At 35.0% G+C, this 72,089-nt stretch overlaps 2 protein-coding genes and 1 pseudogene across 3 annotated transcripts; 2 read left to right on the top strand and 1 right to left on the bottom strand.

The window, feature by feature from the left end:
• The first annotated feature begins 21,631 nt into the window (after positions 1 to 21,631).
• Positions 21,632 to 22,388, top strand: LOC113196501 (ribosomal protein uL30-like pseudogene; annotated as a pseudogene).
• Positions 22,389 to 40,546: 18,158 nt separating this feature from the next.
• Positions 40,547 to 56,906, bottom strand: Rchy1 (ring finger and CHY zinc finger domain containing 1). Of its 2 annotated transcripts, XM_026408463.2 has the most exons (9): positions 56,708 to 56,906; positions 51,693 to 51,812; positions 50,833 to 50,948; positions 46,179 to 46,257; positions 44,148 to 44,192; positions 43,982 to 44,040; positions 43,866 to 43,892; positions 42,826 to 42,946; positions 40,547 to 41,187 (listed from the first exon to the last, which is right to left on the bottom strand). In XM_026408463.2, exons 1-9 carry the CDS (start codon positions 56,795 to 56,797, stop codon positions 41,059 to 41,061), a joined length of 786 nt encoding a protein of 261 aa, XP_026264248.1. In that variant the 5' UTR covers positions 56,798 to 56,906; the 3' UTR covers positions 40,547 to 41,058. The 2 variants fall into 2 exon arrangements, with proteins under 2 accessions (XP_026264248.1, XP_026264250.1); XM_026408465.2 differs by lacking the exons at positions 50,833 to 50,948; positions 51,693 to 51,812; positions 56,708 to 56,906 and adding an exon at positions 47,849 to 47,900.
• A 22-nt stretch (positions 56,907 to 56,928) lies between these two features.
• Thap6 (THAP domain containing 6) lies at positions 56,929 to 71,764 on the top strand. The gene is made up of 5 exons (XM_026408466.2): positions 56,929 to 57,029; positions 57,931 to 58,033; positions 59,367 to 59,574; positions 63,112 to 63,237; positions 69,505 to 71,764. Exons 2-5 carry the CDS (start codon positions 57,954 to 57,956, stop codon positions 69,742 to 69,744), a joined length of 654 nt encoding a protein of 217 aa, XP_026264251.2. The 5' UTR covers positions 56,929 to 57,029; positions 57,931 to 57,953; the 3' UTR covers positions 69,745 to 71,764.
• Positions 71,765 to 72,089: the final 325 nt, after the last annotated feature.

The following is a 72,089-nucleotide window of genomic DNA, read 5'->3' as shown; positions in this document are numbered from 1 at the left end:
GAGAAGCAGTAGCTGTCCTTGTCATTATTGTCATCATGTTATTATCATCATTGTTCCTGTTGTCACTCTGCCATCCTGGTAGTTAACGGCACTGTAATGATTGGGTCTTGGCTTCTCAGCTTTCACTAAACCCACACTTGACTTGCAGTTGACCCCAAATCATATAATCTATTGTGCACATCCTTGTGAATTTCTCTATTCAATCTATGGTGTCACAAAAGGGCAAAAGTGTAAGGACAGCAGACTAGTTAGAAACATCCAGTTCACGTACATCACAATCCATTTCGCCATTACAAGTGCCAAGAAATAGAATTAAGTTGCCGCCACTAAACCTTTAAAATAGATACCAGATATTATTTATTGGCTCTCCCCACTCCCCCATCCTCTTCTTCACATTCTTCCCCACTCTTCACTCTCAAGGGCTACCATCCTGGGAATTAAATGTCACATACTCAATGGCCAGCACAGTACAGGGTCTGGTTTGGTTTATAACAAGGAGCGTATAAAGCCACTCAAGATTTAGAAGGCAGAAAGGAGATGGAATTACCCTTCTTCCTCTGCCATCCAGGCAGACAGGTGGGCTTCATCAGTGGAGGGTGTTAATAACAGCTTCCATGTTCCCTTGAAATTTGGCCCCATGTTGCAGAGGAGCCAGTGGTGATGTCCATTGGTTTCCGACCCTTGAGTGGCATCAGCAGATTTCTCTGCTCATCCTTTTGCTTCTTCTGCTCTCTCAATGATTGGTGTCGTATAGGTACCTTGTTCCCCATATTAAATCTTGTTCTGTGTGAAATACCTAGAATGCTTTCTTGACTGCACCCAGGATGATATTACTGCTTTTCTCTGAAAATTGATCTTGACCCTTTAATCCAACTGATACCTCTAAGAGAAAAAGGTGGTAAATGTCATGGATGACTTTAGAAGTTCTAACTCAAAGGCAGAGTTTAATTTCAACAACAATGGTGACAATGATGAAAAACAGAAGTCACTGCCATTCTAAGAGGCAAAGTAAACAAACTTATACCAAGAGACCTCTTTTCCATGGCTCTCTGCCCATCTCAACCAAAAACCCATCTGACAAGTCCAAGCCCTTAATCATGAGATTGTATCTACTACCTTCTATCATAATTGCAAAATGATGATCCACTGGGGCACTAGACTTGGGCCACATCAATACTTATACTCAGACTCCAATATCATACTCAGACTCCAATATCAGTGCCGTCCCCGTGGAGAGATGTCAGATCCATAACTACTCAGTTTAAAATCTTGCTTTCCTGACCACAGAAGACAATGGCCATGAATTAGTATGATCATTCTCATTTCTGGGAACAGAGAAGCTAATGCTCAAAGAATCTACAGGTCCAAAATAAGTCTGAGTTTAACATGGATTCACTTGATCCTAGATTGAAATGAACATGTGCTGTGATTCCAAGCCGTGATTTTGAAAACCATGTTATCACAAGAAGAGTTTTGCTTCACTCTAATTTAGAGAATCTTATCCCAAAGTAGCCAAGTTTCTCACTCTCCCAGGAAAAAGACCAGGAGTAGAGCCCTTTCTTAGGGAGCCAGGTTTACCAGCCACGTAATCAAAGAAGCCTATCTTACTAAGCTCCTTTTGCTAATAGAGACACAAAGCAGATGGATGAAGCAGCTGGGATTAGAACTGAGTGTTCTTTGAGGCTCCGGACTCTGTTTCCACAGCAACATCATACCTGGAGAAAAAGCAGTCTGTGATGAAGCCCAGCATGTCTGTCTCCATAACAACAGGATCATGGCAACTTGGCTGTGATTTCCCCCTCTTCCTCCTCAGCAGTGACCATGGTAACAATGCCATACACTCTCATTTATGGAATAGACAAATGTACACCTCTGAATTCCTTTGATGGATGTCCTCGATCAGATTTCCCAGTTGTTGACCCTGAGATTAGAGTTTGTGTGCAAGTGATTTATTAAAGTGCTCCAAAGGGAAACCAGAAAGGTAGGACCAAGTGGTACAGGAAAAGAGAAAGGCCGCAATACCACCTGGACACAGTCCTACAGAGGGTAGCTTCAGCCTAATCCTGTGAGGGAAATCAGAGCATAAATTATCCCTCAGAGTTGCCTGACTCATCTGTCATCATTAAGGTCTACCCCAAGGGGAGGTAATTCCCTTGTACTTTTACCTTTTTACCTTTCTGAAAAATCAGGCTCATCAGGCTCTAGGGACAGAGCATTTTGGAGAAAGGTCACAAGTACTGGATTTGAAAAGCACAGCAAAACCAAGTGGTGCCCAAAAATGGTGATATAGTGTTCAAGGGGTTCCAAGTGCAGCAGCACCATTATCTAATATGTTGGAGACGCACGGATAGGCAAATGTAAAAGAAAAAATGAAGTTAGCCAAACCTCTCTCACACATCTCAGATGGTATTTGCTTGGAGTTGCCTAATATGGGCTTTAAACAACTAAAATCAACTAACAGCTACTGATGACCCATATTTGTCTAGCACCAGAGTAGGAATTACAGAAACATCAAGCAACAGGACACCTGGACTCATACTACTAGAAAAGGACATGCTTTGGTGCGAGAAGCAGGAAATTAGGAGTTGTACAGCTATTCAGCATGGCTTCAGTGATGACCACTTGATGTGGACATCAAAAAGAGGACCCAAATTAACAGAAAGAAAAAAAAGAAAAGATGCTCAAAGGGATTGTCCCTCAATCCGGGTATCCAGTAATTCACAACCTGAGTTTTGATCCTGCCCTAATCCTAATTTTTTCTGTGTGATCTAAGACAAGTTAATGTCTTTCAGTATGAGATGTTTCTTCTGTAAAATGAAAATATTAAAACCACTCTGGACTTCCACTTTTAGGCAGATGAGTTAAACTTAAATTTCCCTATTCCTCTCATTAGGTACAACTAGAAATCCTGGATGTTATGTCTAAAACTAAGAAGATTCTAAAAGGTGGAAAGAAGAAAGCAGACCGGTTAGGGACCCGAGAGCCCAAGAAATAACACAGTGATGAGATTCCTGGAATCTTTTCTTTTTCTTTTCTTTCTTTCTTTTTTTTTCCTTTATATGTCACAGACTTGAAACTAAAGAAACTGGCAGCCTAGAAACACCAATGAGCACAGGGAAAACAAAAACAAAAGCTTCTCTCTCAGCCAAAGGACTAAAGGAGCAATCTAGCAAGACACAAAACTTTTAAACAGTAACTACTCTACTCCAGCCAAGTACCACAGAAAATATTATGACCCAACCAACACCCATGCCAACAAAATCAAAGTCTATTCAAATTCACAGTCTTAAAACTTCCAAAAAAGAAATCTCCAGACCCAAATGGTTTAACCGGAAAACTTTATCAAACGTCTAAACAAAAATTAACACCAATTCTATATAATCTTAGTTTGTGGAAGAGAAAGAAACACTTTTTAATTCATTTTAGAAATCAAATACTGCAGTTATACCAAAACCATTCAAAGCCATTACACAGATAAATACAAGGAGAAGTAGAAGGAAAGGAGGAGGAAGAAGAAGAGGAAAAGGAGGAAAAGAAGAAGAAAAAGGAAAAGGGATAGGAGGAGGTCTGGCTGCAGTGGTGCACACCTGTAATGCCAGCTATTTAGGAGCTGATGCAGGAGGATAGCCTAGGAACTTAGTGAGACCCTGCCTATCTCAAATTTTTAAAATGAAAAATGACTGAGGACATAGCATAGCAGAAGATGTGCTTGCCTAGCATGTGTGAGGCCCTGGATTCAATCCCCAGTGCTACAAAAAAGAAAAGAAAGAAAGAAAAAAGGAAAGAAAGTCAGTTAAAAACCATAAATAAATGTATTTTTCTTCCTCATCTACAAGACTTATTAAACATTCAAAAACTAATCAATGTAATCTAGCATATTAACAAGCTAAAAAGAAAAAAATTCACATGATCATATTAGTAGATAGATAAAATCACTTGACAAAATTCAATGTTCATTCATTATAAAACTCTAAGAAAAATAGACATGGAGGAGAAATTCTTCAACTGATAAGGAGCTTCAACAGAAGTCTTTGTCATTAACCTTATACTTAATGTGACAGACTGAATGCTTTAACTGAATTCAGAAACAAAGTAAAAATTTCCATTCATCACTCTCATTCAACATAGTGATTTGTCTATGCAGAAAATTCCAAGAAATCTAAAACTAAAACAAAACTCTCACAATTAATTAATCATTTTGGCAAGGTCACAGAATAGAAAATAAATATACAAAATCAATTGTACTTCTACATATGAGTGACATATGTGGACACCAAATTTAAAATATAATAACTCATACTTGCTCAAAAATTTAAATATTTAGGTATAAGCCAATCAAATCATGTTTAGGCTTTCATTATGAACTGAATATATGTGTGCCCCCAAATTTATATGTTGAATCCCGAACTAACAATGTGATGGCAATAGGAGATGAGGCTTTGGGGAGGCACTTAGGTTTAGATAAGGTCATGAGGGTAGAGTTCGTATGATGGTATTAGTACCATAACAAGAAGATACCAGAGCTCTGTTGCCACCATGCAAGGACACAGCAAGAAGATAGTTGTCTTTAAGATATAAAAGAGAGCAGACAACCTCCACCTGTCCTCCATGTGAAAGGAGGAGCAGCAGAAGACCCCATAGAAGCAGAGCAACCATGCATACATGGTAGGACTTGAGCTCCATCTACCATCTCTTAGGGTGGCTTTTCCACTGGCTTCCATCTAGTGACAAGAGCCAGGACTTACAAGGCCATCATCCAGGTTCCTACAGGCAAGGAATTGGTAAGCTGAAGGGACACTATAAGATTATAAGGTAGAAACTGTAATACCACAAATCCACACTGCTAGAGAGGAAGACACACAAACAATATGAAGAAACAAGGGAAGAAAGTGCCCAAAACAAACCAAGTTAATACAATAATAGATTCCACTGATATCACAGTAGATGAAATGTCAGAGAAGGAGTTCAGAATGTATATAATTAAAATGATATTCGAAGCAAAGAATGAATTAAGAGAGAAAATATAGGCAACAATTGACTTCCCCAACAAAGAGAAAAGATAGGAAATACAGGTAGCAAAAGATTACTTCAAGAGATTGAGACCCTGAAAAAAAAGACAAATGGAAATCCCTGAAATGAAGGAAACAATAACCCAAATAAAAAATTCAATAGAAAGTGTCAACAACAGACTAGAATACTTGGATGACAGAACCTCAGGCAATGAAGATAAAATATATAATCTTGAAAATAAAGTTGACCACATAGTAAAGATGATAAGGAAACCATGAACAGAACATTCAAGAATTATGGGATGATATGAAAAGACTAAATCTAAGAATTATCAGGATAGAGGAAGACATAAAGTTATAAACCAAAGGAATGCACAATCTTATCAGTGAAATAATATCAGAAAATTTCCCAAACATGAAGAATGAATTGGAAAATCAAATTCAAGAGGATAACAGGACACAAAATTACAACAGATCCACACCAAGGCACATTACAATGAAAATGTCTAGAATACAGAATAATGAGAGAATTTTAAAAGCCACAAGAGAAAAGTTTTAGATTACATATAGGGGAAACCAATTTGTATCTCAGCAGATTTTTCAACCCAGACCATCAAAGCTAGGAGATCCTGGAACAAAATGGATAGCAACCAAAAATCTTATATCCAGCAAAATTAAGCTTCAGATTTGATGATGAAATAAAAACCTTCCATGATAAACAAAAATTAAAATAATTTACAACAAGAAACCCTACACTACAAAACATCCTTAGCAAAATATTCCATAAGGAGGAAATGAAAAACAACAATGAAAATCAGCAAAGGAAGGAATCACACTAAAGGAAAAACCAATCAAAGAAGAAACCAACTCAAGTTAAAAACCAAAAATAAACCAAAATGACTGGGAATACAAACCACATCTAAATAATAACCCTGAATGTGAATGACCTATACTCATCAATTAAAAGACATAGTCTGGCAGATTCAACGAAAAAAAAATACCCAACAATATGCTTCCTTCAAGAGACTCATCTCACAGGAAAAGACATACACAGACTGAAGGTGAAAGGATGGGAAAAAACATATCATTCACATGAGTCACATGAACAAGCAGGGATTTCCATTTTCATATCAGATAAAGTGGACTTCAAACCAAAGTTAGTCAGAAGAGATAAAGGACTTTTCATACTGCTTAAGAGAACCATATATCAACAAGACATAATAGCCATAAATATCTATGCTCTAAACAAGGGAACACCTACATATATCAAACAAGCCCTTCTCAATTTCAAGAAGCAAATAGATCACAACACAATAATACTTGGTGACTTTAACATACCTCTATCACCATTGGATAGATCTTCCAAACAAAAACTAAACAGAGAAACTATAGAGCTCAATAATACAATCAATGAATTAGACTTAACAGAGATATATAGAGTATTTCATCGATCATCACACAAATACACCTTCTTCGCAGCAGCACATGGATCCTTCTCTAAAATAGACCATATGTTATGCCAAAGAGCAACTCTCAGCAAATACAAAAAAAAAATAGATACTACCCAGTATTTTCTCAGATCATAATGGAATGAAACTAGAAATCAATGGCAAAATAAAAAATAGAAGCTACTCTAACACCTGGAGACTAAATAATATAATATTGAATGAGCAATGGATAGTAGAAGACATCAGAGAGGAGATTTAAAAAAAATTCTTAGAGATAAATGAGAACACTGATGCAACATGTCAAAATCTCTGAGACACGATGGTAGTGCTAAGAAGAAAATTCATTGTATCGAGCTCATTAATTAAAAGAATAAAATGTCAACATGACCTAACATTACATCTCAAAGCCCTAGAAAAAGAACAAATCAACACCAAAAGTAGTAGAAGACAGGAAATAATTAAAATCAGAACTGAAATCAATGAAATTGAAACAAAAGAAAAAATTCAAAAAATCAAAAGTTGGTTCTTTGAAAAAAATAAATAAAACTGATAAATCCTTAACCATGCTAATAAAGAGAAGAAGAGAGAAAACTCAAATTACTAAAATTCATGGTAAAAAAGAAAATATCACCATAGACACTAGTGAAATACAGAAAATAATTAGAAAATCTATTTTCTAATCTATACTCCAATAAAATAGAAAATCTCAATGACACTGACAAATTTTAGAAACTTTTGATCTACCTAAACTGAATATGGAGAACATACACAATTTAAATGAATCAATTTCAAGCAAGGAAATAGAAGACGCCATCAAAAGCCTACCAACCAAGAAAAGCGCAGGACCAGATGGATTCTTAACCAAGTTCTACAAGACCTTCAAAGAATAACTAACACTAATACTCCTCAAATTATTTCATGAAATAGAAAAGGAGGGAACTCTTCAAATTCATTCTATGAGGCTAGCATCACCCTGATATCAAAACTAGACAAAAATACATCAAGGAAAGAAAATTTCAGAACATTATCCCTAATGAACATAGCGACACAAAAATTCTCAATAAAATCCTGGCCAATCACATACAAAAACATATTTAAAAGATAGTGCACCACAATCAAGTGAGGTTCATCCCAGGGATGCAAGTTTGGTTCAATATATGGAAATCAATAAATGTAATTCATCACATCAATAGACTTAAATACAAAAATCATATGATTATCTCAACAGATGCTGAAAAAGCATTCAATAAAATACAGCACCTCTTCATGTTCAAAACACTAGAAAAACTAGGAATAGTAGGATCATACTTCACCATTATAAAAACTGTCAATGCTAAGCCCCAGGCCAACACAATTCTAAATGGAGAAAGTTGGAAGTATTCCCTCTACAAACTGGAACAAGACAGGGATGCCCTCTTTCACAACTTTTGCTTAACATAGTCCTTGAAATTCTAGCCAGAGCAATCAGACACACAAATGAAATTAAAGGGATACACATAGGAAAAGAAGAACTCAAACAATCACTATTTGCCTACGACATGATTCTATATTTACAAGATCTAAAAAATTCCACCAGAAAACTTCTAGAACTAATAAACAAATTCAGCAAAGTAGCAGGATATACAATCAATACCCAATCAAATACATTTTTATACATAAGTGATGAATCCACTGAAAGAGAAATTAGGAAAACTATCTCCATTCAAAATAACCTCCAAAAAAAATAAAATACTTGGGAATCAATCTAACAAAAGAAGTGAAAGACCTCTACAATGAAAAATAAGAACACTAAAGAAGGATATTGAAGAGGAATTTAGAATATGGAAAGATCTCCCATGCCCTTGGTTAGGCAAAAATAATATTGTCAAAATGGCCATACTACCCAAAGCGCTATATAGATTCAATGCGACTCCAATTTAAAGACCAATGTCATTCCTTATAGAAATAGAAAAAGCAATCATGAAATTCATTTGGAAAAATAAGAGATCCAGAATAGCCAAAGCAATCCTTAGCAAGAAGAGTGAAGCAGGAGGCATCACAATACGAGACCTTAAACAGAGCAAAAATAGCAAAAACAGTGTAGTATTGGCACTAAAATAGACATGCAGACAAATGGTACATAATAGTAGATACAGAGACCAACCCACATGAATAAAGTTATCTCATACTAGACAAAGGCACCACAAAATACATTGGAGAATAGATAGCCTCTTCAACAAATGGTGCTGGGAAAACTGAAAATCCATATGTAGCAAAATGAAATTAAAACTCTATCTCTTATCATGCACAAAACTCAAAGTGGATCAAGAATCTAGGAATTAGACAAGACACCCTGTGCCTAATAGAAGAAAAAGTAGACCCAAATCTCCATCATATCAGATTAGGCCCTGACTTCCTTAATAAGACCCCTAAAGCACAAGAAATAAAATCAAGAATCAATAAATGGGATGGACTCAAACTAAAAAGCTTCTTCTCAGCAAAGGAAATAATCACTGAGGTGAAGAGAGACCCTACAGTATGGGATCAAATTTTTACCACATGCACATCAGATACAGCACTAATCGCCAGGATATATAAAGAACTCAAAAGACTTAATACCAAAAAAAAAAAAACCCAATAGATAAATGGGTTATGGAGCTGAACAAACACTTCTCAGAAGAAAATATACAATTGATCAAAAAATATATAAAAAATTGTTCAACATCTTTAGTAATTAGAGAAATGCAAATCAAAACTACTCTTAAGATTTCATCTCACCCCAGTCAGAATGGCAGTTATCAAGAACACAAGCAATAATAAGTTTTGGAGAGTATGTGGGGAAAATGGTACATTCATACATTGCTGGTGGGCTTCAAATTGGTGCAACCACTTTGGAAAGCAGTATGGATATTCCTCAGAAAACTTGGAATGAGACCACCATTTGACTCAATTATCCTACTCCTTGGTCTATACCCAAAGGACTTAAAATCAGCATACTATAGTGATATAGCCACACCAATGTTTATAGCAACTGAATTCACAGTAGCTAAACTGTGGAACCAACCTAGATGCCCATCAATAGATGAATGGATAAAGAAATTCTGGTATATATACACAATGAAATATTACTCAGAATTAAAAGGGAATAAAATTATGTCATTTGCAGGTAAATGGATGGAGTTGGAGAATACCAGACCTTAAGGTCACAATACCAGACCTTAAACTATACTACAGAGCAATAGTAGCAAAAACAGCATGGTATTGGCACCATGTATAAATTTCTTTTTCCATTCAGCTATTGATGGGCATCTAGGTTGTTCCATAGTTTAATTATTGTGGATTCAGCTGCTATAAACATTGATGTGGCTATGTCACTATAGTATGCTGATTTTAAGTCCTTTGGGTATATGCTAAGTGAAGTAAGCCAATCCCAGAAAATTAAAGGCCAAATGTTTTCTCTGATTAGAGGATGCTGATCTATGATACGGAGCAGGGGGAGGCACAGGAAGAATGGGACAACTTTTGATTGGGCAAAGGGAAGGGTACGGAGGGGTTATGGGGTTAGGAAAGATGGTGGAATGAGATGGACATCATTACCCTAGGTACATGTATGATTACACAAATGGTGCATCCCTACACTGTGTACAACCAGAGAATTGAAATGTTGTGCTCCATTTGTGTATGATGAATTGAAATGCATTTTGCTGTCATATACAACTAAGTAGAACAAATAAAAACAATGATAGGAAAAGATGGTTGGGGATGTAGCTCAGTAGTAGAGTGTGTGAGACCCTGAGCTCCATTCCCAACAGCCCTAGGCAGGAAAAATACTGGTAAAGTTTAAAAACAAACTAATAATAAAGAATATTGTTTTGGAATGTATATACACACACCTATGTATGCAGGTATGTATATGCATATGCCATGTGTGTGTGTATGTGTATGTATACTTACTGTATATATGTATGTATATATGTTCTCACACCACATATCTATTATATATAATAGGTAGGCTGATAGACAGATATATGGTAAAACTATTTTTAAAAGAAAGGCAATGACAAATACAAATTAGGATTACTATTATTTCCAAGGAAAAGCAGGGCATTAGGGTAAGGAAAGCACACAGGCAGGCGCAATTTTTACTGTTGTACTTCTTGAGTCAAGTGGTGGGTTACAATTCAAAATGGAAAATCTTTGGAAAAAAAAAGAATAAAAGATTCAAACTACTAGATTGGAACCAGAAAAAATCAAATACAAAAAAGTTTAATATTAGATAAAAAAAGAACATAAAAAAGTAAAACATGTGGCATAAATAGAGGTTATATATAGGTATTAGGAATAACAGACCAAAAAGATTTCAGTATATACTTAATAATACAGTTTATAAATTTAAACATATATGAAACAATAACTGTCAGAACACAGAGAAGAAATTATTAAATTATTATTATTATTAATTAATTATTTTTTAACTTACATTTTGTCTTTGACCACTCAAGCTGCTATAATGAAAATGGCATATGCTAGGCAGCTTATGAGGAACAAAAATCGATTTCTCTCAGTTCTTGAGGCTGGAAAGTCTAAAATCAAGGTAACAGCATATGTGGTTTCCGGTGAGGGTCAGTTTTTCATAAACTGTATCTTCTCCCTTTGTCTTCACATGATGGAAGAGACAAGACCGGTCTCTGGGGCTTCTTTAATGAAAGTACTAATCCCATTTTGGGGGGTCCACCCTCTTGACCTGAGCAACTCCCCCAAGCCTTACTTCTTATTGAGAAACGGGTTTCAACTTGAAATTTTGGGAAGACAAACCATAGCACCAATCTGAGAAACTGATAGCCTACGTAAAGGGGGCAGGAAGAAAAATACAGAGTAGTTTAATCTCAAATGAATAGATATGTAAACCAAAACCCAGAGATATACATAGGACATTATCCCACACTCAGAATACATGCCCCAAAACTGCCTATGTTGTAGAGCACTGAGGAAACCTCTATCCAGATATTTAGATATTATAAATACTGATGTAGTATCACACTGATTGTGCAAGGATAGCAATCAATGTAATGTAATGTCTGAAGCTAAAAAACATGTTACTAAACATAGAGGCAGAAATTACATAACCCATTCCAAATGGAGTTTGGGGCTTTCTGAGATTTCTCTCAGTTCTTGAGATTGGGAAGTCTAAAATCAAGGTAACAGCATATGTGGTTTCCGGTGAGGGTCAGTTTTTCATAAACTGCACCTTCTCACTTTGTCTTCTCTTTTATTTCATACATTGTTACCATTTACACTTGAAAAAAAAAGTGGTGGGTGCTTCCAAATCTGATGAAGAATTTTTTCAAATTAAGGAACAAATATTTCACTTTCCCCTGAAGCTTTCAGAAAAGCACAGGATGTTCTTGCAGCATACAACTGGCCTGACAGCATCATTTTAACAAAGATTTGTAAGACACCTAGAAGTCAGAGATCGTTGTTACCTCCTGGGGAAATAGTTCCTCAGCTCTCAGAAGCTGAGAATGCTGAGGGTTGTCTTATGATGTGTTGCCTTGGTGATGTGTAAATTGGCATCTTGAAAATACAAATAATTGTTGATTTTCTTTGTTAAGCCAGAACGAGGTCATTGGCACTTAACATGCCTAGTAAAATCAAGTAAAATGCCTTTCAGATTGAAAAACTCATCTTATTTAAATAAGCAAATATCTCCAATGTTAAACAAAATCACCGGGACAATTATAAGCTACTTAGAACTGAATGACAATGAAGCACTATATATTAAAAATCTGGGAGATTCACCTAAATAGCACTTAGAGAGATTTTATATCTTTGAATATGTTGAAGGAAGATTAAAAACAAATTATGTCTCTTCCTCTTCATCTTTCCATTCTTCGTCCTTCCTATCCTTCCTGAAAAAAATCAGCCCTAAATATATTAAATGAACTCAAAAGAAGTAGGCATCCACTCCTTAGGAATGGAGAGATGGCGAGCCAGTGGCCCAGAACCCAGAGCGGGAGCCTGAGGAGTTTAAGAAGGTGAGCAGGCAGGTGAGGGCCCTCGCATCCTATGGAAGGCAGAAGGTTACCTCCAAGCCCTTGCCTCAGGATTTAGAGCCTGAACAGGGCGAGGGCTGCATTCTCAGGGCATCTCAGCATGGGAATTGGAGGAGGGCACAGCCAGTAGGGTATCCACACGGAGCCTCCAGGGCTTGGCCACAGGGATGAGAAATCGGTTACACAGAGGGAATCGATCAAAGCAGCAAATACAGGGTGTCTTCAGTTTTAAACTATAATAACTTCTGCAGCATAAGTTCTACAAACTTGTAAAAAATAATTACAACGTTTAATTAAATTTCTTCTATAATAATATATTTGTATACTTGGAGTGCTATTTAATTTTAGATTTTTGTTTCAATCACTGGTTGAAGAGGGCAAATGTTGACTGAGACAGAAAGATCAAATTAAAAATGCATTATTAAAAAAATCACAAAAATAAATAGGTGAAAAGGAAGTTAAATAGATAAATCTTCAAAATGATGATGGAAAGGGAAAAAACTAGATTACACCTGTGTTGTTGGATCGGAAATGAAGATTTGATGCAAATTGTGGTTTTCAATTTATGAATAAAAAAATAGGTATATTGTGTGTGTGTGAGAGAGAGAGAGAGAGAGAGAGAGACAGACAGACACCAATATTCACCAACAATGTCCATAAGCTGGCATTGGAAGCAGAGTTACCTCAACATCAAGGGGCACATCTAGCTCCCAGATAATATCATTCTCCACTATGGATACCAGGACTTGTTAGAGAAATGGCTGACTCAGGGCTGGGACAAGACAAATTCAAAGATGATCCTATATCATATTGTTGTGAAAAGCAACCATGGCACAGGTTGACAGAAAACACATGCTATCTAGAGGACTTCTACTGACAAGCTGGGGACATTTTGAACATCAAAACAAATAATAATAGGGAAAAATTATAACCCATTGAGTAAAATAGGCAACATGAGTCTATGCTAGCATAAACAAATCAACAAGTAAATTGGGACTTTAATGAAAAATGAACTATGTATTATGTAGTTGCAAATGACCTCCTGCAAAATATTAATCAAAAACAACAAGAGGGATAACTTCACAGTGGAGAAGTCTGGTGGATGCCATGTTAATCAAGCAATCAAAATTTATATGGTTAGTAGTGGAAAAACATGATGCATGTGTCATGTGATAGGACACAATGAGATGAGCAAAGTGTTCCTTCTATGGTGTTCCTGTCAGAGATGCATAACCTGAATCTAATCATGAAGGAATATTAGACAAACCCAAATGTAAGAACATTAACAAAAAAAAACTGTAATCTTCAAAGTACCAAGGAGATGAACATCAAGGAAAAACTAAGGAACTGTTCTGAAGAGACATGACGATTACATGTAGCACATGATTATGAACTGGTCTCTTGTAATAAAGGACATTATTAAGACAATTTATAAAACTTGGATAGATTCTGCAGATTGAATAGTAGTAATAAATCAATGAATTGGAAGGTTGTTTGTGGTTGTGTGGGAGAATATCCTTGTGTGTTTGGAATATATAACAAATGGCTACTTTTGCTCTGGATCCTTATCAGCAAGGAATGTTATTAACTTTGCATGTTTTCCAGTCTGGTGGTTATTAAGAGCTATCTCACTGTTACTTTCATTTGTGTCTCCTGACTACTAGTGAATTCAACTACCTTTGATATGACCTTCACCATTTGGGGAAAAAAAATACACACACAAGCATGCATATGTAAGAATGTGTACACACACACACATACTACAGACTTTTGGGGTGTTTGGTCTTGTTTGAGATGTTTTCAATCCCTAAATTGTAGTTTATTTTTTTACAATTCTCTTGCAGAATTTTCATTATGATTTCTTTTCTTTATTTACATTGTTAGTGATCTTGAAATTTTATTTGTATATGGTATAATATAATGTTAAATTTTACTTTCTTCTAGAATTAGTATTTATTAAATAATTCTAATCTCTCCAAACATATTAAAATACCAATTTTTGCTTTTTAAATTCTCTTATTTGCAAAGATCTATTTCTGCCCTCTCTGTTTTGATCTCTTGTCTACCTGTCAATTCCTAGACTACTATCACATTGATTTGATTTGAATGGCTTTTTAGGGTGTTCTAATATCTGATAAGAAACACTCTCCTTTGTCAGTCTATGCTTTTACATTTTTGACTATTATTAAGCATCTATTCTTACTCCCAAACTTTAAGGTAATTTTACCCTATTCCAAAAAGATTTTTTAATGCCATGTTGGTAAATCTCATCAAGTTTATATTAATTTAGGGGAAATCAACATTATTACTATATTGTCTTCTCATTTGAAAACATTATCTCATGAAAATCAAAGGGGGATCAGTAGAGTAGAGGAAAGAGGTCAGAGAGGAAGGAGTGAAGGGAAAGAGGAAATACTGGGGAATGATATTGGCCAAATTATATTGTTATATTGTGTGCATGTACAAATATGTAATCAGAAATCCCAACACTATGTACATTTATAATACACCAATTAAAAATTTAAAAAGCAATAAAATTAAAACCTCACCTTACCATTTATTCAGATCTGTTTAATATCTGTGTGGTTTGGATATCAGGTGTCCCCCAAAAGCTCCTGTGTTAATGCAGGGATGTTCAAAGATAAAATGATGAGAATATGAGAGCTATAACTTTATCAGTCCATCCTAGTTTGAATGACTGAGTGGTAATTGTAGGCAAGGGGAGCATGGCTCGAGGGGGTGGGTCACTAGGGTGTGCTCTGGAAGGGTGCATCTTCCCTGTGTTCCCTGTGCCCCGCACCCCTCAGCTTCCTGAGCCTGCCACATGACCAGAGCATCTTTCACCTGCTGGGTCCTTCCCTCATGATGGGCTGGGTTCACCTTGGGCCCCAAGCAATGGAGTCGGCCATCTATGGACTGAGACCTCTGAAACCATGAGCCCCAAATAAAATTTTCTTCCTCTAAGTTGTTTCTGTCAGGTATTTTGGTCACAGTGATGCAAAGTTGACTAGAACAATATCATAAATAAATCTGTATAATTTTCTTCATATTGTTCCTGTGCTTTTCTCTTAAAACTTATTTATAAATACCATATCTTATAACTTATATAAATGCTATTTTTTCCATTTATTTTACTCAGTGCTTTTTATTAGGAATTTTGAATGACTGACTCTTGTATATGAATCTGTGTTGATCACCTGACCAAATTTTCTCATTAATTTTTGTGTTTTTATTTACTGAAGTCTTGAATTTCATCATCAGCAAAAAAAAATAGTTTTCTCTATTCTTTTCCAATATTTATACCAATTATTACATTTTCTTGTGCAGTAGTACATAGCAATGATAATAGTGAACATTCCTGATCAGTTCCCAATTTTAATAGGAAAAATTCTATGATTTGATTTTAGAATAATTTTGCTGTCCTGTTTGGTACACAGGGTTTCTATTTAATTCTGTAATGGAACTGGAAATAACAAAGCCCACCAGTAGTTAGTGAGTAAACAAAGACATAATATCCTAGGGGGAAATCATTTTTAGATTAAGGGCATGCATGACCTTCAGTCTGGACAGTGCATAGTTTTCTACCATCAAATAATTGTTTTTCTACTACAAATGACTGAGATCTCCTAACATTTCATACCACAGGAACTGGGTGAATGTTATGAGTATTTTGTAATGGGATGAAATGTTTTTATTTAGAGAAAGAAAGGAAACCTGGTCTGGCTAACCATTTTGTTGGAGAGTTGTTTGAAGTCACTTGGTGAGCAAGTTCAGAATACAACATTTTGTCATAAAGTTATGTCAAAGCTGTTTCAGGTTGCTATAACAAAATGCCATAAACTGAGTGGCACAATGGAAATTTATTTTTCACGGTTCTGGATGCTGGGAAGTCAAGACCAAGGTGCTGGCATTGGATCTGTTGCGGGCCTGTTTCCTGGTTCATAGACGGCTATGATTTTGCTTTGTCCTCTCATGGCAAGAGTAGGAGGACTCTCTGAGGTCTCTTTTGAAAGGGTACTAATCCTATATATGAGGCACCACTCTCAAGGTGTTCTAGTCTCCCAATGGTCCCACCTCCTAATAAGGAGTTAAGATTTTAACATATGAATTTGGGGGATCAGCAAAAACACTGTTGCAGTAGGAAAATTTAATTTAAAAAATAGGACAAATAATGATTGCCAGATAAAATGATGTCCACAAAGAATTTCCTTCTGTTACTATTTATAGTGTAATTGGGCTGTTTTTGCATGAAACTCTTGATTCTCCTACCTCAGCGTCCTAAGTAGCTGGGATTACAAGTAGGCACCACTATGCCTGGCTCTTTATAGTTTAATTGGGAACAGCTGATAACTTTTAGCAAACATTCTTCCATATCTATCAAAACATATTATTTGCTAACATAATAATGCTGCTAGATTTCTTGCTATTAATCCATTTTTACATGTCTAAAATAAAAATACTTGATCAAATGTATAGTTCTTTTTATTTATTGCCACATTATTTCTTTAATACTACTTATAATTTTTTGCTTCTATATTCAAAAGTGAGGTTTATTAGAATTGTCACTTCTTCAAGTTTTTAGTATTAAAGTCATGATAGCTTCAAGAAACCTTTTAGAGAGATATCTCTTTTTAAATGGCCTGGAATCACTTGAAAAAACAATGAAGTTATTCATTTTTTAAAGATTAGACAATTGCTGTGAATTTATCCTTTCCTGGAGTTTTAAAAAATAGATCTTTTATCACCTTTTCAGTTTTCACCAACAGTCATTTTCCATATCTTCTTTATTGTTGATTATTTGTATCTTCTAGAAAATAAATTATTTTCTTCAGTTTTTCAAATTTGTTATAATGAAATTGCTAGCAGTACCTCCTAGGACTCTTTAATTTCTCTAATATCTATGTCTCTGTCCCCTTTCTTATATCTAATCTAGTGTATACTTTTTCTCCTTTTCTCCTTAGGCTCAACAAGTGATTTATCGATCTTTTTTTAAATTATTTATTCTATTTCTAATTCAATTCATTATCGTTTTATCTTTAATTCTTTTCCTTATGGTTTTTATTGTTTTTCTAATTTCTTAAATGAATATTAAGAATTTCTATATGTAGCCTATCTTCCTCAATACTAATAAAAATATTTAAGGTTATGTATTTTTCTTTGGGTATGTATAGCTTTTGCAGTGTACATTGATTTGGGCATGAACTACTCTCTGTTTTTAATCCTTCCTAGAAAACTTATAATTTCCCTTTCAACTTATTTAGAGATTATTTAGGTATATAGCCCTTCATTTAATCCTAATAGTGAAGAAATTTTAGGTCATCCATCTATCTTTTTGTTTTTACTGGATTATAACCCAAGAATATGACATGTAAAATCTTTACTTGTCAAAATTTGAAGGTTTCTTCAATGTCAAGCACCTCAATCTTTATAAATCATCCATTTACAAATGAAAACTGAACATTCTCCAAACAGTTTAAATTTCAAGAAATGACAATTAAATTAAATGTATTAAAAGTAGCAAAAAATTCAGCTCTTCTGTGTGTTCACTTAATTGGATTACTAAATATCTTTAATTGAAAGAGATGTTGAAATCTCCCACAATTATTGTGTCTTTGTCAAGTTCTCCCCGGTGTTGGGGGAGGTGTTAATTTTAGAGAGAGCAGCTGGGGAAGACTAACCCACGTCCTCAGGAGCTGAGAGGTCAAGTCATGGAGTCAACTGGGAAAAGAGAGTGCAGGCTGGGGGCCACGAAGTCTCTCATCATTCAACCTCTGTTTCTTCCGTGACACAGAGTGTTTAACAGTGGAGTGAGACACCGAGCCCTGCCTGATAATGAGTTAGAACAGTGAAATAAAGTGAGAGTCAGCCTCAGAACCCTTGGTTCTCTCTTGGGTATGAACACTGTTAACATCGTCAGTGTTTCTGCACAGCATTATGTCTCTTCTCTACAAGGGGTAAGGGAATGGGTGAGACAAAAGTGAGTTTCTCTCTATATGTGACCTCCTGCTTAGTCCCCAGATAGAACCATTCTAACCTCACTCCTGGATACAACAGCCTCTTCACTGGCCCCTTATCCCTTGCTTCTCTCCCATCTATCCTCCAGACAACCATTCAAGTAAATTAGATGAACTATCTAACTTAAAATTCTCCAGAATTTCCCACTGAAAAATATCAACACTTCTTACCAATGACAGCAGAACTGACCACCCTTTAATCTCTCTAAACACATCTCACTCTATTCAGTCCCCAGCCCTGGGCTCCCATCACTCCTTTTTTTTTTTTTTCTCCCTGAAGATGCCAAACTTTTTTGCACAAACATGTCCATGCAATGCATCTGCTGCACCTTGAGCTTGGAATGCTGTGCACCTCCCAGCCTGCCCATCCCATTGCTACATGCTTTCCTCCTTCCCAGTGTCTACTTCTCACCTCCAATGTCACCACTTCAGAAAGGCCTGGTGGGACCAGCACCACCCCAGACACTCCTCCTCACAATATTCTATTTTATCTTCCTCATAATACTTATTATTCATTCATAGAGACCTTATTTCTGCATTTGTTACCTGTCTTCTTCTAGAATAAAGCTCCTTCAGGGTAAGAACTTCATGTGACCTAATCGATTTAATCACTGCTATATTCTCAGTGCCTATAAGAGAGCCTACTCATAGTAAATATTCATCAAATATATAACACTAATAGCCATTACTTTCTGCATAAAATCCAAATGTCTTATCATGGCAGTACACTTCTTCTTCACATAGTGTTGGCTCACATCATCAACCTCAAACCTTTCTTCTCCATCTTCTGCATGAAGCCACTGGGAATCAATGAAGTATTGCTGGTCTGATAAGCCTAAAAAGTAACCCTAGGGGCTGAAGTTGTGGCTCAGAGGTAGACTGCTCGCCTAGCATGCCTGAGGCACTGGGTTCAATCCTCAACACCACATAAATTAAAATATTGTGTCCAACTATAACTAAAAAATAAAGAACACTTGAGTAGGGATAATGGTAAAACCACATAATAGGTACAGTTATAATAGAAATTTAGTTATATGCATGGTTTATATAAACTTATTAGCACAATCCAAATACCAAGAAGGAAGATGAGAAGGGAAGAATGGACAAGGCAGAAGGGAGGGAAGGAAATGCATTTCTATGTGCTGGGCCTGTGTCAGGGTGGATGACATTTACAAAAGCACCAAAATAAAAAGTTTATTTCTCATAGAAGAGGATTTGAATCAAGAGACAAATGAGAATAAAGAACAGGTGAGCTTTTATTGCACATAGAAAATTACAATGCAAAAGAGAATAAAATCATGGCATTTGCAGATAAATGAATGGGTTGGAGAAGATAATGCTAATCGAAGTCAGCCAATCCCAAAAAAACAAATGCCGAATGTTTTCTCTGATATAAGAGGCTGACTCATAGTGGGGTAGGGAGGGGGAACATAGGAGGATTAGAGGAATTCTAGATAGGGCAGAGGAGTGAGAGGGAAAGGGAGGGGGCAGGAGATGAGCAAGGGCGGTGGAATGTGATGGACATCATTATCATCATTATCCGAACTACATGTATGAAGATATGAATTGGGTATCAACATACTTTATATATAAATGAGTATGAAAAATTGTGGTATATATGTGTAATAAGAATTGAATGCAAAAAAAACAAAGTACATGTATAAAGGCATGAATTGGCATGAACATACTCTATATACAAAGATATGAAAAATTGTACTCTATATGTGTAATAAGAACTGTAATGCATTCTGATGTCATGTATTAAAAAAAATAAAATCAATGAAACTAAAAAAAGAAAGAAAATTACAATGCAAGATAGAAGATGTTGTGTTATAAGCAAGAAAGGCATTATAAGTCACTGATAATTTGCTGTGGAAATTTTAAACAAATCTCCAACTAGATAATTAGTTTCCCAAAATCAGCCATCACCTACCTTTCTTCCTCTCTCTCCTTCCTTCCTTCTTATCTTCCTTCCTTTATTTTTGTGGAATCCCCATAATCTTTATTATAGCATTCCTCATGCAATGGGAAATCAGTAAATGCTTGCTGGGTAAATAGATGATTGTTCAGGGTTTGTGGGGAAGAAAGAGGGTGAGAAATGGGTAGTATATGGCAAGGAAAAGTTGATGCCTCCTGCTATGAAATCAAGAACATCACCTTGGAGGCAGACATGAACCCATCCTTGCCAAGACCAGGGTCAGAACCAAGACTCAGCCTTGGTAAAAAGTAGAAAATGTGTCCTACCAAGAGTGAACGTAAGCCCATAAAAGCATCCATTAATGTAGAGCAAAAGAAACCTGTACCTGGCCCTCTGATTGAAGCTATTGCATGCTTTCAGAGCAAAGAGATAATTTTCAAGCACAAGAGCAGAAAACACTTAATATAATGATTGGCCAAAAAGCACAATTATCTCTACTAACCTCCCACTCCACCACAGGCAGAAATATGGCTGCCTGGGTCAGAAATAAGGGTGCAGTGAGACTGAGCAGCAGCTGGAGGGAATCTGCCTATTTCAACAATCTATGGAAATGCATTCCCAGAGCATCTGACAAATGATGCTGAGTGCCTGGGAACGGCAGGCTGATAGGGACAGGCCACCCATCAGTTCCTGCTCTGCTTTTGTGTCTGAGAAGCACTTTCCTCTGGGCATGTCAACAGCACTTGTCTCTCTATAGATGAGCAGCAAGTACAGATGTTTAAAAAGCCAAAGCATATTCTCAGTTTAAAAGCCAGGGGAGGAGACGAAAATAAAGTTCTTCAAAAATGGTGAAGAAATCAGTCCTCCTTCCCTCCCTCGCTCTCCCACTCCCTCATTCCTTCCTTTCTCTCTTCCTCCTTCCCGCCCTGCCTTCCTTTTTTCTCACATGAAAAGTCCCAAGCACTCTGTGACTATGAACTCATTAATCCTTGTAACATTTCTATAAGGTAGGTGCTTTAAACCTCTATTTTATGAGTAAGGCAGCTGAAGCATAAAGAAGTTATATGGTTTTCCAGGGTCACAAAGCAAAATAAGAATTCAAAATACATAGACTGCCCCCAAATGCCAGCCTCTTAACCAATGCTATTTCAATTCTCTTATGACCTGCTGGTAAGTACCCTGGAATCAAAGTCTAAAAGTAAACTTGAGTAATTGCAGCACTGGAGAGATGGCGGAGGAAGAGCAAAGAAAAAAGATACCTTTGGTTCCAGAAAAATCTCCTGAAAAAGAGGAAGCCTTATCAGGCCCTCAAAGCTACCCAGGCAAAGCAGGTACTTTTGGCAAAGAAGGAGAGAAAAGGAAAAGAATTCAGATTTAAGTGACTAGAATCATTCCTACATGATTCCTGGTGGCAGAAACGTGACCACGTGCGCATCAGACTACTAGAAGTGAAACCTCATGCTTTGGAAGCACCTGATAAACATTCCTTGGCCTTTGTTGTACACATCCAAAGGATTAATGGAGTGAGTTTACTGGTGCAGAGGACCATTGCAAGACTTCGTCTGAAGAAAATATTTAGTGGTGTCTTTGTTAAAGTCACCCCCAAAGCCTAAAAATGCTATGGATAGTAGAACCTTATGTGACCTGGAGATTTCCAAATCTGAAGTCTGTCAGGGAACTCATCTTGAAACGTGGATAAGCAAGGGTCAAGAATAAGACCATCCCCCTGACAGACAACACAGTGATTGAGGAGCATCTGGGGAAGTTTGATGTCATTGGTCTGGAAGACCTCATTCATGAAATTGCCTCCCTGGGGAAGCTTATTTGGGAGATCTCTGGATTATAGCACCCTTTCCACCTCTCTGTTGCTTGTCATGCTACCAAAAATAGAGTGGGTTTCCTCAAGGAGATGGGCTTACCTGGCTAGGGGTAAACGCTTCATTCAGCTCATTCTTCAGCTAAATTAAACCCAGAATATCTGAAAGCAGTGCATCAGAAGCATGTGTTTCTGTTGGATGGAATTGTTGCCAAGTATCTTCACAGAAGATTATTTTCTGCCTTAAGAAACTGGAAGGAAGGGATTGGGGAAGAGACAGTAGGTTATGATCATGGCAGGCACCTCTCATCACAGCCCAGTTCCAAGGAAAATTGTTTTCCACATTTACCACCTCTGCTCTGAAATCAACACATGCCATGGAGAAAGGAGCCCTATTTTGTCTCATCTTCTGTCCTGCGGTTTAATATTGGTGAATGAATAACCCAGGCATGTATACAAGTCTCCCTAGGCCTCTTGCAGCAGTGGACCAAGTCCAGGAGCACACTTGAATCTAGATGTCCCAAGAGCCTAGTTTTGAAAAGACTTAAAATACTTGGGAAGAAAGAACAAAACCAAGTACTCATATGTCTCTGTTGTGAGTCCATGTTCCACCCTTCACCTGACAGCTTTATGAACTGTCAGACTTGCCTTGGCTCTAAGTGTATAGGGGGCTTTTCTAACCTATCCTGCAACAGACTTAAGTTCCCTTCACGAGCTCAGAGGTTGAGAAAGGAGGAACCCTTCACCCTGAACACAATGTACTCAAATTTTGCTTAGAATTTCAGGGTGTTCACAGACCCTTCTCTTTCAGGACTTACACATCTTCTCTGAGGAAGTCTTGTTCTTATTAGCATTTGGTCACCCAGGCCATGATCTTGCTAGACTTCTGGTTCCATGACCTGCAGAAGACCAAAGTTTACCCAGCCAATTGTGTTTCTGTAAAGAACATAATGGCGGGCCAGGTGCAGTGGCACACACCTATAATCTCAACAACTCAGGAGGCTGAGGCAGGAGGATTACAAATTTGAGGCCAGCTTCAGCAATTTAGCAAGACCCTGTCTCGAAAATGTAAAAAAGTGTGTGGAGGGTGTAGCTTAGTGATAAAGACCCCTGGGTTCAATCCCCATTGCCAAAAAAAGAATAGAGTGATAGATTTTTCACTTTCTACATCATCTATAACTACATTACTGATTATTTTCTCTCCTGGGATTCAGGATGCAATTTCCAGGTTTCCCTGATCAGCCTTCTCCTTAAAATCCAGATTAGGAAGAAGGGAGCCATTTTCTTGTTTTGGCATGAATGAAATTAGCACTATTTTGACTTTTTAGGACCCAGGCAGGCAACTCCGTTGGATTTCCACCCCCACTTATTCTGGACTTAGGAAGTATTGTCCTTTATCTTTCTAGTAATGGGGGAGGTCAACAAGGCTTCTGAGGATGCTAATCCTGAAAAAATAGATACTATTTATTTTCATCAGTGTCTATCCTTAAAGTGGTACTTCCATCTATTCCCTCTTGATTGCTTCAGAGTCGAGTTCCACAACTAAACAATCAAGGTCACTCCAGGTGAACTGGGCTGACATGAAATAATCACTCAGAGACAGAAATGCCTTTTTAGGGGTCCTTGGAAAGAGCGAGCGAGGAGCATGTGCTGAACCCTTTTATTGGGGATAAGCCATTCAAATGAGGCAAGAGGTCAGGTTTCAGGGGGTTGAGTCTAGCTTCATGATGTCTGCTGTCAGCATATTGACTGACTTTTGGGAAGGTCATGCCCATCTCATGAGCTGTGTGGGGATCATGGCAGAGCAAGCAAAAAGACCTGAGCGAGGCCCACCCAGAGAGGCAACATCGGCTCAGTCCACTTTGTGTGCTCAATGCTCAGTTCACACACACACACAGCCCATGGCTGGCTTGCCATATCTCCACATTCTCATCACTCAGGGCTAAGGGGCACTCAGTTCCCATATGGCAGCTCCCAACACTTCAGCTTGTCATCTAAGCAGTTGGTGAGAATGTGTTAGAGCCCAGTTAAACTGAGAATATGCTTAAACATTATGTTTCTTGGTCCTTTGGGATCAGCTCTACAGCAGTTTTGGTTCTTAAGACCCTTGAATACAGCTATGAAAATTGAGTGAAAGGTATAGGAATGCCTTAAAATGTGCCAGGTTATGAGGTAATTAATTGGGTTTGGTTCCAGAGTTTAACTTCCAGAAACAGATATTATTATAAATGTTACTTTTTAATATTGGAGAGCATTGTGATATCAGATTATTTTAAAATGATGTATTGCAAAGTCATGGAAAAATAGGTGTACGTAGGGAAGCCTTGGGTTTATATCCCAGATCTCTTACTAAATATGGAAACAGTCAGGGCTATAGCTCAGTGGTAGAGTGCTTGCCTAATATGCTTGAGGCCCTGGGTTTAGTCTGCAGCACTGCAAAAATAGAGCTGATATCCTCTAGCTTGTTTGCTACACATGGTTGTTAAAACAAAAATGGTTTTAAATTTATAATCTTACATGAATAAACAATTGTCATAAAAAATAAATAAAATAAAAGTAAACTTATCAGTACGTTGTTAATGTTTATTATGAAAAATACCAACTATATAAAATGGTAGATGAAATAATATGCCCTTGTACCTATATCTCAGCTTCAACAATAATCAAGTCACAGCCAACCTTTTTTCGTTCAGAACCTTAGCCCCTAATAATGAACTATGTTCAAGCAAATCCCAGACATCATGTCACTCCGTCTGAAATCATGTTTAAATGTAGTTTGACCAGATTTGGTGGTGGTTGGGTACTAGGGATTGAACCCAGGTGTACTTTACCTCTGAGCTACATCCCATCCCTAGAGTTTTTGTATTTTGAGACAGGGCCTTGCTAAGTTGCTAAACTTGGCCTCAACCTTGTGATCCCCCTGCCTCAGCTCTCTGAGTTGCTGGGATTACAGGTATGCACCACCAAGCCCTGCTTAGCAGATTTTTTTAAATAATAGCTTTATTAAACTATAATTCACATACTATAAAATGATTGAAGTATATAATTCAGTTGGGATTTTTGTATATTACAGTTGCCTGATTTTAATCACAATTTTGTGTGTGTGAAAAAACATTTGCAATACACATACTTATTTGAAAAATATACAAAGACTGGAAAACTCAATAATCAGCAAATAACACAATTAAAAATTAACAAAACACATAAACAGGTATTTTGTTGAAGAGGATAATCAAATGGAAAATAAGCATATGAAACATGACTATATGTTCTATACATATATCATACTTTAAATATCAATACACCAATAGGTTAAAAGCAAAATAAAGAGAAAATAAGCATGAGAAATCTGAAGTAGAGCTATTAATATAAAATAAATTTTAAGAAAAAAATATTTTTAGAGATAAAGGAGAACATTTCATGACCATAATAGGTTAAGTTCTTCAAGAAAGTATCACAATCCTAAATGTATATGTACCTAATAACAAAATTTCTAAATACATGAAGTAAAAATTAATAAAACTAGAAAGACAAACCACGATCACATTTGGAGATTTCAATCCCCCTCACTTTGCTGGAGGGAGTAATGATATGGAAGGCTTAACATTTTCAGCCACCTTGACCTACTTGTTATTTATAGAGAACTATATACAAAAATGATAAGTAGAAAATTAATAAGAATAGACCATATTCTGTCATAAAGTAAGCTTTGAGAATTTTTAAAATGTGAACTCATGCAGACTGTATTTCCTTCATGATATATTACATTAAAAATCAATCTCCTTAAGATATATAGAACCCCACCCCCATGTCTCAACTACTTCAAAATTAAATGGCACTTATAAATATATCTCACAGATCAAAGAAGAAAGCACAAGAAAAGTAAATAAGAAGTACTGTGAACTAAGCGATAATAAAAGCTTAAAATATCAGAATCTCTGGGACAAAATAGTACTCAGATGAACACTTAAAGTATTTGTATCAGAAAAAACTTAGATAAACAATTAAATTATTTTCAAATTAGATAGTAGGAAGGAAAAAATAAGAGTAGGAGCAGAAATATGGAAAACTGAAAAGAAATAATACAGCTAAAAGTTGATTTTTAAAAATCTAACAAGTCCTAATCAAGAAAAAAAATACTATCAATGGAAAGAGAGCTATCAAATCACTCCTACAGAAGCTAAAGATGCATTAAGGTAATATTACAATTATATAGCTTACATAACTGTCTATTTTAGAAAAAAAATCCTGCTTGTTTACTTGATCCATGAGAGTATATGTTTTCTCCCATCCTTTCACCTTCAATCTGTGGATGTCTTTGCCTATGAGGTTAGTCTCTGAGACAGCATATGTTTGGCTCTTGTTTTTTTTTTTTTTTTTTCCAAATTGCCAGTCTATGTCTTTTGATTGATGAGTTTAGGCCATTAATGTTCAAGGTTATAATTGAGATATGATTTGTGTTCCCAGTCATTTTGGTTTATTTCTAGTTTTTAATTTGAATTAGTTTCTCCTTTGTGACTATTCCTTTGGTGTAGTTCCCCCATTCATTGGTTTTCACTTTTTTTTTTCATTTCACCTTCATGGAATATTTTGTTGAGAATATTCTGAAGTGCAGTCTTTCTGGTTGCAAAGTTTTAAAATTTTTGTTTATCATGGATTGTTTTTATTTCATCTTCAAATTGGAAGCTTAATTTTGCTGGATAGGATTCTTGGTTGACATCCATTTTCTTTCAAAGATTGGTATATGTTATTCCAGGATCTGAATTGAGAAATCAGCTGAGAATTGGGTTCCCCCTATATGTAGTATGATATTTTTCTCTCCCAGCCTTTAAATTTTTATTCTTATTCTGTGTGTTAGGCATTTTCATTATAATGTGCCTTGATGTGGGTCTGCTATAATTTTGCACACTTAGGGTCTTAGAATAGTTTTGATTTGCATTTCTCTAATTGCTAGAGATGAACATTTTTTCATGCTTGTTGATCAATTGTATTTCCTCTTCTGTGAAGTGTTTGTTCAGTTCCTTAGCACAATTATTGAGTTATTTGGGGGTTTTAGTTTTTTGAGTCTTTATATATCCTAGAGATTAGTGCTCTCTGAGGTGCATGTGGTAAAGATTTTCTCCCATTCTGTAGGCTCTCTTCACATTATGGTTGGTTCATTTCTTTTTATAGATGAATAATAATAATGTTCATTCATCAGGTGATGGACTGTTAGGTTCTTTCAACCTTGGGGATGTTATGAATATTACCACTATGAACACTCATATACATTTTTGTCTGGACGTATGTTTGCAGTTTTCTTAGGTATATACTTAGGAGCAAAACTGCTGGTTCATATACAACTCTATGTTTAACACTTTCAGGAACTGTTGAACTATTTTCCAAAGCAATAGCACCATTCATTACCATCAATATTTGAGGGTTCTAGTTTCTTCAAATCCTCATCAATATTTATTATTTGTCTTTTTTATTTCAGTCATTCTTGTAGGTATAAGTGATATCTCATTCTAGTTTTGATTCCCTGATGGTTAATGATGTTGAGGGTCTTTTTATGTGGCTAGCAGTTTAAATCAGCTATCATTTTAGGCATCTCTTTGAACATTTTCATCCTAAAATGGTCATCCTCTCAGCTGGGCACAGTGGCACAAGCCTGTAATCCCAGGGGTTTGGGAGACTGAGACAGGGGGATTGTGAGTTCAAAGCCAGCCTCAGCAATAGTGAGGCACTAAGTAACTCAGTAAGGCCCTGTCTCTATATAAAATACAAAATAAGGCTGGAGATTTGGCTCAGTGGTTGGAGTTCAATCCTCAGTACAAAAATAAATAAATAAAATGATCGTCCTCTCAATTTCTATCAATAAAATGTTCATCTACTCTGATATCCCATATCCTGCTTCCTTCATTGCTCATCCTCACACTTCCAATGAATTGAAACTTATTATCTATCTGGAGGCCCATAATGAGCTGTTTTTGTTTTAAAGTAACCCCTCCAATATTGTGTGATCTCACTCATAGGTGGAATCATAAAAACTGACCTCATCAAAGTTTAGAGTAGGTTAGCACAGACTGGGGAGAATCAGGTAGAATGGGATCAGGAAAGGTTGATAACAAGTACCAAGTTACAGGTAGACAGGAGCAAAACGTTCTATTGCAGTCCGTTGACTGTAAATAATAAGGTACTATACATTTCAAAAGCTACAAGGAAGGATTTGGAAAGTTTTCACTAGATACAAATCACAAACAAGAAGACAGATACATTTAATATGATTTAAATATGACAGTATACATGTATGGAAATATCACCAAGTACCCCACTAATATGTTCAATCTTTATATTTGTATGTATCAGTTAAAAATAAATTTTTAAGTAACCCCTCCACTGTCTGAAATAAAATAAAGTAACACTCCACTGTCTGAAACAATCTTATTTACTTGTTAACTATCTTTCCATACACTCTAAAATATAAGCATTGTGAGAGGACAGACCACTTACCACTGTGTGCCCAGTGCTAAAGGAGTCATAGCAGAAGTTCAATAAACATTTAGTGATTGAACAAAAAGTTCTCAGACTATGATATTCTTATTTGATTTTGTTATGTTACAGTGAACAGTAACCTTTCTTACCACTTTAAATAAGACATATTTCATAAAGATAACATCTGAAACACAGGCCACGTATTGTGTATTGTACTCTTCATCACACCATATTTACAAATGAAAAACACCAGTAACACTCTAAATGTTCAGCATCTATAAATTGAAACACTGTTCAAGACACTTAAATGATATTTACAGAGATTGTAGTATTACAGGGATATGTTTGTCCTATCACATGAAAATTAGCAAGATATAAATATAGATTACATTATGATCACAAACAGGGTTTTTTGGTTGTGTGTGTGTGTGTGTGTGTGTGTGTGTGTGTGTGTGTGTGTTTAATGCTTAGAGAAGAAATTATAAACAAACCAACCAAAATGCTCAGAGAATTGTCTTTGGGTAGTACAATTAAGGTCCACTATTTTTTTCCTTCTTTTCTACAAATTCTAAATTTCTATCATGAACATGTACTACTCTTAGCATAAGAAACAAAAATGGCAGAGGCTGGGGTTGTGGCTCAGCAGTGGAGCGCTCGCCTAGCATGTGCAAGGCCCTGGGTTCAATCCTCAGCACCACATAAAAATAAAACAAACAAAAATGGCTTTAAGATAAATTGTCAGTGTTACATTGGCAATCTTGTTGCAGCTATCTTAGACTATTCAATCTGCCACATTTTACATCCCCCTTGGTAAGCCCATTTGATTATCTGGCTCTGAAAAAGTTTCCAATTATCAGCAGGTCAAACAGTACTTTTCCTGCTTAACACTATCATCTATTTGGTCCTGTACACCTCTTAGATTCCACATGGTACCAAAACTCATAAGTATAGCAATGGTGATGCTGGCTCCCAGATCCCTGCCCTTACTACTTGACCTCTTAATCCTTCCTGTAACCCTTGCCATTCCAAAATGTATACATAACATTTGTAACATTAACAAAACATTGATCATATACTCTTGAAAATACTCTGTCTTTACAGACTTGACCCAAGAAATACATTAGACTTTATCCTATTTAAACTTTGCCACACAAACCCCATCTATCCCCATTTCACAAAAAGGCAGATATGAAATATGTTGGCAACAGACATGCTTAATTAAATTTTAGAACTATTTAATGATTGCACATTCTCAATATTGGTTTGTGTGACTATTATATAATTGACAATAAAAGTTCTCCTGTCAGTGTCCTGGAAAAGCTCTTACTTTTAAATACCAGGTAGGGAAAAATCATTCTGCACAGGTTTCTGTCACTAAAAACATTATGGCACCCTCTGCTGTCAGGAAACAAAGTATAAGGGTACCCTGGGTTGGGGGTTTTTTATTGTTTGGTTTTTTTTCCTGGAAGATTCTATAGCATCCTTGTACCATAGGCTGTGTCAGTCATCCAGATGTAAAAGTATAATTAAAGAGAGGAAGAAAGGCACTGGACTTCATGCAGGCAAGATACTAAAGGTAAAAGAATGAAAATCCAATTAGTGTGTGTAGTTAAATAGTAGTAAAGGGGAAAGGCAGCTATATAGAGAATCTCAAGACTTAGCAGATATCAAAGACATCAAAATACAGCTACCTTTGTCTAAGTCCTTTACATAAGTAAAATTAATCTTGACAAATAACTCATGAAACACAGAAAGGTTAAATGTGTACACAAGATCACGCAGCAAATTAATGGTTGAGCCAAGATACAAATTCCAGCAATCTGTCTCCAGAGCCTATATTTTTAAGCATTTTTTTTGCCACTACTTAATAAATAATTAAGACTACTAATGAGCAGTCTTAAATATATCAAGAATTATTGTTAGGGATTATTTCTATTATCTAAAAGAAAACTGATTGCTAGGAAAATTTCTTGCCCCATATTAAGCAGAGAAATTAAGAATTCAAGTCTCCCACCCACAATTAAGCCATTCTGAAGTTTAAGATTCTTTTCCCTTCTATATTTAGAAACAAATGTGTTCTTTTGAGAAATAAAACTTTCTTACAACAACCTGAAAAGTAGCATCCCTCCTTATAACCCCATTACAGCACCTATAGCAGGCTTGAAGCTTATGCAGCCTGTTTCATCCGGCAGCAAAGAGTCAACTGAGCAGAGTCACTCAGAGTATTCCAAACACAAAGAATGGTTCACTCGCAAAGTGACAGGGGAGTAGAAGTGGGGAGAAAATAGGTTTTTCCTTATAAAGGGCAGAGCAACCAGTTCCCATCCTCCTCAGTGAAAAAATGAACTTCTGAGCCAAGAGGAGAGGGGGTTGGAGAACTCTAGGCTGCAGGCTGCAAGGAGCAGGATGAAACTCTGCTATGGTCCTGGAAAACTGCCTGTTCTAAGAGACCCTCAAGGCAGAACAAGGAGCAAGTCCCAAACCACTCAAGGCCTTTTGTCCCTGGGAAAACTTCCAAGACTTCCCTGCTCAGAACCCAGGTGATTAAAGGTGACCTAGACTATTCCAGCCACTGGAATTTGGAGAAATTGGTACAGCTCCCATATGCTGGAAATTACCTCAATGCTACAAACAGGAGGGGCCTGAGCGTAATATCTACTGAGGCCCCATATGCACCAGCACAGTCCCTAGTCCCTAGCCTTCCTATTTAAACCTTGCCACACAATCCCAAACATTCCCAATTCACAAAGAGTAGTGTCTAAAAACCCAAGAACCATGGTCACACACCAGTGTATATTAGAATTCAAATCTCTCTCTGCTTCCAAAGTTAAGCCACATCTATCATATCGAGCTGCCTGTGCAAAACATGATTCCTGAGACTGGGAAACTCAGAAAGTTGTTGCTGGGCCTCTACTCTGAAATTCTAGACCAGCCTTGAAGGTCAATGCTTTACAGCCTGATTGTGAAACCACTGTGATGGGGAGGGAGGGAAACCAGCTTGGAGAGGATGCCTCCCCTATTTACTTACCTCTCCATGGTATCCCTTCCCCTATCCTAGATGACCTCTCTTGATCTGTAGGTCTTAGGTAGGTGTTTCTCAAAGGGCACAATCCTATTATTCCAGCATCCATTTTATTCACATATGGAATACAGATGCTGAAAATAAATAACTTGTCCTTTGCAGGCCTTCTAAGAAAGCTTGGGCAAAATAAATTGAAGTTTTCTGGGTTTCAGTTTGGTCAGGCAAAATTAGACTAAGTTGGACTGTACGATGTCTAATTCCCTTTCAACTCTCAAGTCTGATACTTTTTTTCTTTTTCTTTTTTTTTTTTTAAGAGAGAGAGAGAATTTTAATATTTATTTTTTAGTTTTCGGCAGACACAACATCTTTCTTTGTATGTGGTGCTGAGGATTGAACCCAGGCCGCACGCATGCCAGGCGAGCGCGCTACCACTTGAGCCACATCCCCAGCCCTCAAGTCTGATTCTTTTAAGTTTAAACTAAACCCATTAATCTTCACAATGAAATAGCCCCAAAGAAACACATCAGGTCATAAAAAGAATGATTTATTTCAACAAATACTGCCATGTGCCTGGGACATCAATGATTTAATCAAAAGATTTAAAGTGCACAGATTTAAGAATGGCCAGTACTACTTCATTCCTGAGATAAGAGAGGAAGCGGGTCTTGTCTGATGCCACAACCAACTATCCGCAGAGGTCAGGCCAATTTTAGTCTTTTCTAGGAAAAAGTTATTTATCTCATCCACCACAAGTTACCTAATGCACAAGGACTGATTACCTTCCATCCATAGATGCCAGGTCAATATGAGGGCTGCATCAGGGTCTTTGGAATGAAGATCTCCCCATCTTCTTTCCTCAGCTAATCAAACAAAATTCTGCCTACTTAGGCAGTATTCGGGAAGAAAACATTCATCCTTCATCTATCCCATCAGAGGAACCTTATTGTGAGATCTGGAAAAAGTCATTGCATTACATGGCCTAGGCACTTTCAAGGCACTAGCCTTCCCCAGGCAACTGCAGTGCTTGTGACTTGACGCGTCACTCTCCAGGGAAGAGCACCTGTGGAAGTAGGCCTGCAGTCAGTGACTGGGTGGTTAAGTCTAATTTAGACCAAAGAAGTGCAAACTCAATTTGATTGCGGTTCCAAGGGACAATCTCCTTTCCAGTTTTATCATTGATATCTGCCTCCCACATCTACATCCCAATTGATTCAGAACTCCAGAGGAACACAGCCCTTTAAAATTATAAGAGAAGGCACAGATCACATTAAGTTCAATATCAGATACTGTACTCTAAAAAGATACTGAAGCTCTAAAGGAATTCAGAATTCAGTAAAGAAAATTACCCTGTAAATAATTTAAGTTAAGAACATAAAAAAGCCCATCCAAGATTCAAGCAAATGCTGTTGTGCTGCCAAGTGAGAGGCGTGGCGAAGTGGGTAGTAGACAATCATTCAGGATCACCAGGGATGGGTTTCCAAAAGAAATCTTCTGATGTGAGACAAGGTCCTCTGAGAAGACACAGAATTTTACCTTATTTTCAAGGTTCTCCAGGCTCCAGCAGACTCAGCTTCTTAGGGCCTCTACACACTTGAGAGGAACCAATGACCAAGTCCTACCTAAGCCATCTCTACTGGCAAAGGCTGGAATTACAGCAACCTCCAAACAGGCTATAAGGTGTTTGCCATTCATAGCACATTCTGAATTCTGACTAGAAAAACAGAATATGCATGATGAGGAAAAGGACAAAGAGTGAAAAATGGGATAGGATAATTGGAAGCAGGTGGATGATAGCAGGCAGTTTTTACTCCAATTTGAACATCATATATTGTTTGCCTCAGGAAAAATAAAAGTGAAAGCAATCAGTTTGATCTTATCAGAGGTTTATAAGTCTAAGTGCTTGTCATGCCCAAAATACAAAATATGGGTAAATCCTTACTGAAATAAAAATGGCCACCACCACCCCCAAAATAGATAGATAGATAGATAGATAGATAGATAGATAGATAGATAGATAGATACGGCCTGCCTTAGACCAGGGATCCCAGGCATCACCCACCTCATACCAGGCCTCTGCTAATTGACATCTATAAGAATTTAGGCTTGACTGCTTATTCTAAGAGAGAGAAAACACAAGTCACAGGTTTGCACACCACCCAAAGACAATACTTTTGTGATCCCTATATGGCATAACCATGCCAAAAATTTGTTGCAAAGAGGCCATTTCAAAGAACTCCCTACTGACTGAGTCACTAAACATGGATGTTAGAAATTAGTCCAAGCATTTTGTATCCATCACACATCTACCTCTCCTAGGTTAGGAATAACTTGAGGTCACTCACTATGTCTTATTCATACACTTTATAACCAAACTCTAAATTGTCTCTGGCATGTAACTGGTCCAAAATAAATTTTGTTAAATGGAACAAATGAACCTATTAGCCAGATTTCAGCATGAATAATTGATCCCTGTCTTCTATATGATCAAAGTATGATACCATCACATATATTAGTCAATGTTCAATTAATAAAATTTCTGGGGGACCTTTTCAAAGAGTCTTTGTCCATATATGTGCACACATTTCTAACCACATTCACAGATATGGTGAAAACTTGGGAACAAACTATTTTTACATCTCACTAGAAATTAAACAGATTCTTATGAGTATCTATAAAGCTAGATGCTAAAAAAAGGTGAAAGGCTCCATCATTGTGCGGAAAAAATAGGTTCTTCCTCTTACCTCCCCCACCTTAGGTTAGGGTCCTCCACAGCCCACTTCCTTTACCACCCCTTAGCTTTCCTCATCATTATCTCCTGTGTTTATATATTTTTTTTTGGGGGGGGGTACCAGGGATTGAACTCAGGGGCACTCCACCACTGAGCCCAATTTTGTATTTTATTAGAGACAGGGTCTCACTGAGTTGCTTAGTGCACAGGAAAAGTAATACAGCAGGATGGACATTAAGGCGAAAAAAAGTAAAACCAGATGTAAGCCCATGTAGGTGTGAGACTGCTATGAAAATAAAAATGGATGTATAAGGACAAATAAGGGCAAAAAGCAGTCTCACCAGTGAGTTAACTGGATAAACACAAGGGGAAAAATCCACTGTCAAATGACAGTAAGAAACAAGCTTGCTTAGTAAGAAATAAACTCAGGTAAATATGATGAAACAGCAAAAATAAAAAGAACTTAAAAGGAGATGATTAAAGTGGCATAAAGTTCTTTTAAAGATAAGCAAAATTAACAATCCTTTGGCCAGCTTAAAAAAAAAAAAGAACAAATTATAAATCAAGAAAAGAAAGAGGAGACAAAACAACAGGTATTACAAAACTACAAAGAATGAGTCCAGTATGAATAATCACATACCTCCAAATTAGAAAACCTAAAGGAAATAGATCAATTACTAGGAACATTCAACCTGCCAAGACTGAATCAAGAAATACAACAGTCACTAATATGCCATTATGTAAAAATGTGAGTGTGTGATTCTGCAATTTGTATTTGGGGTAAAAATGGGAGTTCATAACCCAATTGAGTCAAATGTATGAAAGATGATATATCATGAGCTTTGTAATGTTTTGAACCAATAAAAAAATATAAAAAAAAGAAGAAATAGAAAATTTAAACAGACCAACAACAAGTAAGGAATTGAGTCAATAATTTAACCCCTACCACAAAGCCCAGGACCAGGTGACTTCACAGCAGAATCTTGCCAAACATTTAAAGAACTAATATTAATCCTTCACAAAATCTTATTTTAAAAAATCAGAAGAAATATTTTCAAACTCATTTTATAAGGTCATCATCATCCTGATAACAAAGCCAGATGAAGACACTATAAGAAAGGAAAATCATAGACCAATATCACTGATGAATGCAGATGCAAAAAAATCTTCAAAAAATACTAGCAAACCAAATTTAATAGCACATTAAAAAGATATTCAAAATGAACAAAGGGAATTTGTCTTGTAGTGCAGGATAGTTCAACATATGAAAATGAATAAATATAATACACCTAACAGAATGAAAGACAAAAAAACAAATGATCATCTCAATAGATTCAGAAAAAGCATTAAACAAAATTCAAACTCCTCTCATGATAAAAAGAAAAGTGAAAAATTGTTAATAACTTAGGCTAGAAATAATGTACCCAAAACAAAAAAAGCCATATATAAATAGCCCACAGTTAGCATCATATTTAACAGTGAAAAGCTGAGGTTTCTCCTTGAATATCAACAACAAGACAATGATGCCCAGACTCACCCACTGTTTTTTTTTTAACAGTATAGAAAATTCTAGCCAGACCAATTAGAAAAGAAAAAGAAAATCCAGAGGTATTTAAATATAAAGAAATGTTTGCAGATGACATGATCTTATAACAGAAGACTCTTATTTAAAGATTTCATCTGAAAAATATCAGAACTGATAAATGAAGAAAAAAAAATAAAAATCAAGTCCATTCATAATCACATAAATAAGTACATACATACATACTTAGCACTGTTACCAAGAAGGTGAAAGGTCTGTATACTAAACACTATAAAACACTAATGAAAGAAATAGTAGACAATACAAATAAATGGAAGGTATACTGTGTTCATGGATTAGAAGAATACTGTTAAAATGTCCATAACCAGGGCCTGGGGTTGTGGCTCAGGGGTAGAGTGCTCGCGTAACATGTGCAAGGTGCTGGATATGATCCTCAGCACCACATAAAAATAAATAAATAAAATAAAGGTATTGTGTCCAACTACAACTAAAAAAAAAATTCATAAACACCCAAAGGGATCGACAGACTCAACACAATCCCTATAGCAATCCCAATGTCATTTTTTACAGAAATTTTAAAAATAACTTAAAATTCATATGAAACCAAAAGACTACTTCCAATAGCCAAAGCAATCTTGAGGAAAAACAACAAAGCTGAAACACCATACTGACTAATTTAAAAATCTATTACAAGGCTAAAGGAATCCAAATAATATGGTACTGACAAAACACACACACACACACATTAAAAATGGAACAGGACAGTGAGCCCCGAAATAAACCCACACACCTAACGTCAATTTATTTTCAACAAAACAAATACACTCTGGGGGAAGGGACAGTATATTCAAGAGGTGGTGCTGGAAAAACTGGATATCCATATACAGAATGAAACTGGAACCTTATGTCACACCACATTCAAAAATCAACTCAAAATGGATTAAAAACAAACATAAGATTTAAAACTACAAAACTTCTAGAAGGAAACAGAGCAAAATGTTACATATTTATCTGAGCAAAGATTTATTTGATAGACTCTTAAAAGCACAAGCAACCAAAGCAAAAATATATGGAATTCCATCAAATTAAAAAGCTTCTGCAAAACAAACAACTGATAGAAGATGAAACAATCCACAAATTGGAAGAAATTGCAAACCACTAAACCTCATAAGGTGCTAATATTCAAAATAGATAAGGAACTCAATAGCAAGAAAATAAAGAAGCCAATTTTAAAATGGACAAAGACCTAAACATACATTACTAAGAAGATATACAGATGGCCGGTAAACATATGAAAAAATTATCATGTTCAATAAGCATCAGGGAAATGCAAATGAAAACCACAAGAGACATCTCCTCACACTTGTTAGAAAGGCTAATACAAAAAAGGTGAAAAATAAGTGTTGACCAGGATGTGGAGAAAAGGGATCCTTTGCACACTTGGTGGGAATGTTAATTAATAAAGCCATATGGGAAACAGTATGAAGGTTCCTCAGAAAACAAAAAACAGAATTTCCATGTGACCCACAATCTCACTTCTAAGTATGTATCTAAAAGATTTGTAATCAGAACGTTGAAGAATGACATACGCACTTCTATCAAAGTATCCATCATTGGATGAATGGATAAAGAAAAAACATGTACACACAAACAATAGAATATATTCACCTATAAAAAAAAAGAAAATTCTATTATTTGTATTTACATAGATGATCCTAGAGGGCACTATACTAAGCAATTCAAAATAAAACCGAACTCAAAGAAGTAGAGTAGAATGGTGGTAACCAGAGGCTGAGGGAGAGGGATGGCTAGATAAAGAAGAGATGCTGATCACAAGGTTTAAAATTTCAGTTAGACAAGAAGAATAAGCTTTAATGATGCTATTGCACAGAATGGTAATTACAATAAATAATGTACTGCATTGTTTAAAATTACTGAGTATATTTTAAGTGTTCATCACATAAAAATGGTATGAGAGGCGGACTTATTAACTATCCTGATTTAATCATTTCACAATGTAAATCAGAAGGAATATTTTCAAACTCATTTTATACGGTCATCACTATCCTGATAACAAAGCCAGACAATAACTAAGCACAGGAAAATAAGCAAAAATATCAAAATATCACACTGTACCCCAAAAGTACATAATATATACAACTATTTGACATATTAAATTTTAAAAACAAAAAACAAAGTGTCATAGTTCTGAGCATCTATCATATCAAACTAATTCATTTCAAATCAGTCTATTCACCTACTGGACCCCTATTAAGTGTCAGGTACTTATAAATTGGTTCCTTAGTTCCTAATTTTAATTCATGACCAAAATTTAAAGAATATCATACAAAGCTCCATGTACTGGTTAAGAAGTAACCAGAAACTAAAAGATTAAAAATGAATATCTTGATACATATTTCTTTAATGACAAAAGAAGTTGATAATTAGCTATGCACTAAGAAACTCATAAACACTGAGCTACTGATTCTTAAAATAAGTAAACCATAGATAACAAATTTTGTGGCAGGGCAACCTGACTTATTTTAGGGACACACAATTCTACTAAACCTTATTTCACAAACTATTATTCTACTAAAGATCAAGCTAAGTGTTTAACATTCCTGTAAGTTTTTAAAGTCTTCATGTACAGTAAAAGACAGAAGTTTCTGTTAAAATACTAAAAGTATTTATTCCTGAGTGTTTTACCTTTCCTTCTTTCCTACAGCAAAAATATTTTTTAAATTAAAAAAGTAAAAGAAAATTAAGTATTAGATTGCATATTATTATATATTATCATATGCTAAGAGACTGCTTTTATTCTGATTGTGAATAAGAATTGAAGCATTTTAAGCGCTGGGTTGACATATCATGGACATATCCTTGAAGGAACCCTGAGTACCAAAGCCTGGACACTCTGAGGGCAATTGAAAACTGTTCCAAGTATATGATTGGATAGAATTAATAAGTGTTTGCATATTATTTTGCATTATCTTACACAAATTTGAATCCTGAATTGCAGATAAAATCAGATTTTGAAATAAGACATTTCTAAAAACTATAGTCACTGAAAAATAGGTCAAATAAATCATGAGTTCTTCAAAAACAGATGATTAGCTATCAGGGGTATTTTTAGCACAATGGAAGTTAGGGTCAAAGACAATGTGGTATAGTGAGTTTGAAGTCACAGACCTGGATCTGATTCTCAATTCGGACACTCAGAAACTGTTATTTACTCAAGTATGTTAAATTCTAAAAATAGTTTAGCAGAATGAGGTAACAGAAACAAAAAGCATTACATCTGGAAAACTAGTCTCTCCTTCTCTGTACACTGGCCAGTAAGTAATACCTGGCAACATATCATACACCTTCTCCAAATCAAGACAGCACTGCTACCCTATTCAGGCCAAGGAAACACATAAAGGGAGAAAACACAAAGAGTATAACACAGAAGATATAAACATTGTGCAATAGTTTAGATATGAAACAACAAAAGTCTGTTAAAAAGGGTTGCTCCCTAGCCTGTAGTGCTACTTAGAGATGGTGGAACCTTTAAAAGGTGGGGCCTACTTGGAGGAAGTTAGGTATATGGAGGCATGAACCTGAAGGAGGTATAAGAACACTGGCTTTTTCATCTCCCAACCATAATGTTCTGCATTACCATAAGCCCCAAAACAATTGAGCTAAGTGACCTTGGACTGATCTCTGGAACTGTGAGCTGAAATAAACCTTTTCTCTTAATAAGTTTATTATCTCATGTATTTTATCACAGCAATAGAAAGCTGGCTAAAATAATGGATAACATAAAAATCTGAACCCCAATATTGCTACCTTTATCCAGGTAAAGAGATTTCAACCAAAGAAAAAATAAATGTACCCAAACTGTTAGGATTTCTGGTTATTAGACTATCTTCTTAAACATAGAAGATTCAACTGGTGTTTATTAAGTACTCATCAGTGAACATACATTTTACTTCCTAATGCTACTACTGAATATTGACACTACTGCAAAAGTTGACTAGATTATCAAGAATGTTAACTTTGTTCTTGAATTAAGAAGTATATTTAATTCCATTACACAAGCCCCCCAAAAGTATTACAAAAACAGATCTTGCCAGGCATAACCAATACAAGTCTTTAGGAAAGAAATAAACCATTCATTTACAACAAGGACAAACAAGGATGTGCTAATCAAATATGTGCAACACTAGAATGTACCGCCATGAGGGCAGGGACTTCTGTCTTTACTGTTCACTGCTATCTGCAACATTTAGAACCATTTCTGGTACACAACAGTTATCCAATAAATACCTGAAGGATGACTAATTCTTTGAAAAATAATTTTGGGCCACCTATATAAATTATTTTCAATATTGCTATTTAAGCAAGGCTCTGAGAAAGTCACAGTATTTTACATAACATTTTTCTAACTGCTCTCATAGAAGAATACCTCAAAAGAAAGGAGGATTTATTTTAGCTTATGAAACATCATATTGCCATTATGAGTCAAAAATACACAATCTTGAGAAAAAACTTCTATAAAAATCTTTTGATATAATTTTATTAGCATTTATTACATCAAAATTCACTTAGAGGATCCTAAGGACTGTCTTAGAAAAATTGAAAGCATAGATAATTAGGTTTAAACAATTAGGTAGAACTTATTGTCATTATAGCACAGCCCTTAAAGTCAAGAACACTACTGAGAATTAAGTGCAGTTCTATCAATTCTGTGCACACAGTGTCACTTAGTTCTCTGAAAATATAACATACTTCTATGAATATGTATATCAATGGCAAACATCATTGGCTTCCAAACAACTGACACTAAAGGAATTTCCAATCAAAACACAAGCACAGAGGCTTTCATCCAATAAAGAGCTATGATAATTCTATAAAGAGACCCTGAATCCATAAGTACTTGTAATATGATTTTATGCTGTGACACTAGTACAAAACACATCAACTCCAATGCACAGATTATGACACAGTATAAATCAGCCATTGAGCTTTTTCTGTATCACAAAAGCTGAGTTTTCCAGTGAAGTATAGGCTGCTTATTGCTGATCTAGTGAAATTCTACGTCCTCCAGCTTGAGCAGTATTGTAGGATTCACAGATCTTACATTTCATGCCTAAAATATGGAACTGGACTGTAGATCGTCCATTGCAGTCATTGCAGAGAATCTGAAAAGTGAAGAGATGAATTCAAGGTAAGTACTTTAAATGTTATTGATATAAGTGGCCTTGTCTGCTTATAACAATCTCTTGACAAGCATATTAAAGATAAAAAGATACACATACTTAAACATTTCCACAGTAGAAATCTCTTTTTTCACTGAAAACTCTAAAAAAGTATTAAAAACTTCAAACTTAGAAAATGAAAATACAGTGCTGGTATTAGTGGCACAGGCCTGTAATCCCAGCTGCACTGGAGGATGAGGCAGAAAGATCACAAGTTTTAGGCCAATCTCAGCAACCTATCAAGACCCTGTCTCAAAATAAAAAAATAAAAATAAAAAATTTTTAAAAGGAGTGATTTCTAAAATTGAGTAGAGACAGGAGACTCTTGTCTCATCTCCAAAATGACAATAAAACGCCCTTTAATAAAATTCATCTCTTTTGGTGCTAAGTGAGCTCATGAAAAATTAGGCATTAATCTAAAAACAGATCTATATCACCACTACGCATTAAAAGCATTCATTTCAGTCATACCATCATAAGCAGAAAATTTCCAAATTTGCTTTAAATTATAATTTGGAAAACTATTCTTTTAAAAATACTGTCTAAATGTGGAAAGATTAGTGGTTGTCTAGGCCCGAGGAGCCTAGTGACTACTACTGGAAACAGGTTTTCTTTGGGGGGGGTAATAAAAATTATTACCCTAAATTTATGGTGATCTTTGTACAATGATCTAAAATTATAGTGATCTTTGTACAATTCTATGAATATACTAACAAAGGAATGAGGTGTGTACATGAATTATAACCTAACAAAGCTATTATTTAAAAAAAAATCTACATGAAATAGCACACTTCAGTCTCCAGTAAAACATCACATGATTCTCACTAGTCTAAAAATGATCATCTTTCACTGTTTTAACAATTCAATTTCCCACATGAATTAAAAAAACTCTCCAGAGTGAATAAAATTTTTAAAAATTGGTTTTATTCTTGTGTGAGGAAGTATTTTATATGTGCCAAAATTATTAAAGCATCAGAAAGCAATTTAGCTTTCTCATTCTGATCTATAACTCAACACTATGCTAAGAACAGACTAGTAGAGCTGCACATCTCAATTAGTAGAATAAAGATGGTCATTTTCTGTAAAGCAAAAGGCATAGAAATACTTCTTATACTTTAGGTTATAAGCTAATTAGTTAAGACCAAATAAAATAAGACTAAGATAGAATAAAAAGGGTAATAAACATCAAAAAACAAAATTTAAACTTCAAAAATCAGAGAACATGTTCTCCTTCAATAAACATTTGAAATAAATACAAATAAAAATGAAAATAAAACATCAGTGATCCACCTCTATCCAGTTTCATTATTGACTGGCAGGTAATGTGCAAATAATTCAGAATAAAGTTTTTGCCTGCCATCTAGTGTTGGGAAAAACCACACAAAGGTATTCTTAGGACTTTTTTCTTGGGTTTGAGCTCAACACAACTAAAATTTAAAAATCATTTTGTCCTTCCCATTAATCATCACATTGCAATTTATATCAAAGTAGTATTTTCCAGACAAATCTAAGTAAAAGGATAAAAATTTTTAAGAGTATCAATAAGAAACCTGAAAAGTTTTAAGAACTGATTCTACTCACATCCACAGTCATGTTCTGATATTCTGATGGCATAGGAGTCTGTGCTACCTCATCATCCAGCTGTCTCCAGTACCGAGTCATATCTAAAGCAGAGTGCATACATAATGGACATCTGTAGCCTCTGGAAGAGACAGAAAGTTATTTTCTGAATATTTAATGAAGGGTATTTCAACTTGAGCATATAAGAAGATGCAAGCTAACTGGCACATAAGCCATCCAAGATAAGGCATTATTCTATACAATTTATTCTATTTCAAGAAAACTCTCTTTAGGAACCCTTACGTTATAAAAGCTTTAAATTAAATCCAGTATCTTACAGTATTTTTAAACCCTAAGTCTTTTTCCTCAGTTTGCTAAAATGGAGAGAAATTAGTTCACAGTCTTTGTAAAATACATTTCATATACTTAAAAATATCAGTCAAGCTATTCCTTAGTTAAGCAACCTCAGGTTCTTAATACAGTCATGCAAGGAAGAGACTGTATTCCCTAAAAGATCATATTATTTCCTTTCTAAAAATTTGAAAAAATGTTTCCTTCTGTTTGGCTATTAAATAACAATTTCTGATCATCAATTCATAGAACCAAAATACATTATACAGTCTCTTTTTTCCTAACTACTTCTCATATCATTTTAGTTCCAGTTTTAGATAATTTCTTTGCCAATTTTCTTTGCAGTTTATTACTGGACCAATACAATAACCAAACAAAAATTTCAGCAACATTCCTCAGTGTCTTTCAAACACCATGAACAGACTGTGTTTCCTGATAAGTATACCTACATAACAAGAGATATTTATCTCAAGTTGTGGAAGAAGATAAAGCATAATAGAGACGATAGAGACATGGGGACAAATGTATAGCTCTATATCTTCCAAGATGCCTTACCTGGTTTAACACTATTCACCTACTTACTCATGTCAATTTAAGTATATGCCATGCCTAATACAGTGTGAATAGCAGTCATGTCTGCCTACCTCCCTATCCCCAAAAGCACACACACAAAAAAAATCTCACAATTACTTAAAATCTCAAATACTCACTCTTTCAGCATTTCTTCATAGCATGTTCTGAAAGAAAAAGTAATATTGTTTCAGTAAAAACAAAAACTCTCTTCACTATTTTCAAACATCTTTGAGGGAAAAGAAAGTTATTTTACCTATGTAAAAGATGTCCGCATGGCAAGACATGAGCAACAACACGGGATGTGTGAATGTCCTATAAAGAAAAAAAAATGTTAGTGCTTGTTTGATGACAATATGAACAACAAAGTATTCTAAATTCAAGAAGAAAGATTTCCAAAGTGAAAAATATTTTAAGCTTACCTCCAAACATATTGGACAATTCTGCCGGGAAACGTTTTCAATACACTGTTTTAAAAGAGAAACATTAACAAAAGCTTAAATAGATAAAAATGCCAGATATAATAGTAGTAGTAATAATAAAAATGATAGAATCAACTTACTAAAAACAATAGGTAACCCTAATACACATTTCTTGTATGTCAGATGAAATTAATAATTCCTTGATTTTCACAACTATGTCAGGGCAAACACAATACCTAAAACAAGGAAAATGTTCAATAAATCTGCACTATTCAGAGTACCTTCATTAAAAAGATAAGGAAACTGAATCAGAGAATCAAGATACTTACACCCAAGCTCCAAAGATAATAATGTTTGGAAACTCTCTATTTTATATGTGTTTTACTACAAAGTAACTGCCCAAAATTGGTATGTTAAGCCAATAAATAAGAATATTAATAGTAAAAATAATAGCTCATACTGAGATTTAGTATATGCTATTTGTTAAGTACCGCATAAACTCAACTAACTCTCAACCCTAGATGATACAGGTAAAATTATAACTTCATTTTATAGATTAGAAAGGCCGAGAGAAGCTAAGTAACTGACAAAGTTGCACACTTAGGAGGCAGAATTAAATTTGAGTCCCAGGAGACTTCAGAGCTTGAGTTCTTACTTTGGTAAGGCTTAATGTCTGACTACATGAAGAAAGAGAAGGGAAAGCATCACACCATCCCTTGCTTTTAATGGAAGCACCTGAAAAGAACTTACTAACATACAGGCAATACAAGATAACTTACAAAAAAAAAAAAAAAAAGAAGAACAAAAAAATCATAAAAGGAAATATGTATAGCTTTTTAAAGACAATGGAGTATAATGCAGAGTAAAGTCCTCAAAATAATAAATTTTAAATCAGGAGATTATAATCTTTGCTCTAACATTTATGAGCCCCTAAAATTTTGGACAAGCCACCACTTTTTTAGTCTTATTTTCCTTATATATAAAATAAAACTAATAGATATTTCATTTTGTTCTAAAGTGTACTTCACAGACATTTTAAGATCTCTGCAATCATAATGTATCTGACAGCTTTGAGTTGATGAAATGTAAAAGATGCTGTAAGCGTGCAATGAATTGGTTGTGTGCACTTACACAAACTCTACACATGCTTTGGAGCATAGAACAGCACCACAAGAACACAATCTATAAGAGGCTATCAACTTCAAATTCTCTCCAATACCTTATCTAGCTCTCACCCTAAAATTAAGTTTATAAAGCCAAGTTCAATCTTTAACAAATTCACTATCTACTAATCAAGTATCTTAAACCAGGACTGAAAATCTTGGAATTCTTCTTTAAAAGCCCCAGTTCTTTTCCCCCAATTTCCTGTTACCATCTCCTACATGCTCATTACTCATCTTTATTATTTAGGCCAGGTACTATCTAAGATTATATTTCTACAAGAACCTCTTTTCCTTGTCTTCTACTGAACCTAGTTGAGTGCTAAGCGAATTACTTCAAATACTTTCTTTCCAATCTCTCACACACACACAATGTTGATACTCACTGTTCTCCCTTATCTGAAATTTCCTATACCTGTAAAATATCATTTATACTTAAATAATAAGGGAGAGCCTGGGATTATAATAAAATACCTGTATCCAGATTTAAAATATTTGTCTTAATTATGGAAATATAAAAAATTTCTAAATTTTCATAGAATGTTCAGTGAATAAGTTACACTGCTCAGTATTTTTCCTGTAAATCACAAAAGCAGCACCAATGATCAGAATCTATAAACCAACTTAGAATTTATCAACATTATGCTAATAACTGGCCTCAGCATTCTTACACTACAGAAAAGAAATTGTACATCATCATATGTTCAGGTGTATATTTTAGAATACCTACTTAATACTGCTTTTTTAAAACATAACAGAGTTGTACTTGCTAATATCTGAAAATTATCATACTTCCAAAATATATTAGAATTTAAGCTGGTTTTTAAAAACACTGCAATATTTTAAAAATTATGCAAACTGAATTATATACCTTATGTTTTCCTTGAAGATTCATAGCTAGGCATAAGTTACATTTCAAACAGTGGAAAAAATCTTCCTTTGGACCAATCCTAACAAAACATATGAAAGCCAAAAGATTAGATTATTTTTTACTACAGTGACAACCTGAGGAATACAGGGTAAACCCCCATCTCGCCAATGTCCCTCTCCAAAATTTAGCACTGTAAACAGAATGGTATCTACCCTTCAAGGCTTTCTCTTTTCCCTATAAAATGAACTTATAGGGAGAAAAAGAAGTGTGAAAGATACACACAATTTGCATTACACTCCTTACATAAGTAGATTCTTTCCATATATGCTGTTCTACAACTTTTTTACTTAACAATTTATCCTGAGGATTATTTTACTATCTGTATAAAACTACTTCATTCTTAATAGCTACAAAGTATTAACATGGTATGGATATATGCTAAATTTTAAGAATGTTCTCTTATTCATATAATTTACAATCTTTTGCTACAGTGATACCATAAACACTCTCGTCTAGATAACACTTAGCCTACATTTTGATTATTTTTTTACAAGATTCCTAAAAATGAAACTATTGATTCAGAGGGTATTAGATCATTAATTGTGATGCAAACTGCTCCAAAAAGGCAGTACTAATTTATATTTCCACCAACTGTACATGATAGTATCCTTGGATCCCATAAACTCACCAGAACTAGTTACATATATAACAGCCTTTATAAAATATGCAATTTTAATTTGTGTTTCTCAAATTATGAGAAAGAATACACTTTAATGTTTATGAACCATTGGATTTTTTCTGTAGATTATCTGTTGATACTCTGCCTATTTTTTTATTTTACTGGAGTATTTGTCTTTTACCAAATTCAAAGAAGGTCTTTATATAGCCCAGATATTAATCTTTTTCATTTGCATTTGTTATGTTTACTTTTCTGGTCTCATCTCTTTGTCATACAGCAGTTTCTCCCACCAAACCCCAGACAGGGTCTCACTATGTTGCCCAAGCTGGCCTCAAATTCTTGATCCTCCTGCCTTTTTCAGAAAACTCACTTCAATTGCCTTAGCCTCCCAGCTAGTTGGGACTACAAGTATGTGTGTCACCATGACCACCTATAGTCATTTTTAATTCCCACATACTAAAAATGGCATCAAATGTTTCCCTTTTACATCTTATGCTTTCTGCCTATTATTTAGGAAAAACTTCTGTAAACTACAAATTATAAACACATCCTCCTTTGTCTACTAATACCTACAGCTTTTCATTCATTCATTTTTCCTCAATCCATTTGAGATTTGTTACATATGATCCAGATGACATTGCTAGTTGTTCCTACATTTCTATTCTCTGCTCTTTCATAATAGAACATTTAGCTAGGCACTGAACTTTTCGGAGTCATCCTAAATAAAGGCTATTTTCTAACCTTTTTGGAGGTTGCAAACAGAAGAGAAAAACAAAATTTTGTGTGGTACCCTTAAGAAGAAAGGGTTTGTCTTCCCTTCACCTACCCACCTTCCACTGGTCAGAATATAAACCATTAGACTATACAAGCAAGAAAACATCCTAGGGACACAAGAACAAGAATATGTAAAAAAAAAAAAAAAAAAAAAAAAAAAAAATGGGCTCCTGTTAACTACATAATTTAGACTTTTCCATGAGAAATAAACACCTACCTTGCTTAAGCCACTACTGTATGTTTCTTTCACAAGATGCTAAAACTACAATCTAAAGAAAATACAGAGTTTTAAGAGTCAATTTTTTGTTTCCCAGAGCGGTGAAGAGTTTTGCTGAATGATATTTCAACCACAAACAAAGCAGAGTGTTCTCCTTGAGAACACAATGAATTCATGCAGGTTGAAGCTGCTAGCACAAACTGCTTTCTGTTCGGCATTGCAAGCTCTTCTGGGCCAGCTCATTCAAAGCCCAGTTCAGCCCTTTCACAACACAGTGCAGGCACAATATTTAATGTGAATTAGCAAGAGAACCTTTGTTAGTAGGTCAACAAATTTGGTGGGTGGGGGAAACAAGGAAATGTTAAGGGGATTCTTTCAACAAAGTTTTATTAAAATCTTTTTGTTAAACTTTTTCAGAAAATTCACTTCAATTGCATTTGCCCACTCCCAAAGAACAGGCAATTAGCAACGGCACAGATAATCAATTATCCTAATACTCTTTCCTCTGATTTAAAATGTCAGTTATTTATAAGCATAAATGTGTATCAGATCTTTAAATAAAAACGTAAGAATTCACACACTAATAAGATTATTTTTTTAAGTTATGAGAGGGTTTCCAACAATGCTGCAATTGCACAAGTATCTCTTACTTGTCTTTTAATCGTTTTTATTTAAAAAAACAATAGTAATATTTTGATGGTCTCGTCTCTTCTGGAAAAAGATAGTATTTATCAGTCAATCTTATTTAATTTTGCTCAGAGTATCTTTTAGCAAATTTTTTTAAAAAATCAAAACAAGAATTCTACAGTTTTCTTGGTGAATTTTCATTGTGCTATCAGCACCCACCAAAAACAACTGCAGAATAGACATTTCAAAGATTTTGAACGATGACAACAGATATAATACCACCTGAAATACTCACTTGAAGTGACTCTAAAACTTGAGTCACAATTTTATAGTAGTATAAAATATGAAACATTTTTATTTGAAAATTTCTTAGGTACTCTACACTTTAACTAGACATTACTAATTATGTTCCAGTGAATGTAAAAAGGACTTTATAACCAACTATTAAAACCCTAAAAACTCTTTGAGAAAGGATCTAAATTAAATTCAGCCTTTATCAAATCTTTATAATTGCAAAAGCTTTTATCATACAACATCCAATTTATTGTCATACTACCCCAAATATACCCAATCTCATCAACTATACAACATCCATTCTGTACTCTGGGTCAGTTGTTTTTATAATCAATTCTGTTTTAAAGATTAATAATTTATGACATTATTGAGATCTTCTGAAGAACAAGGAGAAAATGTACTTTCTTGAATAAACTAAATTCATTCCATTTTATAACTACCATGTAGGCTGCTGAACCCTTTTATAAATTTGATTTACAGGATCTTAATGATCTTATTTTTCCTATACCTTGAAACATTCTGATATTTCAGTATCCAAGTAATTTTTTCACACTACTTATCAATTTTTCCAACTATCCCAACCAAAAAACTAAAATGGGAAGTATGGTTGGAGCATCCAAAAGAATGATATACTATTAAATTAATCACTACTGCAAGATCAGTTTGTTTTTTGTTTTTGTTTTTTGTTTTTTAATGATGTGCTGTATCAAGAAGGTATTAAGAGTCTGGACACAGTTGAAATATCAGAATTTTTCCTTTTTCACCCATAATGGCAAGTAGAAAAAAACCAACAGAAGAAATTTCAGACACAGAAAATAAATGCAAAGAGGCAGATAGCAACATTCTAATCTGGAGTTTCTCTCCACCGCTAATATTTTGGGCCTGATAATTTTTTTGGTTGGGGGGGGCGGGGGGATAGTCTAACTTGCCAAGGTTGGCCTCAAACTTTCAATCCTTCTGACTCATCTCCCAAGTCACTGGGATTATAGGACTGTACCACCATGCCTGGCTAGAACAGAAAAATGTTGTGGTAAGGAACTGTCTCATACACTGTATGATCTTTAGCAGCATCTTTGGCCTCTATTCAATAAATGCCATGGTATCGCCCCATTCCTGGATGTGACAACCAAACAATGTCTCCAAACATTGCCAAATATCCTCTGAGGGAAAAATCATTCCCAGTTGCAACCATTGCTCAGGACTCTAATAATGATGATAAAACTGATGCTCTAATCAATAAATCAGATTATGGTTTTCAGATGATGATATCCTAGATGAATAGTCTCAGTCAGGAAAGGAGAGGGGCTAGAGATACAACTCAGTGAGAGAGCACTTGTGTTTCACGTGCAAGGCTCTGGGTTTAATCCCCAGCACTCTCCCTCGCCCCCTAAAAAAAAAAAAAGAAAAGAAAAAGAGAAAGAAAAGAAATGAACCATGTATTTCTAAGAACAAAAGAATATATTATGGCATCCTCATCTAGTCACATCATTTATTAGGAAGGACTTCAAATCACAATAGGAAGAAATTCAAATCACAAACATTTTGAACCAATAATACCATTTCATTTTGCTAAAAGGACATGATAGTATTTTCCTATCTTTTATGTTTTTACCCAAAATTTACTTAATATGGTTTATAAGTGGTCGAATGCTGAAGACAGATACATATGCAAAAGTATTTAGAAGGAAACAAATAATGTTAAAATTTTTTCATAAAAAAAAATTCTGCAATTAGGGAACAAAGAACACATTTTATGTCCCAATGTTAACTATATTTAATATTCCAAAGTTAAAATTTAATATAGCTACACAGTAGTTGATGGGAAAATTAAATGATTATTACAAGAAGAGGCATGATAAAACTTTTTAGAATAATGTAAGAGATATATAGATATAGGTAAATACAGAGATTGATATCAACAGAAAAAGATATCAAAACTCACTGGACATTTCAAATAAATGAATTTTATCAGATGTAAATGATATCATAGTAATGTTGATTCTAAAACATCGATTGCCCAGGTATATTACAAGTATTAGAAAATAATATTTTACACACAGTACCTACAAATTCCACAGTTTTCACAATGATACTGCTTCTTATCTTTGTCAAACAGATGGCAAATACTGCAATAATATTCTCCAAATAATGTGCTACACTCTTCACAAGTCTGTTGGGCCTAAAAAAGACATAAGTAATTTAAACTTAGAGTAAATTTCAGAAAGTCAAGGGTCATGTTTTCTCTCATGTGTGAAAACTAGAGAGGAAAAAGAAAAAAAAAAAAGGTAGGGGCAGGGGATCTCATGAAAATCAAAGGGAATGGGGGCAGAAACGATGGTGGAATGAGATGAAAATCATTACCCTAGGTACATGTATGACTGCACTTGTGGTATGACTCTACATTGTGTACAATCAGAGAAATGAAAAGTTGTGCTCCATACATTCTGCTATCATGTATAGCTAATTAGAACAAATATTAAAAAATAGAGAAAATTCAAATTGATGATGATCCGATCACCTGGAAAATCACTGCTAACTTTTCAATGTGTTTCTTTATCATACACTGTACAAAAAAAAAAAAAAAGGGAGACCAGCAGAGTAGAAGAAAGGGATCACTTGGGGGGGGGGAGGAGGAATAACAAGGAATGATATATTGTTATACCATATGCATTAACGAATATGTAACAACGAATTCCACCAGTATGTATAATTATAATGGACAATAAAAAATACAAAAAAAATTTACTAAAGTATTTTGAACTACTATTTGAATATCTAGAATTTGTTGAAGATTAGCTTCTTTTAAGTTTTTAAATATCTAACATATTGTTTACTCCAAGAGTTATGTCTAAAGTATTATTTGCAATTTTAGTAATATTTTTCAAATCTTTAAAAAAAACAGAAATATGACATGAAATCTTACATGTTGAATTTTTTCACAGTTTATACACTGCACTTCCTTTACTTTAAAGCGGTCTAGCTGATGATCTTCATTGTTATCATGACACAACCGGCAAGTATAAAGCTTGTCACAGCAAGGCGCCTAATACCCAGGGGAGAGAAAGAGACAAAAAAAGCAAGAGAAGACATGTTTACTATGAAAAATAGAAAATTTCTTCCTCCTCCTGGAACAAGGGCAAAGACTACAATCAATGGATCAGTTGCTTAGTTTCATTGTTTCTTGGACTATTTTATTTTTATCATTATTTTAATGATTCCCTTCAATATCTGTATGTTTGTATAAAGTTAAAAACACTCTTACAACACAAGAATTAAGAAGGATGGAAATACCTAGATTGACAATCTACTAAAAACAATAGTCAGGCTACCCATCTTGGACATGCATTTACATACTTCAACCCCTACACATAGAATATTATACTTTTGTTTCACTAATATTCATTAATCATCAACTATTTACTTAATACTGCAGATGCAACAAATAAAAGAGCTCTTATTTTCAAGAGTGGCAAAGACTGCCAGTTGTCCCCAAAAAGCTACTCTTTCCATCCTGGACACATGAAAACCCAGCTATACTACAGCTGGATCACACAGACATAATATGCACTAAAACATGGAATGGTGACATTCAACAAAGCTTCCTCACTAATTGGAACCACTCATCTTGGAATTGCTAAGCAGAAATAAACAAACTTTTTTTATTCTTTAAACATTATTGTTGGGTTTTTTCATTAACTTCACCCTAACTAGTATATCAAGAGATTTTCAGGGGCTGGAGTTGTGGCTCAGTGGTATTGCACTTGCAATACCATGTGTGAGGCACTAGGTTCGATTCTCAGCACCACATATACATAAATAAAATAAGGTCTGTTGACAACTAAAAAATATTAAAAAAAAAAAGAGAGAGAGAGACAAATTTCCAGATCAAAACTATACTGTAATCTTGCTGGCTAACCAGTACAAGCTAACCTGGTACTATACTATAATCTTGCAGATCCTCTCACTCTGAAGACTTCCTATGCCATGATATACCCACAACATAATTCATTCTTTAAAGATTTTAATACTTCCTTTTTTTCCAACACTGTTCTTGTCCTCAATCTTAGTGATCTACATCCTTGCAAAGAGAATCATTCCAACAGCCTGAACTCTCAATTCTTTGCCTTCCTTACTTTCAATGGCCTAGTCCTCCAATCCTCCTCACAGAGAGTTATACCTCAGAACATTGTTCTACAGGGTCTCAGGATGCCTTTATCCTCTTAAAAATTATTAAGGATCCTAACACGCTTTTCATGTTAGGATTATGTCTTTGATATATTCAAGTGACAGGCTTTAAAAAAAATTCTTTTTTTTTTTTTTTGGTACCAGGGATTGAACTCAGGGGCACTCAACCACTCAGCCACACATCCCCAGCCCTATTTTACGTTTTATTTAGAGAGAGGGTCTTACTGAGTTGTTAGTGCCTCACTTTTGCTCAGGCTGGCTTTGAACTCAAGATCCTTCTGTTTCAGCCTCCCAAGCCACTGGGATCACAGGCATGAGCCACCACATCTGACTAAAATATTATTTTTGAAAAAATAAAAGTAACAAGTCCATTACATGTAAGACAACAGGCTATAATGAAAAATAACTATTCTTTCCCCCTAAATAGCTGGATTCACATATCTGTTTCTGCATTCAATCAGCTGTAGTTGAAGCAAATGAAGAAATTCTGGTCTCACACAAATATGTAAGTTGAAAAGTTTTTTAATAGCCTTTTCAGAGAATTGTGGATATTCTATACTACACCAAAACTTAATAGATCTTAAAGGTTGGCAGTAACACAGAATCTGAAATAATACCAATAAAATTTTCCTTCTTTTTTCATTAAAATTCATTATCTATCTTGCACTTGGAATTAATATTTTACCCATGCACTGGTCATTTGGAACACTCCAGTGCACTTAGTTATGTAGATCTTCCAAATTTCACATTTCACGTGCAATCAAAAAGTTACATTTATGCTGGCAATATGGCCCAGTTGTACAGAGCTTGCCTAAGATATATGAGCCTCCAGGTTCAATCCCCAATATTGCAACAACAACAACAACAAAAAAAAAAATCATTAAAAATCATTAGGTATTGGGAAGCTTTCAAGCTCACAAAAGCTAATAAGGGTTTTCTAAAATTCTAGTTTTTGCAAAAAGCTTAAATTTTATCACTGGCAACAAATACTGTCAATTGTTTTTCTTGTATTGAGTCTTGACTCTTTTGAGACTGTCTACCAAATGCCAAAGTCTAAATCAGGTTTTGTTTTTTTTCCAAGTTTAAGAAAAAAAAAAAAAAAAGTTGGTTCATGAAAAAAGCAACTAGCTCACTTCACAATCCAATTGCACAAGAGCTTCTTCCTTAAGACAACCAAAGCACTTGATAAAAACCTTCCTTTTTGTCAAAAGGGCATTTTTTAAAATGTGTAGTATTAGTTCAGTACCACAGTCTGATTGATGCACAGGTGCTAACAATTTTAATCATTGCCTTTCCACCATAAGTGCAAATGTCAACATACTGAAATGAACAATATTCTAGTGTTCCTTAGAAAGTAGTTTTGTCCTCACCGTATCAAGGTGGTCCATTCTGTCCATTCATTACACTCTGAAAACCACTGCTTCAGAACAAGGACTATATCTTCTTTACATTCAATTTCAAGCATGAAAATCTCTAACCATTACCTCCTCTTTCAAAGTAACTCCAAGTCTCCCCTTTTGTATTCCCTAGCTCTCTCCTCGATCTTCCTCTACATGTCTGCCAAATCAACCCGAGTTAAATTCAACTCTTTCCTACTCAACCTATATCAGAAGCAGCTGACCATGGTTAGAGAAAAACCACCAACCACCACACTGTCTGGTCTCCCTTTTAAGTCAAAACCACTCAAAAAGTAGAATCTTACCACCAGTTCCTTAGTTAATCCCCTCATTCTTCTAGAGTCAAAGATCTAGAATCTAGATGATCATTTCATATCTTCTCTCTCTTTAAAACTCTAAAACCTCTTCCTCCCTCTTAACCCTTGTTCCTTCACTATTAATCAGAAGTAATCAAAGGAAAACATCCTTCCAGAACTCTTTATCAACCAACTAATATACTTCATCCTCAGCCTTCCCTGCCTTTACAAAGAATCTTTAGTCAGTTCATTCTTCAATCTAAAGTCAACCTCTCCACTTATGCAAAGGATCTCATCACCCTTTGGCTACTCAAAGACAGTACCCTTATGGTTTTCCCTCTTCCTCCTGGATTATATTGTTCTCTACTAAATTATTTTAAATATACAACATGTTGTAACATCTCCTATCCTGAAGTGGAAAAAACTCCGATCCCGCAGGTTTCTTCAATATAGAAAAATTTGAAGAATGGTCTGTGTTATTTTCAGTTTCACTTCCATTCTCTCTTGTACCCACTCCAGTCAGGCTTTATCCTGATCTCTCCATTACAATTCTCTTGGCAAGATCACCAGTGCTGACCTCTTTGCCAAATTCAAACATTAATTCTCAGTTCTTATCTTACTCAAACAGCTCCACTTAATCGAGTTGATCATTTCCTCCTTGAAACTCTTCATTTGGCCTCTGATATTTAAGGGAGAGGAGGGGGAGAAACAACAAAGTTCATGATACTTGCTCAGAGCCAAGAATTTTAGTGCTACAAAATTTAGATTCAGTTATGTTGTTTCTTTGGAAAGGTTCAGGGCAAGATATTAAACATTAGGTTTTAGACATCAAGTATGAAAGAAGACTAGAACATCTAAATAAAAATGTAATCAGAAGGTTAGCATTCAATTTCCTTACACATCTGATGAATGAACAACTTTGAAAAAGCTTCAATCAGTGCAGTGCAACAATGATCACCAAACTATAGCCTACATGGGCTGTCCTCACAAGCCTGAGATTGCCACTTGCTTCTAATTACTGTGATCGGTGATAAGCAGAGTTGATTGGTAAAGTAAGAATGATGTGGATATTCATGATGGTGGTAATTAACACTACTGGCTCCAGGAATGCAGCTACTAAACACTACACACACACTTTAATAGGTAATACTCATACTTTTTCTAAGATCCCTACTTTACATGCTAACTAGCTCAAACATCACAGAAATATTAAGGGGCAGAGGTAAGACTTGGGGATAAGGCTACAGGACTCAAGCTTGCTTTCTTTTGGAGGATGAGGTTGCTGGGAGCTGAGCCCAGGGCCTCGTTGGCCTCCCGCATGCTAAGCACATGTTCTAGTAATAAGCTACACTACCAGCCCAAAAGCTCAGGCTTTCTTGGTAAAATCTTTATAATGCTTCTTCCAAGAAAAATCATGAAACTTGATTTGGATGGGTGCCAATTTAAAAAGCTCTAGACTGACTAAGACGTCTTCTCAAAGTAAATAGCAAAAATAACAATACATTCTAGGCACTTTTCTATACCGAATTTCCAATTTAATGGTAACCACATGATTTGTCTTCCATCTCACACCTACTGTTTCTCATTGACAGGTTTGGGCATAGGCACTGACTCTAAAATGAAGCTGGCAGGCTGTAAAGTTTTTTTACTCCAGGAATTGAAATTGTATTCCGATTCTCCACTTGGTTATCCTCATTTCATCATACACTTGAAAGGTGGTTCTGGAGACAAGCCTGGTTCAGGCCTGACGCTGCCTCAGTCTACTTCCAACAGCGAAAGACTCACAAACCCATTGGTAAACTAATTTCGTGTAAGCCCAAGGTCTTACCAAACAAGAAGGGCTTTGCTTGCAAAGTACAAAAACAGAAAAGAACCGTGGGGCTTCTGGTCGCCCTGACAAAAACGTTCTCTACTAGTGGAACCTAGTTCCAGATGGAGGCGCAGGTATCCTGACAAACAGCTCAACCTCAAACAAATCTTAAGCCTAACCGCTTTGCCCATCGCGTCCCCAGCCTGACCCAGCGGAAGCTCGTCGGAGAAAAGCCCACTGAAGTCGTCACCTTCAGGAGACATCCTCTGTCATAGTGCTCGCAGCCCCGCTGCCCTCGCCCTTGGCTGCGAACGCCATCTTCCTGCGCAGTTGCCGCCATCTCCTCCACCTCCCCTCACACTCCGCAGACCCTTCCCCCGGGTGGAAAACCACGCCCAGAGAAGAAGCGTCGCTCGGATACCCCTCCCAGCCGCAGCTGACACCAGAATAGATATGGCGGCCGATCACGTGACCAGGGGCAGCCGGATTTCCGGTTCCCGGGGCTATGGGGCGGAAGCGAAGGGAGACGCAATCTCCGTCTTCGACGTTAGTCGTCGTCTTCGCTGCTAACGGTAATAACTCTTAGATTGGCTCTTTTCCCTTGGCATCGCCGCCCGCCCAGATCCCGGGGCGTAGTTCGGAGCGAGGAGGACCGCAGCGGCGCAGAGACGCCTGGTGGCTCCTGAGGAAGGGACGGTCTCCGGCCGCATCGGCACCTGTGACTTGATGGCCCCTCCCTCTCTCGCTCGGGCGGCGGAGCGCCTCGAGAAAGGGGCGGAGCTCGGCCCGTGGCGGGGCCCGGAGCTCGCTGCTGATGAACTAGAGCTGCTGCTGCACCACGTTCCAGTCCCTTTTCTTGCTCTTTCATTCTTTCAAAATATGCATTAGCATTTATCATGTGCAGGTCCCCAGCCAAGACGTGAGGACAAAAAGTGAAAAAAAAAAATAGGCATGCCTACTGTTCCCTGATGGAACTGACAGCGAGTGGGGTTAAAAGACAATCAGAAAATCCCTGCAGTAAATGTAAGATTTTTCATTTGGAGAAGTACTTGTAAGGAAAAGTGTGTATTCTGAGAGATCTGATGTTAGAGGGGATCTGCCTTAATCCAAGTTTCAGGGAAGATTTCCCTGGTGAGGCAGACAGGAGCTGAAAGATGAGTAGGAGATAGTATGCCAGGAGATAGCAAAGGCTTAGGGCAGACAGCTCTGGGCCCGTAAGGAGATAGAAGGAAAATGTATATGTCTACAAAGATGAAATCATACTCTCAGGGGATACAGATAAATATGTCCTATTAATAAAATGCCAAGCCCTTAGAAAATTTTATGAGCAAAGTTGCTGGCAGGTGTTGGATAAAAATACTTCCCTTTGGCTTTCTAATATGATTTCTTGTTTCCTGGAAGGTATTGGGAAAGGTAAATATGTTCCCTTTAGCTTTGAAGTTACTAACTCTTACTATTTTAATTTTCTTTCAGTTCTGTTATGAGTTGCTAAAATCATGGTGAAATGTTGCTCAGCCATTGGATGTGCTTCTCGCTGTTTGCCAAATTCCAAGTTAAAAGGACTGACATTTCATGTGTAAGACTGCTGTAGTTAAGCCAAGTTCTTTTGACTGTATTAAAAAGTAGACTGTTCTACCTAAGGCTTCAGTTTAGAACTTTAGTTCCCAAGTTCTTTTCTTTTTCTTTTTTTTTTTTAATATTTCTTTAGTTGTTGATAGACCTTTATTTATTTATACTTGGTGCTGAGAATCCAGTGCCTCACACATGCCAGGCAAGTGCTCTACCGCTCAGCCACAGCCACAGCCACAGCCCCCAAGTTCTTTTTAAATAACCTTCTAGTTAAATTTCACACCTGTACACTTAAAAGTGTAAATTATAAGTAATTTAGTGTAAAAGTTTTAAGATAACCACCAAGGTATCAGAGACTTCAACAAATATCATCAAACTCATTTTTGCTAATGTAATTATTCTGTTTAACATTGTATTTTCTTTAAAGAAGTTTGATGTTTACATGTAGTTTACAATCTGAATGAAGAATCTTAGCTTAAATATATTCTTTTCTATTTAGAAATAGATCAGGCATAGGTTGTAAAATATAAATATGAGTTCAGAGTGAGTGTTCTTAACTGCATTCCAGAATAAACCAAGATGAGCCACATTTAGTATTTTAGCCATTCCTCTAACAGCCATAGGAGAGAAATATAGAATTTAATATTGTTCAGTTCCTAAAGGTTTATTTTGCTGCTTTTGTGCCAAGCACCATACTGTTTTTCTAGAGAAAGAACTGCTAGCTGCTTTGTTAGGTATATGGAAATAAAAAAATAAATATGTGTACCCTGCTTTATTCCAAAAAGATTTCAACCAGCTTAGAAAATTGGGAAAGACAAAATTATTGGCCTCCAATTCTCTCAAAATATTTCTGATCTACAGAACTTAGTCCTGCAGCTAGCTGTTCTCTGGATACATTCGCTAAGCATTTATGGACCTGCTCTATATTAAATTCTATACTAAGTAATTTTCTAATGCTGACAGAAGAATGAATGTAAAAGGGCCCTATTCATGAGAAATAAATTCTGGATATTACTTCAGATAGGAAAAGACCCAAGTGATATTCCTTATCATCTATAGATGAAAAAATTCTTCAGTTGCTAAATATCCATTGGAACTTTTCCTCCATATACTCTCAGAAAAATTTAAATGAAGTCCATTTGGCTACAGAATGGTTGGCAGAAAAATCTGGATATTAAAACTTAAGTTATGCAGCACGAATCATAGTTTCCTGAATATTGCAATTCTCAAGAGTAATAACAACCTAAGGAGTCAGTTTAGCCACATACATAGAAGACAGATTTAATTCAGGCATATATCAATAGTGTTTGTTTTTAAAATATTTTTGTGTTTTTTCCTAGATTCCCCACAGATGAAAACGTCAAAAGAAAATGGGTTTTAGCAATGAAAAGACTTGATGTGAATGCTGCAGGCATTTGGGAGCCTAAAAAAGGAGATGTATTATGTTCAAGACACTTTAAGAAGACAGATTTTGACAGAAGTGCTCCAAATATTAAACTAAAACCTGGAGTCATCCCTTCTATCTTTGATTCCCCATATCACTTACAGGTTTGTTTACAAGATGCTGCTTGTCATCAGTACTCACTTTCCATGGTACCTTGAAGAATTTGCACCATTCTTTGCCTACGTTTTTATTGTTTGCTTATACATTTGAAGCACATTTTGGGGGATTTTTAAATTTACAGAGGGCAGCTTTAGCTTTCACGATATATGGTAAGAATATTTTATCAGTAGCCACTCATAAATATTGGTTCATTCCTATAATGTGGTAAAGTGGACTAACTTTAGGAATTGGCATAACTCTTTGTGTCTAAAAAGCAGGGGGTTAACTTAGAAGGTTGAACAGAAATTCCAAATTAGCAGTTCTCAAGAAATCAAGAGCTAAATTACTTACAGGTCCAAAGTATACTTCCATGAGCAGCCACTACACAGAAACTTAAAGCCTGGATAGGACAAAAAAAAGAAAAAACAGGAGAGAAGGATAAGAACAGAGAAATAAAGGAGAAAGAGGTCAAGAAAAGAAAATAGAAGAATATTTTTGTCTCCCTGATTGTGCCATGGGTTAGCTGCCTCCTCCCCTCAGTATCTCTTTACATAGATACGTAAGAATGTACTTACTTCCAAAAAGTATGGACTGACTGATGGATTCAAATATGGAAAACTCAAAGAAGTATGAAAGGTATTTCCTTCCTGACAGCTAAAAATATTATCCAGACATGCACCTGCTCCCATGCAGTCTTGGTCACTCTCTAAAGCTGGTTACATTCAGTGCCTGAGTAATTAAGTACAGACTGCCTCACTTTCTTCCATGTTAGTAAATGTACAAAATCTTATGCAATTTGCTTTAAAGATTTTTCCTACCAGCAAAGTGTCAGCTATCTATTAAGTAAGATAATAAATAAGCCATAAAATGCTAACTTTCAAAGACTATTTCCTTATAATAGATTTTTCATAATAGAAATTTACGTAAAGAAGCAAAAGATTAAATAAAAAGAATAATCAGATCAGAAATAATAATGTAAACACTTGGATGTGGAGCTTTCCAGTCATTTGGATGTGTTTTGTATAAACTCATCAATGTTTATTTAGGTAATGTTATAGAATTTCAGTGTCCTTTATTTGCTTATTTTATTTTGTGTTTTTTACATTTATATAGTGTTTGCTGTTTCAGGGCACCATTCTAACCATTTTACATATATATTAACTCAGTTAGTCCTCAAAACAACCACATGAGGTAAGTGCTATTGTTATTCTCATTTTATCACTTTAGGAACCTAAGACCCAGAGAGCTGGAATACCTCCTGTAGAGTTACACGGCTATAAAACAGCAGAGACTAGATTTGAAAATATACATTTGAGTTCTGGAATTCACTCTTAACTACTGTTCTCCATGATATTAAATACTTTCCCACAACAATGGCTTTCAAACTTTAGTCTACATAAGAGTTATCCAAGGAATTTTTTTAAAATACAGACTCCTATGGCCCACTCCCAGAGAACTTAATTCAGTTTCTTTGGGTTAAAGTCCAGGCAACCGTACTTTTTAACAAGTATCCCACGTGAATGTACTGCAGATTATGATCCCATTTTAAGAGAAATCTATGTAGAATATCATTCTTTTTAATTTAAGTTACTTATATGTGTGTGTATGTATATGGAAAAATGAACACACCCTAAATGTGTAAATCACAGAGTAAATATACTCATCAAGCTCCCCTCAGACAAAATACAACACAGAAGCTTCCCTTATGGTCTTCCTGAGTCACTATCCTCTCAGAGGTAACTACTATCCTGACTTCTATCATTATTGGTTATATAAATGGAGTCCTACCTACGGGTTGTACTCTGGCTTCTTGAGCTCAGTCTTTTATGTGATTCATCTATGTTGCATGTGATATTTGTCCGTTTATTTTTGTTGTTATATAGTATTCCATTATATTAATAAACAAATTTCTCCATTCTGTTGGTAAACATTTGAATTCCTTTTTTTTTCATTTTGATGCTATTGTAAATGCAACCGTGAACATTTTTGTTCATGTCTTTTGGTGGATTTATGTACACATTTTTTATAGAATACATGTGTAGATACGTCTGTTAAAAATGAGACTTGCTGGATCCTGGGATGTGTATGTTTAATTTAAATAGATATTGCCATAGTTTTCCAAAGTGGTTTCACAAATTTACAGTATCATCATATAAAAGTTCCTTGGATTCCTCTTGCCAATATTTGGTAGTGTCAGCTTTATAGCTCATATTTAATGACCATAGAGCAGTTAATCCTGCATATAGGCACAATAGTTTATATAATCAAGCCTCACTATTGCATATAGGCTATCATGTAACAGCAAGGAAATGAATATTATTGAAGTGAAATTTTTATTCTTATCCTTATTTTATTGAACTAAATTCCTGGAAATGAAGTTGTTAAGTCAGGATTACATAGGTTTTTAAAGCTTTGCTCTTGATACATATCTACAAAGACTCACTATAAAACTTACACCAGCCTACTGGCTATGCCAGTGTGTCTACCCCCCTCAATTCTTAGTATAACTTATTTTATTAACCTTTGTGAAAATTTGATAGGGGAAAAAAATGAAATCTTAATGTTTTAATTTATCTTTGAATATTGGTAATTTCTACATTTTTTTTCATGTGTTTATTAGACATTTATATTTCTTATGAGTTACTTATCCAGGTCCCCTTGTATCTTTATCTTTTTCTAAGCTATTCTTTGAAAACATTGAGAATATTAATCCTTTAGCTGATATCTATGTTGCAGCTACCTTTGTTTATCATTAGTTCTGATTATGGCATGTGTTTATTTTGTCTTGATTTTTCAATTCAAACTTTTTTATATAGTCAGTTGAATATAATTTCTTGTGTTTTATGATTTTAGCCTCTCTATCTTAAGATGATATAAATATTCCCTACATTTTGCGGGGGGCACCATATTGTTTATTTCAACCTTCAAACAATGTAAGAGGTGACAATTTCTGATACCAAACCATGCAAGTAACAAGAACATATTCCCTACATTTTTATAGTTCCTCATGGTTTTCCTTTTTACATAAATTTTCAGTACATAGAATTTCATTGTGGTTTGTTGTATATAAAAGATATAACTTTTCTTCAGTCTAACACTCTCCTGACTAAGTGATTTCAGCACCCTTTTTGCTTTTCTTAACTGCTTGATTTTTACAATGTGATTTATAACCTTTTTGTACTTATTTAGAATGCCACTTTCATCCTAAAGGCATTTATGAACGTGATCTACTTCTAGATTTTTCTGTCTAGTTCTAAGAAAGCACACTATTTTAGCTCTTATCACTGTGTATTGTGTTTTTATTGGCTGGTAGAGCTCATTCCTTCTCATCACTCTTCATTTTTTATAACAGTTCGTTTCCAGATGAACTATCGCGTTGTTTTCAGGAAGTCCTTTTAAAGTAATCTGAGTGGAATTTATTGACTTCTAAAAGCAATTTTCCATGAAAATAAATGTATTTCTTTCACTACACAAAGTTAAGAAATAAGAATTTGAGAAAACATAGACTGTCTCAGTGATTTGTTACTAACTATTCTTAACAGGAGAAAAGAGAAAAGATTCATTGTAGAAAAAACTTCACCCTCAAAACCCTTCCAGTCACAAACCACAGTCACCAGCTTGTTGGTGCTTCCTCATGTATTGAAGAATTCCAATCCCAGTTCATTTTTGTAAGTAAAATTGCTTACTGAACTAATGTTAATACTTTCAAGATGAACGTGTCCTATCCGTTAAAATCAGACTTTTTCAGAATCTTGGCAAAAACTGGGGATTTAAGTGTTTCCGTATTTTTTAAATATGTAATATCTCCAAATAGTATTGCTTCCCAGGGCCATTGTAATTTATATGTAGACAGAGCAATATAGAAGTAGTTAATCCTTTGGTTACATAAATATGTAACCAATTCAAAGAATGCTCTCACAGGGAAATTTCTACCAAGAAAATAATTCTTAAATATATGTTTTCTGTACGGAAATATCTAATAAAAATAGCTATGTCATTAGATTTCCTTGGGGGGGTGGGAAAGCCATACACACATAAAGATTCAAGCTTACATTAATTTATTTGTTGCCTTTTTATGTTACAGTCAGATCTAGAATATAAATTTGTCTTACTGTAGCTTTATAGTAATTCTTAAAACCAGGCAATATTAGTTTTTATACTTTATTCTTTTTCAAAAGTTATTGTAGCTATCATGTATTCTTTGTAGGCATTTTTATGTGAGTTACAGAATTACTTTGTAAATTTCTACCAAAAAAAAACTGCTGGAATTTTTACTAGTTTTGTGTTGATTTTATAGATCCATTTGGGAAGAATTGACAATAATAGTCTTTCAACACGTGATCTCAGAATATCTCCATTTATTTAGGTCTCTCAGAGTTGTATTATATTTTTTAGTACATAGGTATTCCGCTTTGTCAGATGTATCCCTTAGTATTTCTTTTGGATGCTGTTAAAAGTGGCATTTTGTTTTTTGCTGCTAGAATGTGGAAATATAATTGATTTTCCTGTATTGATCTTGTATCTAGCAAACTTGCTGAACTCATTAATTATAACAGGTTTTTTGTAAAAGTTATCAGATTTTATAGAGATTAACACAGATCATCATATCTTCTGTGATTAAAGAGCATTGTAGGGGCTGGAGATGTGGCTCAGCGGTGGCGCGCTCGCCTGGCGTGCGTGCGGCCCGGGTTCGATCCTCAGCACCGCATGCCAGCAAGGATGTTGTGTCCGCCGAGAACTAAAAAAAATAAATGGATGTTAAAAATTCTCTCTCTCTCTCCCCTCTCTCACTCTCTCTTTTAAAAAAAAAAAAAAAAGAGCATTGTAATTCTTCCTTTCTAGGATGCCTTTAATTTCTTTTTCTTGCTTTATTGTACCACCTCGAACCTCTTGGGCTATGATGGATATAATTACTAAGACCTAATCTCAATGCCTTGTTCTTGATTTTAGGAAGAAGGCACTTAGTCTTTCACTGTTAAATGTGATCTAGCTATGTTTTTTATAAATGCTTTTTATTGGGTCCAGTGCCCTTTCGTTCCTAGTTTGCTAAGCAGTTTTATCAGAAATGGTTTTCAAATGTGAAACCAACCTTTTATTCATGGAATAAACCAAGTGGTGATGCATTATCCCTTTTATATATTGTTCAAGTTCAACTCAATATGTTAAATTTTTAATTTTTTTTTTTGATACATACAGGAGAGAGATATAACCTGTAGTCTTTTTTTTTTCTTCTTGTAATATATTTGTCTGGTTTCAATATTAGAATATACCTCAAAAAATGAGTTGGAAATATTGCCAGCTTTTTCAATTTGCTGGAGAATTTTGTGTACAGTGATACTATTTCTTCTGGAAATATTTGATATACTCTTCCATTGAATCTGTCTAGACTAGTGGTTATTCTTTATAAGGAAAGAAAACTTCTTTAGTAGCTGTGATTTCCAGTGAATTTATCTATTCGTCACAGTTATTCATAAACATTTACTTATTACTCCTTTTAATACCTATAAAATCTTTAGTGATGTCATATCTCTCATTTCTGATTTCTTTTGGTAATTTATTTCTGTTCTTTTATATTATTGATCAGTCTGCCTAGAGATGTAACAATTTCATTGACCTTGTCAGAGAAGTAGCTTTCATTTTCTTTCTTCCTCACTGATTTCTATTCATCTCTGTTATTTCCTCTTTTGTACTTACTTTAGTAAAATTCACATCTTTCTAGTTGAAGTAGAAGCCAAGTTCATTGTTGAGTCTTTTTTTCTTTCTAGCGTAGGTATTTCATATGATAATTTCCTGCAGTATTGCTTTAGTGGTATTGATTACTCCAAAACTATGGTGTTCCACAAATTTCTTTGTTTTTCATTGTCATTTTCAAATTATATTTTAACTTGTTATTTGAACCATGGGTTATTTAGAAATGTATTATGTATTTTACATTATTGAGAAATTTACCAGATATCATTAATTTCTAATTTAATTCTATTATGGTCAGAAGATGTACATTGTATAGGTTGAACATTTCTAAACTTATTGAGCTGTATTTTATAGCCCAGAATATGATCTGGCTTGATAAATGTTCTGTGTCCATTTGCAATGGATGTGCATTCTGCTGGTTTTACCTGGAATGTGCTATAAGTTTCAATTAGGTCAAGGTGATGGATGGTGTTGTTCAAATCTTCCTAATTCTTACTGAATTTCTGTCTGTTTTTGACATAGGGATGTTAAAATCTTCTCAGATAATTGTGGATTTATGTAATTTTCCTTAGATGTTGTCAGTGGTTTTGTATGTTATACTTTTCAGTATTGTTATCAGGTATATAAACATTTAAGATTGCTATGTTTTGATAAAGTAAGCCCTTTATATTTAAGAAATGACTTTCATTATATCTGGTAGAAGACCAGGTCTGAAATTTACCTAGATAATTTAATACCCACTGTACCTTGCCTTATTATTATTGTTCTTGTTATTTTTGAAGTGCAATATTTTTGGGCAGGATATACTTTTGAATCTTGCTCTTTTTATAAAATCCAATCTGATCTTCTCTGCCTTTTTATTTGGGTTATTTAGACCATTTTTACTAAATGTGATGGTTGATATAGTAAAGATTAAATCTGTCATTTTCTTATTTCCTATTTGTTCCTATTCCTTTTTTCTCCCGCTTTCTTCTTTTCTATCCTCTTTTGGATTAATTGAGTAATTCTTATGGTTTTATTTCATCTTCTTTTTTCACTCACAAGCTGTAATTCTTTGTTTTATTTTAGTAGTTGTTTGTAGGTTTGTAACAATACATCTTTACCTTATCACAGACTACATTCAAGTAATAGTGCATTTACATGTAAATATACATGTGTGTGGATATGTATATGCATATATATATGAATATTATTATAGTATACTTGCAGTTCTCTCACCGTCCTTTTGCTGTTGTTGTTTTTACCTATGCTATAAACTATGCACTGTATTGTTACTATTTTTGTTTGAACAATAAGATATTTTTTTAAGATATTTTTTAAAAAATAAGAAAAAAATCTTATATGTTCATGTAGTTCCCATTTTCACTGCTTTTCAATCCATCTGGTATCATTTTGCCTGAGGGACTTATTTTAACATTATTTATGATACATTTTTGCTGGTAACATTACCTCAGCATTTCTATGTCTGAAAACATCATTTTTAATCTTCATTCTTGAAAATTACTTTCACTATATATTTAATTATGGGTTGATAGTTTGGGGGTTTTTGTTTTTAGAGCTTTTAAAAATGTTATTGCATTGTATTCTCATGTGCATTGTTTCTTTTTTAATTTTAAGTTTTTGCTGGACCTTTATTTTTTAATTATTTATATGCAGTGCTGAGAATCAAATTCAGTGCCACACACATGCTAGGCAAGTGCTGTACCACTGAGCCCCAACCCCAGCTCCTCACATGCATTATTTCTAATAAAAAAAAAAGCTCCTATTATATTTTTTCCTTCCTTTTTTTTTTTTCCTCCTCCTTTTTGCCTTTTTGCTTTTCTTGGTTTAGCTTTGTCTTGGTTTGTTTCTTGTGCTTGGGTTTGTACTTATTTCTTGAGTTGTTGAAGGGTTTTGTTTTTATTTTTAATCTGAGCTCATATTTTCTATCAAATAGGAAAAATTTTGGCCAAATATTTCTTCCTATCCCAACTTTCCGTTCTTCTCCTTTGGGGGAAAAAATAGATAGACAGACAGACAGATAGATAGATAGATAGATAGATAGATAGATAGATAGATAGATAGATAGATAGGGCTGTCTGGAATTGTACTACTAGCTGTTCTTTTTTGTTTTGTTTTTTACTATTACCTCTTTCTCTCTCTCATCCATTCTCAGTAGTTCCTTTTGTTGGATCTTCACATTCACTAATCTTTTCTTCTGAAATATCTAATCTGTCACTTTCTCCAATGTATTTTTCACCCCATACATTGTAACCTTTAACCACAGATGTTCTATTTGAATCTTTTATACATCTTTCACGTCTTTACTTTTTTAATATATGTAATACAGTTTTTAAAATAACCTTAATTCCCTCCTGTGCCAATAATTAACATTTATATCAATTCTGAGGTTGATTTTCATCAATCAGTTTATCTGTTAATGTGGCTAATTTTTTTTTTTTTTTGCTTGTTTATATACTTGGTAAATTTTGTGTGCTGCATGGTGTGGATTTTAATTTTCTGAATGCCAGATATTTTTGTATTCTCTCTCCTTGAGCATTATTTTTGAATACAGTTATTTAGAAACAGTTTGGTCCTTTCAGATTTGTTTTTCTTGGCAGGATTAGAACAGTGTTAGTCTAGGACTATTCATTATCCATTACAGAGGCAAGATCCTTTCATGTACATTACTCAGTATTCCATAAATCTTAAGTTTCACATCTGGCTGCTGGTGAATAGTATCCATACCCTATGAGCTCCTTGCACTGTAATATTTTCTGATTGTTCTTTCCTCACCCTTGAGTAGTTTTCTCACATGCATGTACTTATCTTAATCAGCACAGTATTCATGGTGAAGCCTCTGAAGATCTCCAGAGATTTCTCTCTAGGAGGCATTCTCCTTTCTCGTACTTTCTTCTTAAATTTTAACCACCTTGGTATCCCTGGATATTTGACACTCTCTCCTCAACTCTGTCTGCCAATCTCTGCATGGGTTACCCCTCCTTATACCGAGACCTACAAACTCGAAAAGCAATAAGCTGGAGCAATCATGAGACTCATCTCTTTGTTTTCCTTCTGTCCACGATAGTAGGATAACTTCTTTGCCCAACATCAGTTAAACAGTTCTCTGAAGAGAACTGTCTTTCAAGTCTTTTGGCTATGCATTGTTGTTTTGGGGTAGGAATCAATCAACTCTTTTACTTCATCTCGGCTAGAAGCAAAGAACTGTTCACTAATTTTAATATTAAACATCACCTTTTCAAAATTATAGTAACTGTATAAAATATGTGTTTTTCTCAATTTTCAAATGAAAATGGGAAAAAAATATATACCCAGCACACTTAAGTATAACCATAATAAATATTGAGAGGAGTTAAATTATCTCTTTAAAATACCAAGACCAAAGTCCTTTCTAAATAACTAACACACAACTTTAGGACCTGCTCCAGTACTCTTTTCATCTTTTATAAAGTGAAAATTCATCAAAAGTAACTCAGGGCTGGGATAGCTCAGTGGTAGAGCACCTGCCTAGCATGTGTGAGGCACTTGATTCAATCCTCAGCACCACATAAAAATAAGATATTGTGTCCATCTATAACTAAAAATTTTTTTAAGAAAAATAAAGAGGATTAAATTATTTTAAAATAGTAACTCAGTTAAAAATTTAACAATTTAAATGCATATGATAGATAAAAATTAAGCTTATCATTGCCAAACTTAACGAATGAAAGCTATATAGTTGTAGTGTCATGAAGTTCATAGCAGGTATGAACCCCCAGATAAGAAATGCTTCCCATCCAAATGTTCTGTACTCATGTATATCTAACCTTAGGAAAAAGAGAAATCTAGGCACTCTGATTTTTGTTACTACCCCCATCCTCTTCCTGTATTCTTTAAGCCTTCAAGTATCACCAACTTAAAGACCTCTACACTTCATAAATGAAGAAACAACTGAAGCCTAGTAATACGCTTTTTTTTTTTTTTTTTTTTTTTGGTATTGATGATTGAACGCAGGGGTATTCAACCACTGAGCCACATCCCCAGCCCTTTTTTTATATTTTATTTAGAGACAGGGTCTTGTTGAGTTGCTAAGTGCCTCACTAAGTTGCTGAGGCTGATTTTGAACTTGCAGTCCTCCTGCCTCAGCCTCCCAAGCCACTGAGATTACAGGCATGCGCCACCATGCCCAGCACACGACGTTAGTAATAAGCTTTTATCTTACTACTTGTGTGTATGACTTAATAACTTGGTGTTTATATTTTTAGGAACATAGCTACAGTGTAATGGACAGTCCAAAGAAACTTAAGCATAAATTAGATCATGTGATCAGCGAGCTTGAGGATACCAAGGAAAGTCTACGGAATGTTTTAGACCGAGAAAAACATTTTCAAAAATCATTGAGGAAGACAATCAGGGAATTACAGGATGAATGTCTGATCAGCCAAGAAACAGCAAATAGACTGAATGCTTTCTGTTGGGAGTGTTGTCAGGAGAGCATAGAATGATACTATATTTCATGAAATAATTTCATGTTCTACCTAAAATTGACCTTGATACAACTTTCTAGAAAACAATTCTCATGTACCATCACTAAACAATATCTATCATTGACAGTACTTAGGATTCTCTGGAGCATTATGCATTATAGTTGTTTTCCAAAGACTTTTTTGAAGATGTGCAGAAATATTATAGTTATCATGTTTTTGTGTGACTTCTGACAATTATGTTTTTACAAACTTAAATTAGTGCCAAGTCAGTATTGTAAGATGTTAAAATCTGAAGAAAATTCTATAGAAATAAGAAAATGACATCAAATTAGCTACATTAAGATAAAATAACAGGAACTAGACACTTATTCAGTGGCATCAGATTTTTAGCTTCAGACAAATACCATGAATAGGTTTTATGATAAGTACATTGAAATTTTAGAAGTATTTTACTAAAAAGCAGAATTCATTTATAACACACATCCATCTTGGATCTTTTTATAAGTCTCATTTTACTGCCTATACCACTGACCCTGAGAATAGCACCTGGTAAAGATTTTCTGTATTTTAAAATTATTAAGAGCCAATTTAAGAAGACCGTTCATGAGATCTGTTTTTCAATACAGTATATCATTCCTTCTCGTGAGAGATACTTTGATGTAAACCAGAGTAGTTTGAAAACCAAAACAAAAGGGTCATAAATTTGATCTTTAGATGGTTAGTTGCTTTAACAGCTCTCAAAATTTGCTTCATGACTTACTTCATAAAGGTATATCTTCAAAATCTGAATGCCAGAATTAGCTGAATACTTATAATGCTGCTTTGTATTTTATAGAAGGTACTATTGCTGAAATTTTAAAATATAGAATAAATCATTAAAAATAATAAATGGGTCCTCCAATGGAAATAGGAACTAGAGGAGTGGATTTTTTGTTCAAAGGCTTTTATTGAGAAAAACAGGTATGTAAAATAGTTTTAGAATAGATTCTTACCAAATATACAAAAGAATAACTCTTAGCTATTTTCTGAATGATCCAAGTGTCAGGAATTTATCTTCTTTCCTAATTTCTTACTAAAACAACTGGAATTAAGAGCTGTAAGTACAGTGAATTAGGATAAAAATATTGGCCAAAAGTCACACTGTACTTTGAGGCACATATAAGTGAGCCTTAAGTTCATGCTATAGTAGTGAGCATTTGAGTATCAGTTATTTTGTTGTGTTAATAAGAAATGAACTGCATTTTGTGCTAATTTGTTCATGGTAATTTTATTTGTGTTACATTAATATCAATAAGGATGTGGTCACTTGAGGGTTTTTTTGTATTTAAGAATTTCTGTTTTAATGCATGTTATTTTTTATATAGGAGTCCAAACTTTCCCTCTAAATCAGATTTTACCCACATTTGAAAGATAAGCATAATGCTTAAGAGGAAATCACTTAGATTTCCTCTTTTTCTATCTAAAATCTTTCATTACTTCATTTATTTTAATTTAATGAGTACTCTAATGAAATGTTTGGGTAAAATCGTAGGTTTTATGGAAATACTTTGATAGAAATTGAGACTTTTTCTTTACCCTATTCCTAAACATATGAATTAAAGCAAGTGAGTGGATAATGACAAAAAGTAAAAATCGAAACACAGTATCTACAAAGTCCATTACTTTACTGGCTACTTAGATTAAGGAAGCCTGGAAGACATTTTCCCTACTTTTTAGTCAGGGCCCTTACCTCCTGCCACTCAGAACAAATACGTAAACAGTATGTACCTCAGTTCTCTGTCCCACAGATTCTAGTCCAGTTCTTCTGGGAAGAACTGTCCTGTATGTTATGAAACCACATCATCCCCCATCCAACCAAGGCTGCCCCAAGGGTTCTCATTGCTTTTTAAAGCTTGTAGTGGCCACTAAATCCCAGAGCACACCAATACTACCAGTTCAACTTCAGTACCAAATCAGAGTGAAGGACTTGATGTGGTATTTTTCTTCATATCAGGTTAAATTTCTGAAAATAGACTTTGGTTGCTATTTCTGAAATTTCTGAAAATAGACTTATGGTTACACCATAGTCTTCATTTTGAGAAAACATGAAATGTACTAAATATATATTTCATATTAATAAAAAGAAAATTCTTATAGAATAATTGAGTGAAAAATCTATTATTTATTTGAAAAATAAAATATTTTCTGTAGTAATGTGTCGTGACTTTTTTCACATCTTTCCCTCCATCAGTAACTCTAAAGATGGGTATTCCCAGTTGGATAACCCAAGTGACAGTCTTGGATCAGACCACAATAAGAACTGGCCATACAACCCCCCCCTATTTTAGACCACACTCAAAACTTACAGACTTTCATGTCATCCA

Source organism: Urocitellus parryii, chromosome 10 (assembly GCF_045843805.1).
Source record: "Urocitellus parryii isolate mUroPar1 chromosome 10, mUroPar1.hap1, whole genome shotgun sequence".
Taxonomy (NCBI): Eukaryota; Metazoa; Chordata; class Mammalia; order Rodentia; family Sciuridae; genus Urocitellus; species Urocitellus parryii.
The sequence above is the reverse complement of the archived record's forward strand: the minus strand, read 5'-3'. Positions and strand labels throughout refer to the sequence as shown.

Excerpts from the sequence above, each read along its gene's own strand:
- Rchy1 (XM_026408463.2), bottom strand. The coding sequence starts at position 56,797 with ATGGCGGCAACTGCGCAGGAAGATGGCGTTCGCAGCCAAGGGCGAGGG. Across the intron at positions 50,949-51,692 it reads ACTGTGAAAAAATTCAACAT|GCCCAACAGACTTGTGAAGA; the intron begins GTAAGATTTCAT and ends TGTCTTTTTTAG. Across the intron at positions 43,893-43,981 it reads TGCGGACATCTTTTACATAG|AACATGCTATGAAGAAATGC; the intron begins GTAAAATAACTT and ends TTTTTCTTTCAG.
- Thap6 (XM_026408466.2), top strand. The coding sequence starts at position 57,954 with ATGGTGAAATGTTGCTCAGCCATTGGATGTGCTTCTCGCTGTTTGCCA. Across the intron at positions 58,034-59,366 it reads AAAGGACTGACATTTCATGT|ATTCCCCACAGATGAAAACG; the intron begins GTAAGACTGCTG and ends GTTTTTTCCTAG. Across the intron at positions 59,575-63,111 it reads ATTCCCCATATCACTTACAG|GAGAAAAGAGAAAAGATTCA; the intron begins GTTTGTTTACAA and ends TATTCTTAACAG.